This window comes from Hibiscus syriacus, unplaced genomic scaffold (assembly GCF_006381635.1).
Source record: "Hibiscus syriacus cultivar Baekdansim isolate YM2019G1 unplaced genomic scaffold, ASM638163v2 tig00112503_pilon, whole genome shotgun sequence".
NCBI lineage: Eukaryota > Viridiplantae > Streptophyta > Magnoliopsida > Malvales > Malvaceae > Hibiscus > Hibiscus syriacus.
Window position 1 is genome coordinate 77,685 of NW_024063349.1, and position 71,037 is coordinate 148,721.

General features: G+C 33.4%; 2 protein-coding genes and 2 pseudogenes across 2 annotated transcripts; 2 read left to right on the forward strand and 2 right to left on the reverse strand.

The window, feature by feature from the left end:
- LOC120180944 overlaps positions 1 to 546 on the reverse strand; it is a 2,840-nt pseudogene extending 2,294 nt beyond the window's left edge.
- A 27,152-nt stretch (positions 547 to 27,698) lies between these two features.
- Positions 27,699 to 29,807, forward strand: LOC120180852 (L-type lectin-domain containing receptor kinase IV.1-like). The gene has a single exon (XM_039186140.1). It carries the CDS (start codon positions 27,770 to 27,772, stop codon positions 29,780 to 29,782), a length of 2,013 nt encoding a protein of 670 aa, XP_039042071.1. The 5' UTR covers positions 27,699 to 27,769; the 3' UTR covers positions 29,783 to 29,807.
- Positions 29,808 to 32,420: 2,613 nt separating this feature from the next.
- LOC120180945 (tropinone reductase homolog) lies at positions 32,421 to 33,089 on the forward strand. The gene is made up of 2 exons (XM_039186215.1): positions 32,421 to 32,678; positions 32,762 to 33,089. The coding sequence occupies exons 1-2, from the start codon at positions 32,421 to 32,423 to the stop codon at positions 32,978 to 32,980; spliced, it is 477 nt and encodes a 158-aa protein (XP_039042146.1). The 3' UTR covers positions 32,981 to 33,089.
- A 324-nt stretch (positions 33,090 to 33,413) lies between these two features.
- Positions 33,414 to 57,672, reverse strand: LOC120180854 (annotated as a pseudogene).
- Positions 57,673 to 71,037: the final 13,365 nt, after the last annotated feature.

The window sequence follows — 71,037 nt, forward strand, 5'->3', positions numbered from 1 at the left end:
ATGATTCTGGAGGTTGAATTTTATGCAAGTGATGGACTACGTTGTGCACTTTTAGAAAAGAACTAGGTTTAGCCACACGTGCAACTTAATATATCAGATTCACACAAAGAATACATAGTTTGTTGCCTATGACACAAATGACAGATATTTATGGTCTGTACTTGAAATTAAAGTTAGAAATAATTGAAGGGCCCAGTTGTCATGTTGAAAGAGTTATAGCAGTAGCATAGACTATTCATTCATGAACATATGATAAGATGATTCATAACTACGTACATTGCTTTTCACATGCACCAACATCATGCATAAGATAAATAATAAGAATAGATCGGCAAGAAAAACGAAATCCAAGCAGCAATGAAAGGGAAAATAGAAAAACCTGTAGCTTTGAGGCCATGAATTGTTTAGTTCAAGGTAATTGCTGGATGGGGTTAACACAGGTTCTATATTACTGTCATCCCCTTGAATGTTTCCGCGTGCCATTTCTTCATCATCTGTTTGGACTGCATCATCCCGTTCCACACCAACATCATCGTCAATCCACATGTCTTGTCCTTTTCTTTTTGGTGAAATTAACACAATGTTCTCAAGCCAGACAATGAGACAACGATGGCGATGACGATGACTAGGAGGAGAAAGAAGGAGGAGGAGGAGGAGGAGGAGGGGTGGGTTGCTTTGGTTTCTTCGACTTCAATTTATATGCAGCTTTTGTCAATGCTGTAAACCTTGCCGTGCATGGAATCGGTGTCTTGTATGATATTAAACCAAGTGGTGTCTCATCTAATATTTGAACCTATTGCGTGCTTAAATAGTTAGACAGCTACAGTTAGAAATATATTCAAATTCTAATGGTAAGATATTTAATTAGTTGAATTTTATTATAATTCTTTTAAGCGAAGAATAGGGATTAAATTTTTTTGATCAATTATATTTAATAAATATTAGTTTTTAGAATTAAAAGAAATAGACTATTAATGTAATTTTTAGAGTTTTATGATATTTTGGATAGATTTTTTTCCCGATTAAACTTGAGATGGTTAATTATGAAGACTGTAAAACTCGGTTTGAGTAGAACTTTAATTAAATCCTAAATTACATTTAGATGTAAATCTTATTGTACTCTTTTCTAATATAGTGAATTTTTTTCATTTTCTGTGATATTTTTTCACGTTAAATCTTGACGATCTTTAAATTATTTTATATTTGTTATTATCATGCTTACATTCTTGCAAGCTTCTTATCTAATATACATACAACTGTTGGTGATTAAGGGAGTATAAAACAGACATTCTGAACAATTAAAGCAATCAGATAAACTAATCTAAGCTAAAATATGTTTTGTTTACGCATTCCGTGCAAGAAATCTTGATGATAAAATGCATCTTTTATCCTAGAACAAGGATCCGACCTGGACAGATTTTGACCATAAATTTCCTCTCCGAATTATATGCAGCGTTTGTCTTCTCATCATCTATGAATATTCTACTCTTTTCTCACAATCACAAGCGATGTAAAATGAACCATGAAAGATGCTTCCATTAACATATACAATAACGAATCATACAGAAATATTAGTACTATAACGAATCATATAATAGAAGGTATGAGTTGTGGTATTGGCGACGATCCTGGTCGTGGAGTTTGTAAAAATACTAGTATATTGTTTCTCAATATTTGAAATTAGTAAAAAAAAAAAAACAATTAAAGCGAAATTAACATAAAAGAAAACGTACATAAAATATAAGATTGAACGTGATTTGATCTTGTCTATCTTCACAAGTGAAAAGAAAAAAAAGAATCATTATAGATTTACACTGTAGAAATCACAAAAGGTATAAATACATAATATAAATCTCTCAAAATCCCTACAAAATTTGACTCTATAACATAACTCTCAAAAGTTACAAAGATTTCAAAAAAGATTAATTCTCTACAAAATAATTCTCACTCTTACTTCTAAATACTAAGACATATTCTCTATTGTTATAGTCAAATACTTGGTCATTGAAAATTCTTATTTTATAAGAATTTTTACTTAAAATAAATATTTACATATTAAATAAACTCAATTATCAAATAATTTACAAATGATTGTAAACCTATTTGATTGTAAATGATTGTTGGACCCTAGAAACCGGTCAGTTTGATTGATGCAAACAAATAATTTACAAATGTGGGATTATATTAATCATTAATCAATGTAATGACACTTCACTGGCCAATTCATCAATCTTATATTTCTAAGCTTGCTTAAAGTGACTTAAATCACTCTCGAAAGGAACATGAGTTCTCAATGTTGATAAGGAACTTATATTAAATACTTGATTTCCCAGATTGAAACAGATTTGATTGGGGTCAAAAATATTAAACAACTCCCCAAGTCAAAGCTATTGCCAAGTAAAATGACTATTTCTTCATCCTAGAAAGATGTGGCTGATTATTCATTATACCCATTGTTTAATTGGCGGACTCTTCATTCTACCCATTGTTTAACTGGTTGATTATTCATTCTACCCATTGTTAATTGGATGATTTTTAATCCTACCTGTTGTTTAATCGGCTGATCTTCATGTAAAGTTAAATAAAATGAAAACAAAATGAAGCATGGTTGCTGAGAGAAGATATGAAGTTGTGACGGATTTTGGTGGTTTATTATTTTTGGTGTGGATGAAAAATCACAGCCAATAGTTCATCATATGGGAGGGAGAGAGTGTCACGAACACGAAAGTGTAATGGAAGATAGTATAAACAATGAAGAAGAATGATGCACAGTTGCTATAATTCAATAGAAAGATATTGGGCTATTATATAACCTTACATAACAACTGAAAATGAGAAAACAAAGGAACCACTAAAAAATAAACGGCTAAATATCCTATGAACACAGGGATTTACTTAACAAGCTTCCTAATTATTTGACTAACAAACTCTATCATAGAGCAATCAGACTAAAGATGGCGATGAACAATCATTGAGAGATGTAAAGAGAAAGCCCGAGAGAGAGAGAGCCATTCTTTTATTCAGTCTTACGTGTTGGTTTATATACATACACTTGATATCGAAATCAGACATAGAGTAATGATAGCTATTTGTAGGTTGATGAATTAAATATATGTGGCCACCACATACTAGATTATAAATCAAATATGCCTTCAAGAGGTCACATCAAGGATTTGTAATTGTTCGAATGACATAAAATTTCAAAGACTTTAAAGAATCTTCTATAATAGATCTCTGAAGACTTCCAAAAACTCTACAAACCTAAACATTTGATAGACGAATAAATGACAACAAAGTGTAACTTCCAAAGAAAATAAAAAAAATCATTTTATGATTTTAGAAAAGACTAATCCTAAAACAATTAACTTTTTAAATAAATATTGTAATGACAAATTACTAGAAAATTCAATACAAAAGTAAATAGATGTTACTTCTTGCAATAATTTAGAACTCAAATTTTAATAATAATGTGAATATATATTTTTAAAAAATAATAAGCAATGGTTTCGTTAATCTTTCATTGTCACATGAGATGATCATCTTCCCTGGGTTAGGATTCTATTCTACTTTAATAATTAATTTGAGTAGCCTGGTTTGACTTTCAATGAGCACCATCCCTGCAAGTCTTGGTACAATAAATTAATTTGATTACGGTACAAGACTCAGGCTTTTCATTTCCCTGGAAATGACGGCTTTTCAGCGTCAATACCTATTTTTTTTAAACCTCAGAAGATTTGTTCGTATTAATCTAATTTCATCACTTTTTTATATTTGGTTCAAGTATTTAAAGAAAATAGAAAAAATAAATTACATCAATTTTATGATATAATTCAATTATTTTGTTGGAGGGAATTAAAATTTAACCGTGCTACCCTCATCAATCTTTTAGTAACTTATTCATATATTGAATAAAAATATTTTTTTGGGTCGGGTTGGGTCGGGTTTCTAATTCATATATTCGTATCAGGTCGGGTGAAACTTTATTTTTGGTCGGGTCGGGTCAGTTTTTTTAAGTGTGATATTTGGGTCGGGTCGATTTCGGGTTTAGGGTGAAAAATACCCGACCCGACCTGAATATATATAATTTTACCTTATATATTTATGAATAATTATAATAATACCCTCTATATATTTTTTTTCTCAATTAAGTCACTATTTTTATTGAAAAATAATAATTTTTATTATTATTTCGGGTCGGGTTTCTAATTCATATATTCGGATCGGGTCGGGTGAAACTTTATTTTTTGTCGGGTCGGATCAGTTTTTTAAGTGTGATATTCAGGTCGGGTCGGGTTCGGGTTTAGGGTGAAAAATACTCGACCCGACCCAAAAAATATATAATTTTACCTTATATATTTAGGAATAATTACAATAATACCTCTCTATATATAATTTTTTTTCAATTAAGTCACTATTTTTATTGAATAAAAATAATTTTTTTATTATTTCGGGTCGGGTTTCTAATTCATATATTCGGGTGGGGTAGGGTGAAACTTTATTTTGGTCGGGTCGGGTCTCGGATGAAGGTTTCCTTGTTCTCGGGTCGGGTCGGATGGACCAAAAACCCGACTCAACCTGACCCATGGCCATCCCTAATTGGGATGATTTTTAACTTATGATATTTATTAGCATGATTTTTATAATTTATTGAAATGAATAATCAATCAATAAAATTAAAATTTAATATATTTTTTTAAATTTTTATAATATATTGCTACATGTAATTTATAAAACAAACTAAAATTAAGCAAAAAAAATAAGAAGGTCAATCCTGTCATTTTACATTACTGAAATCAAATTCATCTGACATGTCTGTTAACCAAACAAAATATGTAATTGAATTCTAATTCAATTTCCTGCTAACCAAATAGAATATAGAATTGGATTCCAATTTCTGATAGATTCTAATTTCTGATAGATTCTAATTTCTGATAGATTTTAATTCCTTCACATATTCTAATTCTCTCGTTAACATTTCAATGAACCAAACGTCAAGTCTTGAAAACACCTTATGCGGCTGTAGTCGAAATCATGTCTAGAAATCTTCTAGGCTATTGTAGTGTAAAGCGATAACTCACTTGCTTTAGCCTCCTTATTATTAAATAATAATAATAATAATAATAATAATACACGATATTAATAACTCTTTGTGAGGATGAATAAAGTATCATTTCAGTGCATGTACGTATATTGATAAAACAATGCATTTAGAATAATTAATTAAGGAAAAGTATTTTATTTTTAAATAAACTATAATATATCTTTTATGATGTAAGAATAGGGAGAAATTACTCCAATATTGTAGTTGTATTTTTTATTTTTCAAAATATAATAACTCATATTTTTTTTCAATCTATTGCACTTTGAACAGTAAATTGAAAGACGGTGGGATTACAATTCGTCTTCACTGTTCATATTATTTTTTTGAATAAAAAATGAGACACAGTTGGTATACATCCCTTATTTACTATTCACAAAATTACTACAGTGAAAAAGGTGTGATTACAAATCGTCATCACTATTCACAAAAAGGAGCTACGGTGAAGACGTTGCAATCCGTCTTCATTATTCACAAAAAATAATATATAAAAAACTAAAGTGTAGATAGTTGGAATACAACCTTTCTTCACTATTTATTCAAAAAAATTCATTCAAATGGAGCAGTAGGAGGAGTCAGCAGGTGTAGGCGCTCAGGCTAGGTGCACGGGGTTTGGGAATAAAAGGTAATAGGATAGTATTAATATATAGGATAGGGGTATTAATTATTTATTAAAAATTAAATTTTATTGTTTAGGGGTAGATAATGGTAAAAAAAATTATTTTGTTGAGAGAGTTGATTTTTTGTGTTAAATAGGTGAGGTTGAAGATAAAGTATTGAAAAAAATTGGAGTAGAGAAGAAGAAGAAGAAGAAAGAGGAAGAAAATTTAGTAGTAAGTTGGGTTTGATATTTTTTTTATTGAAGTAATATTATATTTCTAGTTTTGTTTTAAATTTTTAGATTATACATTATTGATATAATTTTAATTTTACACATGTAACTTAATAGATTTGGAGCAAAAAAGAAGAAGATAAGAAGATTTGGAGCTTTGGTAGAATATTTTGGACCAAACAAGTAAGTTGATTTAGTTTTTAATTAAATATTTTTATTATATGTATACATTCATCCATTATTATTTTAAGTTGCTTAGAATCTTGAATTTAAATTTTATGTCTTATTTTAGTTTAGAATTTTAGTAGTTTTTGTAACACCCTCAACCGTACTCGACCCGGATACGAGTCCGCGATGTCACGTTGACTTTTAAAACATTATTTTTTTTTAAAAATAACAAAACCTTTGTACTTATGTTAATAAAATACGATAATATACATAGGTTTATACCGAGTTTCCAAAATACTCAGAGCATATACAACTTAACCATTTGATTACATGACAACATTCATTTACATAACAAAATGACCTACTGATTAAGTTTCTTCTGATCTGATAGTTGCAGGAGTAATGTTGTCCTAGCTGCATAACCTTGCTCGTCTACTTTCTCGGATCCTACGTGTGAAACACTCACACGCTAAGTTATCGACTTAGTGAGGTAATATAATAATAACTAGGAAATGTAATGAAAATGCCATAATGAGATGGAATGTAATGAAATCATATACTTAATCAATGTAATTTATATCGCCATGTTCCTTACCTGTAAACTGTTGGGATTTTCGGAAGCTCGAATCGACAACCGGAACGGTTTGCAAAGAGGGGTCATAACGGTTTTGTGTTTAGGGAGTAAGGAGATTGAAAGATAGAGAATTGCACAGCGATTTATAGTGGTTCGACTTTCTCAACCAAAGTCTACGTCCACTACCTTAGCTCCTCACCAAGGATTTTCCAACAAATTCACTAATTTGTTATTTCTTTTGAGGATAAAGAGTAACCTTACAAACTCCCTAGTTTTTCTGGGCTAAACTAGAACCTTTCCCTAGATTTTACACGGAATAAGCTAGAACCTTTCCCCTTTACAAAAGGATAAAATAAGTAAACAAGAAAACCTCTCAAAGGTAGGTGTTTACAAGAATTAAGCTCACAAGAACAAAATATTTGCAAGAGAAAAATGAAATAAGAATGAAAAACTCTTCTCTTGTGTTTGATTGCTTGGATGGTTGTTCACTTGCTTCTTCAATTGTCCTTAGCTTGTATTTATAGCTTGGATTGTGTTTGAAGTCGTATATAGCCGTTGGGGATGTTTTAGAGCCGTTTGGAGATGAGAATCCATTAATAAAATAGCTTGGAGCGTGGGGGGAATCGATACCCCCTCATAGGGAATCGGTTCCCTAAGTACAATCTGATTTCGACCGTTAGACAGAGGGGAATCGGTACCCCCTGGGGGGGAATCTGTTCCCTCTGTGGGGGAATTGGTACCCCCTGGACATTCTGTTTTCTCAGAGCCAAAAACCTACAGGGGGAATCTGTACCCCCTAGACAATCTGATTTTTCTTGGCTTTGAAACGGTTCGAAATACTTTGTAAAATTATTTTAAAAAAAGTTTAAGTATAAAACACAATTTTACACTTTAGTAAGGATTAAAATGAACTTTGAAACACTTGGAGTAATATTTTGATATTCGAATAATTACATCGAATATACTTAGATAATCTTTTGTAAAATCTTAAAATTCATTTAACTTAATTTGTTATATCGAAACATCAAAATGTTTTCAACAATCTCCCCCTTTTTGATATAACAAAACATTTGAGTAATTTTAAGATTTTGAAATCAAGTTTGAAATTACTCCCCCTTACTTTAACACTTCTCCCCTTTAACACCTTAACACTTCTCCCCCTTTTTGTTAAATAAAAAAGACTCTAATCTTTGAAGTTCAAAATAACTTTGGAGAGTAAGTAGTAAATTTGACATTTTAAAAATTATTTGAAAAAATCAAAGCTCCCCATCAATAAATGCATTCCAAATAAAATTTAGCTTTAAGAACAAGACACTTAAACAAAACTGAATTTCAACAAAGAATAACAAACATGTTAGTAGCACATGAAATTCAATATATCCAAGACTAAAATACTTTATGCAATACCAATTGTTGAAATTTGATATCAATACCAATTGTTAAAATTAAGTGCATATGCATAAAGTTTTCCAAAAATGTTATGCATTTGAAAATTTTGATATCAATTGTTAGAGAGATATCATTTTCATTTAAACCACATGCATAAACATTCAAATTTAGGTAAAAATTTTTAAAATTTGTAAAATCAAAGTATTTGAAAAATTGATATCAATTGTTAGAGAGATATCAATTGCATTAAAACCAATTTTGACCAAAATTTTATTATGATGAACTAAAAATTCTTAAAAATTAATATAACTTTAAAATGTTCATCATAATTATCTTTTCAACATACATGAGATTAAAACAATGATGCATAATCATTTAAAACCAAAACTCATGCATGCTTAAAATCAAATGAGCAACCAAATAACCAAAATTAAAAGCATTAAGCTTAGAGTTACCCATTCCTTTTTCATGTGTGGCTAGAGCATCTTGAATATCATCACTTTCATTACCATTGCTCCCACACACCTACAAGAGACATTTAAGTAGATTTTGGTATCCAAATTGCTTTGGATTCTTGGACGTTAGTTTCAATGCCCCTTGTTCCTTTCGGAACCCATACTTGCCTAATTTTAAAATGTTTTCCTTTCTTCAAAGGACAAGTATGTTCCATATGACCATGATAATGGCAATGGGAGCATTTTTCCATATTTAAACATAATAGGTTGTTTTTAGAAATTAATTCTTTTTCTTTTATTAAGCTTTCAATCTTAACTCCTAACTCAAAATTTTCTTTTTCTAAATCATTTATTTTGATTTTTGAAAGCTCTAAATTATTTTTCAAAATTTCATTTTGATTTTCAAATTCAACTTTTGCTTTCAAAATCAAATTATCTTTAATTTTTAGTTTTGAAATTAATTTCGTATATTTGGAATTCATGGTCTCAAATCCCAAATACAATCTATTATAAGCATCTTGTAACTCATCAAAAGTAAATGAATTAAATTCATTTGAGTTAGAAGATACCTCGAATTCTTCTTGAGTGGTCATGAGGCATAGGTTGACTACTTCATCTTCAACATTGGAATCATCTTAATCACTCCAAGATGCAACAAATGCCTTCTTCCCCTTTTTCTTTAGAAGAGGATATTCATACTTGACATGCCCCTTTCTTTGACAATTGAAACATACCGGGGGACTCTTCTTCTTGGTTGATTCATGTTTCACTTCCTTGGAAATCATGAATCTCTTGAGTTCCTTCAAGAGCTTGACCATCTCTTATTCTTATTCATCATCGTCTTCATCCACCTCATCACTTGAATCTTGATAGCTTTCATTGGTGGATTTGAAGGCAATGCCTACCTCATCCTCTTCATTCTTCTTGTTTTTCTTCTCTTCCCTTTCTTCATCTTTCTTCACCATCATCTCATGAGTGAGAAGGGAACCAATTAACTCGTCGAGAGTGAGAGACTTTAGGTTTCTTACTTCGATAATGGTCGTCTTCTTTGATTTCCACTCCTTTGGAAGAGAGTAGATCATCTTCCTCACAAGCTTCTCATTTGGGATTACTTCTCCATATCCCTTGAGACCGTTGACAATCACGGAAAATCTATCCGTCATAGCTTTGATGTCTTCATCGGGTTTCATCTTGAAGTTCTCGTAGCTATGGTTGAGAAGACTTTTCTTTGATTCCCTCACTTCGTTGGTTCCTTCATGAGTGAATTGGAGCTTATCCTAAATCTCTTTGGCACTGGAACAAGATGAAATTCTTCCATATTCATTTGGGCCTAAAGCACATAATAGAATATGTATAGCCTTAGAATTAAACTGGAAATATTTCTGCTCTTCTCTACTCCAGTCGTTGTACTTGCCGGGTGGAGAGGAGTAACCGTCCATGATTGAGTTCCAAGATCCTAGATTGTAGGATTGAATAAAGTACATCATCTTATTCTTCCAATGTACATAATTTGCTCCATTGAAGAAAGGTGGCTTGTTGACCGGTTGTGAATCCATAATAGGATATTCTTCAAGATAATAAGTACCGGAGAAAAAAGTTATTTCTTTGTCGGTTGCGTCGGGAATTGGTAGAGCTTCTTCGAGGACCATCTCAAGGTGGTTAAACATTCTTAACGAGTTAGTCTCTGATGCCAATTGTTGGGATTTTTGGAAGCTCGAATCGACAACCGGAACGGTTTGCAAAGAGGGGTCGGAACGATTTTGTGTTTACGGAGTAAGGAGATTGAAAGATAGAGAATTGCACAGCGATTTATAGTGGTTCGACTTTCTCAATCAAAGTCTACGTCCACTACCTTAGCTCATCACCAAATATTTTCCAACAAATTCACTAATTTGTTTTTTCTTTTGAGGATAAAGAGTAACCTTACAAACTCCCTAGTATTTCCGGGCTAAACTAGAACCTTTCCCTAGCTTTTACACGGAATAAGCTAGAACCTTTCCCCTTTACAAAAAGATAAAATAAGTAAACAAGAAAACCTCTCAAAGGTAGGTGTTTACAAGAATTAAGCTCACAAGAACAAAATATTTACAAGAGAAAGATGAAATAAGAATGAAAAACTCTTCTCTTGTGTTTGATTGCTTGGATGGTTGTTCTCTTGCTTCTTCAAGTGTTCTTAGCTTGTATTTATAGCTTGGAATGTGTTTGAAGTTGTATATAGCCGTTGGAAATGTTTTGGAGCCGTTTGGAGATGAGAATCCATTAATAAAAGAGCTTGGAGTGTGGGGGGAATCGATACCCCCTCATAGGGAATCGGTTCCCTAAGTACAATATGATTTCGACCGTTAGACAGGCGGAATCGGTACCCCCTGGGGAGGAATCTGTTCCCCCTGGGGGGAATCGATACCCTCTAGGGGGGAATCTGTACCCCCTGGACATTCTGTTTTCTCAGAGCCAAAAACCTACAGGGGGAATCTGTACCCCCTAGACAATCTGATTTTTCTTGGCTTTGAAACAGTTCGAAATATTTTGTAAAATTATTTTAAAAATAGTTTAAGTATAAAACACAATTTTACACTTTAGTTAGGATTAAAATGAACTTTGAAACACTTGGAGTAATATTTTGATAATCGAATAATTACATCGAATATACTTAGAAAATCTTTTGTAAAATCTGAAAATTCATTTAACTTAATTTGTTATATCGAAACATCAAAATGTTTTCAACATAAACATATCAAATTAACATTCATGAATTCAAATTAATAAGTTTATTGGCCCATGATACCATACTGAGAACCTAAGGTATGTGAGTAATGTGAGGTTATGCACTATGCTGTCACCACAGCTCGTATAAATGCACCGAAGTGCCACGTATAATTGCACCGAAGTGCCGCGTAGAAATGCACCGTCGTGCCATATAAGTTGTTCCTAAGGACCACATAGAAAATTCTTTAAGAATCATATACATATGCTAAGGACCAAATATGTGTCTCAAAAGACATCATATATGTTCCAAAGAATGCATATATGTCCCAAAGGACCGCGTAGACCCTGTACTCTTGGCATGCCAACTATACCTAAAGTTCTCATCTACATAACATGGGCTTTCACAATTAACACAATTTATATCTCGTAGACATGTAAATTCCTACCTTTATCACATAGCTCATGTAACTTTTCAAACATATTTACTTAGAACATTGTCATATAATGTATATCATATAAATTCATGTCATGTATTATAATATGAAATGTAATCATGTATCATGATACCACATCTAGACTTATCACAAGTCTAGAACTGAATATACTACTATATTCATGCTATGCATATGCACTCACCTATATCTCTTTGCCTTTTCCTCAATCGATCTTACACTTATCAATTGTTCTGGAACTTGTTTAGGCTCTGTATCTACATAAATAAAATTTTCAAGATGATTATCATATGCCTAAACCTTTCAATTTACTTCTAATAGCTTAAACAAATTTAATGAATCAATATTTCATTTTTCCTTTAAGGGGTATCAATACACCCCTTGAGGTATCGGTACCCTTACTGCATTCTGCTATTTTTTTCTTTCAAGAAGGTATCGGTACACAACTGAGGTATCAGTACCCTCATTACATTCTGTGATTCTTTTTCGTTTAAGAGGGTATCGATACCTGTTGAATGGGTACCGATACCCCTAGCCCATAAATCACATTTTTATGCACGAAATTCACTTCCTTTTTATCACAACACTTCATATTTCACCTCCTTTAATATCTCTAACTTGCGTACATATACTTAACACTCATTACTACTTAATAATCACTTCTTTAAACTCAAAATCCTATCATTTATATGGCATTCAAAAATCAAACTCAAGTATCAACATGTTCTAAATCTAATTCTAACATTCCATATTCCTTAATCAAGTTGGTGACAAGTCAAATTCAACTTCCAATTCTAATTATGACCTTTATTTCAAAATTTCATTCAAGAACTCCTAATCTTTAATTCTTCCTACACCCTTCATCTTGTCGTTTTAAAACAAATTAAACTTTCTTTAAGCTTAATTAGCATCTAATGATAAAAACCAAACTTAAATTTCAGCAAATATTCAGCTCATGAGAAATCTCACCTTTGTTTTGAACCTTCACGTACAAAGAAAAAGAGAAGAGAACTCTGGAAACCTTGTTTTTGCTTCATTCATTTCCACGTGTGGCTAATATATATTACCAAACTTAATTATTTTCCTTGTAAATGACCATTTTATCTTTCTATTCCTCATTCTTTTCAATTGGATCCTACACAACATTTTTCATATAAGTCTTTGAAATATCAAATTATTCTACTTTAATCACAAATTTCCATAACTTTACAGTTTAGTCACTAACCCGCTATTGAGGATGTTACAAATCTCCCCCTTAAGAAAATTCATCCTTGAATTTTCATTGAACGAACAGATAGGGGTATTGATGTCGTATATCCTCTTCACGCTCCCACGTTGATTCCTCGACCTTGTGATTTCTCCATAGAACTTTGACTAACGGAACCGTTTTATTCCTTAACTGCTTGACTTCATAAGCCAATATTTGCACTGGTTCTTCTTCATAGGTCAAATCAGGTTGAACTTCTACTTGTTCTGGTGCAATGATGTGAGAGGGGTTGGGCCTATATCTCCGCAACATGGACACATGGAAGACATTATGGATTTTCTCCATTTACGGTGGCAAAGATAACTGATATGACACTGGTCCTATTTTTTTAACAACTTCATATGGTCCAATGAATCTAGGACTTAACTTTCATTTCCGACCAAATCGTAATACTTTCTTCCATGGAGATACCTTCAGAAACACTTTATCTTCAACTTCAAATTCAATCTCTTTTCTTTTAAGGTCAGAATAGGACTTTTGCCGATTAAATACCGTTTTGAGGTTATATTGAATTTCCTGAACTTTCTCTTCCACATCTTGAATCAAATCCGGACCAAACACGCTTCGGTCTTTGAGTTCATACCAATTTAATGGCGTACGCCATTTCCTTCCATATAACACCTCATAGGGTGCCATTTTAGTACTAGACTGATGACTATTGTTGTAAGCGAACTCTTCCAGTGGCAAATATTTCTCCCACGACCCTTTGAACTCAATTACGCAAACTTGCAACATATCTTCCAAGATTTGAATTATCCTCTCTGATTGTCCGTCCGTCTGAGGGTGAAAGGCGGTACTAAAATTTCAAAAAATATAGAAACATATACTCAATGCAATCTAATAATTTCTTTTATATATAGTTTCACATACTTTTCCATAAAGAAATCAGTTCATACAGGAAGGGAATGTGCTGACTTGGTCAATCGATCAACAATGACCTAGATTGAGTCTCTTTTGTTCGGAGTCAAGGTAACCCCGAAACAAAATTCATCGTTACATTTTCCCACTTCCATTGAGGAATAGAAAGTGGTTGCAATAATCCAGATGGAACTTGATGTTCGGCTTTGACATGCTGAGATATTAAGCACTTGGACACAAATTTAGTAAGGCTTCGTTTCATCCCTGGCCACCAATATCGATCATTCAAATCCATGTACATCTTGGTTCCACCCGGGTGCATCGTTAATGGACTGCAATGAGCATCTGTTAATAAATCATTCGTCAATTCTTCATTGTTAGGTATCACAATTCTTCCCTTATAATATAACTTCCCATTTGACTTAACCTCAAAATCTTTAATCTTTTTATTCTTTACTTGTTCTATTCTTTTTAAACACATTCATCTTTACTTTGTAGTTCTCTAATTCAATCCAACCATGTTGGTTAAGCTTTAACTTTGCACATAGATCATCGTCTCCAGTCAAAGATAACCTTGCATCTATAGCTCGTAAGGTTGCAAACATCTTTCTACTCAAAGCATCTGCTACCACATTAGCCTTTCCAGGATGGTAGTCAATTATTACATCATAATCTCTCAAAAACTCAACCCATCTCCTTTGCCTCAAATTAAGCTCTTTTTGAGTCATTAGATACTTCAAGCTCTTATGGTCTGTATACAAGTAACAACGTTCTCCATACAGATAGTGACGCCAAATCTTGAGAGTGAACACAACTGTAACCATTTCTAAATCATGGGTGGGGTAATTCTTTTCATGTGGTTTCAACTGTCTCGATGCATATGATACCTGTTGAGTTAATCGATTGACGAATCGACCAAGAGGGGTGAATTGATAATAAAAATTTTGATGAAAGCTTTTGCAGAAAATAGAAAAGAATTGCACAGCGATTTAGAGTGGTTCGACTTTCTCAACCAAAGTATACGTCCACTACCTTAGCTATCCACACTAAGGATTTTCCACAAATTCACTAATTTGTCTTTCTTTTGAGGACAAAGAGTAACCTTACAAATCCATCAAGAATTATAACCCAAATTTTTGAGAACACTCTCTCCCAAAGAGAACAATACAAATTTGCAAACTTACAGAAAAACCTCACAAGGAAAGATGTTTGCACAATTCTAGAACAAAGAAAGAACACTCAAGAATAATACAATTGAGCACAATAAGTGTTCTTGAAAGCAAAAATGAATATTGAATGAAATAGGCTTGAGAATGCTCAAACTTGAGGTTTGATGCTTTCTCTTTGATTTTCTCTTAATTCTTGTTGATTGTTGTTGATCAATGGCTCATAAGCTTGTTTAAATACTCCTTGGGTCACTTCTGAACGTTGGGGATCATTGGTGAAGTCAATAGAGTCGTTAATGTGTAATTATCATTAATAAAACAGTTGGGAGCGTGGGGGTATCGATACCTATCCATAGGGTATCAGTACCTATAGTATAAATTCAAATATTTCGAACGTTATAGATTAGGGGTATCGATACCATCCAGGGTGGTATCGGTACCATCCGAGCATTTTGTTTTTCCGAAACTAAAATTGTCGTGTGGGTATCGGTACCATCCAAGAGGGGTACCAGTACCATCCAAGAGGGGTACCGGTACCATCCGGGCAATATGTTTTGTTTGAAGTTCTTCTATTTAGAAAATTATTTCTGGCTCAATTTAAGCTCGAAATACTTTGTAATATTTGTTTTAAAATATTTTGAGATTAAAATATAATTTTACACTTTAAGTAAGGATTGAATTTGTCATTTGAAAAACTTGGAGTAATATTTTGATATTTGAATAATTGAATCGAATATACTTTGAAAACGATCGTCAATTCGGGGAAGGGGTACTTATTATTGATGGTTACCTTATTAAGCTGCCTATAATCAATGTAGAGACGCATTGACCCATCATTCTTCTTAACAAATAACACCAGAGCTCCCTAAGGTGATACACTTGGTCGAATAAATCCCTTCTCTAATAGCTCTTGCAATTGATTCTTTAACTCTTGCAGTTCTTTCGGAGCCATCCGATAAGGTGTCATTATAATTGGAGTTGTTCCCGACATTACTTCGATTTGAAATTCTACCTCTCTATCTGGAGGTAATCCTGGCAACACAGCAGGGAAAACATCAGAGAACTCTCAAACTATTGGAATCTCGTTTAACCCTTTCTCTTTAGCTCTTGTGTCTGTCACATTTGCAAGAAAACCTTGATATCCTTGTAGCAACAGCTTCTTAGCATACATCACTGATATTACATTTGCTAAAGGATTAAACATTTCACTGATCACATTTACTTCTATTCCTCATGGACTCTTCAGAGTTACCTTTTTTGATCTACAATCAACATTCCCATAATAACGAAATAACCAATCCATTCCCATAATCACTTCAAACTCGTCAAAAGGTAGTTCCATCATATTAGCAGGGAATTCAAATCCCTGAATCTTTATGGGACACCCCTTACAGACCTGGTTCACCTGAGCACTATTCCCTAACGGATTAGTTACTATCACCTCATTACTCATAGCTTCTAATGGAATCATCAATTCCTTTACTAAGTTACTAGTAATATAAGAATAATTAGAACCCAGATCAATTAGCACCAATACTAATTTATCATACAGCTGGAAAGTACCTGCTATAATATCGAGATCATCACAGTCGCCACTTGTCTTTAAATTGTATACCCGTGCAGTTGATCGAACTTCAGGTTGTGCAGAGGATTCAGACTGGTTCTTTCATCTGCCTCTTCCCCGACCTCTCTGTGAGGTAGAACCAACTCTCTCAGATGGTGTAGACTCTCCAACCATTAACAAACAATCCCAGATAAAATGTTCAGCATCTCCACATTGAAAACAAGCTCCGGAAGCCATCCGAAATGTCCAAAAATAGTTCTTTCCACAATGCTGACACTGTCTGGTTTGACCTTGAGGGGATCTCCCAACACTGGATCCCACCGATTGTGTATGTCTAGGTCTCACCTGACTTGCTCCTCTAGCAGAGGATGCAACTGATTCTGATCTAACTTGTGATCAAAATCTTGAGTCTCTTCCTCTTTTTGGTGGTGTTGAACTGAAAGAAACACCTGTCCTCTTTGATGTCTGAACTCTTGAGTCCCCGAATATCTCATTCTAAGCTCTTTCAAGAGCTTTTTCACGATTAATCACCTCCTGGAACGAGGACAAGTTTAATACTATCAGCATTTCCTTAAGCCTAGGGCACAAGCCCTCCACGAACTATTCACAAGCATCTTTTTTAGTAGGCGTAAGCTCAGCTGCAAACTAACTCAACTTGTTGAACTCATATTCATACTCGTATACAGAGTGGTTCATCTGTTTCAAGTTCATAAACTCCTACTTTATTTTCCGAATAAACTGATCTCCAATGTACTTGTTTTTAAATTCTTCTAAGAACAAAGACCAAGTCAACTGGTCACTTGATATCCTCATGATGACGTTCGTCCACCATATCCTCACTGACAACTCCATTTAACTTCTCCACTTCCGAGCAGTGGAGACTATCTAACATGATTTTCAAAACATTTAACCAGAGATCCGCCGTAGCCGAACATTCCTCGGCTTCTCCTTTAATTTCAGGAGCTCCCAAACTTCTCAACTCTTTTACTACATTCATTATTTGAGTTGGTGGGGCAGGAGGTTGAATACGTGTTAGAATAGCGTCCAACGTCCTAAAAAAAGTGTCTTGGTCTTGTACATGCACTCCCTGAGATGCATGTCCTTCACCTTGCCTGGCCAGGGAAGGTGAATTATTTCTTTCAGCAGACATATCTTCTCTCGCTTCACTTCGAGAGCTATTATGTATGGACATCTAATAAGAATAAACACATTGTTCTATTAGCAAACATCATACTATACTATACGAGATCAGAAATTCTCACTATATGTTGGCATGAATTCAATTTAGAGATTCTCTAGACTCTGGTTTATGCCTAGAATCGACTAAACCATAGCTCTGATACCATTAAATGTAACATCCCAACCCGTACCTGACCCAAATACGAGTTTGAGATGTCACATTTACTTTTAAAACATTATTTTTTAAAAAATATCAAAACATTTGTACTTATATTAACAAAATACTATAATATACATAGGTTTATACAGAGTTTCCAAAATACTCAGAGCATATATAACTTAACCATTTGATTACATGCCAATATTCATTTACATAACAAAATGACCTACTGATTAAGTTGCTTCTGATCTGATAGTTGCAGGAGTAATGTTGTCCTAGCTGCTTAACCTTGCTCGTCTACTTTCTCGGATCCTAAGTGTGAAACACTCACACGCTAAGTCATCGAATTAGTGAGCAATATAATAATAACTAGGAAATGTAATGAAAATGTCATAATGAGATGGAATGTAATGAAATCATAAACTTAATCCATGTAATTTTATCGCCATGTTCCTTACCTGTAAACATATCAAATTAACATTCATGAATTCATATTAATAAGTTTATTAGCCCATGATACCATACTGAGAACCTAAGGTATGTGAGTAGTGTGAGGTTGTGCACTATGTTGTCACCACAACTCGTATTAATGCACCGAAGTGCCACGTAGAATTACACCGAAGTGCCGTATAGAAATGCACTGTAGTGCCATATAAGATGTCCCTAAGGACCACGTAGAAAATTCATTAAGAATCATATGCATATGCTAATGACCAAATATATGTCTCAAAAGACCTCATACATATTCCAAAGAATACATATATGTCCCGAAGGACCGCGTAGACCCTTTATTCTTGGCAAGCAAACTATACCTAAAGTTCTCATCTGCATAACATGGGCTTTCATAATTGACACAGTTTATATCTTGTAGACTTGTAAATTCCTACCTTTATCACATAGCTCGTGTAACTTTTCAAACATATTCACTTAGAACATTGTCATATAATGCGTATCATACAAATTCATGTCATGTATTATAATATGAAATGTAATCATGTATCATGATACTACATCTAGACTTATCACAAGTCTATAACTGAATATACTACTATATTCATTCTATGCATATGCACTCACCTATATCTCTTTGCATTTTCCTCGATTGATCTTACTTATCAATTGTTCCGGAACTTGTTTAGGCTCTGTATCTACATAAATAAAATTTTCAAGATGATTATCAGATGCCTAAACCTTGCAATTTACTTCTAATAGCTTAAACAAATTTAATGAATCAATATTCCATTTTTCCTTTAGGGGGTATCGATACACCCCTTGAGGTATCGATACCCTTACTGCATTCTGTTATTTTTTTCGTTCAATAGGGTATCGATACACAACTGGGGTATCGGTACCCTTACTACATTCTGTGATTCTTTTTTGTTTAAGAGAGTATCAGTACCTGTTGAATGGGTACCGATACCCCTAGCCCAGAAATCATATTTTTATGCACGAAATTCACTTCCTTTTCATCACAACACTTCATATTTCACCTCCTTTAATATTTCTAACTTGCATACATATACTTAACACTCATTACTACTCAATAATCATTTCTTTAAACTCAAAATCCTATCCTTTATATGGCATTCAAAAATTATACTCAAGTATCAACATGTTCTAAATATAATTCTAACATTCCATATTCCTTAATCAAGTTGGTGACAAGTCAAATTCAACTTCCAATTCTAATTATGACCTTTATTTCAAAATTTCATTCAAGAACTCCTAATCTTTAATTCTTCCTACACCCTTCATCTTTAATTAGCATCTAATGATCAAAACCAAACTTAATTATTTTCCTTGTAAATGACCATTTTATCCTTCTATTCCTCATTCTTTTCAATTTGATCATACACAACATTTTTCATATAAGTCCTTGAACTATCCAATTATTCTACTTTAATCACCAATTTCCATAACTTTACAATTTACTCACTAACCCGATATTGAGGATGTTAAAGTTTTCAAGTAGTATGTTCTAAATATATTGTTATTTATTAGTTGAAATTAAGTATGATAGTATTATATTATTTTGTTTTAAATATAGTTATTTTTAAACATGTAGAGAAAATGAGCAACAAATTTATGAAGATTGTCCATTACAATTGACAAATTGTGAAAATTGATGTTGGAGTTTTATTTGAATCTCAAAGCCCTATGAACATGATGTTTAAAAGGGTATCACACTTCAAGAAATGAGGGAAAGGATAAAAATGAAAATTGGAGCTGAGATTGGTGGTTTGCAGTACAGGTGAAAAGCATGTCACAATGTAATTAGATATTCTGCAATATCTCTTCGAGATGATAGTGATATTGGAAGCATAATTTCAGTACATGAATAAACAAATACTCGAATTATTGAGTTATATGTTGAGGTATATGGCATATATGATGTTCCTGGCTCATCCAGAAACATATTTGGAAATCATCTCAAATGGGTTTCAGTAGTGAGATTGAGGAGGAAACATATCAGTGTAGAAACAGTTTTATCGTGATGCTAGAAAGTGGGATCGAAATATCTCAAATGTGGTTGGTTCCAGGCATGGCGATATACATGTGCCCATGCAGTTGCTGCATGTATGTTTGTAGGGGTTGACCCATACACCTTTACGAATGAATGCTTTAATTTACAAATGATATTAAATATTTACAGATGTGAGTTTCCACTGATAAAATATTCACAATATTGGTCGCCAGCAGAGCATGGCAAATGGCTACCGAATCAACAAATTTGTAGAGAGCCAACGAGCATACCTCAATCAACTCATATCCACACTAGTATGGATCTTAATTATAGAGAGACAAGACAACCAAAAAAAGAGATGTAGTGTTTGTAAGGGTGAAGGACATTAAAAAAACATATGTCCTAATCAACCAAGATACATGCCTCAGTGATTTCATTAAATTTTTGTTTGAGAATGATTTCTATTTGTATTCGAATGAACATTTTAATATTTTGGTATTTAAACTGTTTGTAATTGAACTTGAACGTTTTGTATTTTAATATTTTTATATGTGACTAAAATTATGATTAGTATTTAAATAAACCTGAAATGATAATTTATGAACTTTAGGAATTATAATATAAATAAAAAAGTTATGAAAACCATTTTGAAAATTTATTTTTATGAACTAAATATTATTTTATAAATAGATATTTCACAAATAAGAATTTCAACTATATGACCTATAAACATTCACCATCCATTTAAAACATTTAAAGAGTTTTTAATAATAAAAAACAATATTTAAATGCCATTCATTCATTGAAAAAACTAAAAGTGCATGAAATCATTTTTTTCTTAATTTTTGTCCATGTCGGGGTATCGTAGAATAATAATTTCTCAGTGGATGTCGATCTTGTTTTTCCCTTTGTAATTGAATGGATTCTTGTTCCTGGTCGTTTACCTCATCAGTCACTATAGGCATATGAGATGGTGTTGTAAGAAAATGGTCACCACTTTAGTCTCTCATAGGACTGTAAATCATCATATTAGACATGAAAGATGTCATGTCCTAAAAATCCATGTTGACGCTAATATTATGTAAAAGGTGATTATGGTGGATAAAACTCGGGTCTGTATGCTTCAGGATCATCAAAATTTTGATTGTTTGATAAGCTTCCACTCACTACTGGATCCTTTTCCCATATGACCACCGACACTACTGGATCCTCTCCCCGTGTATGTGACCAAGCATTATAAGGATATTGTCTTGTTACGGCTTTATTCTGAGATAATACCGCTTCACTCTGATATGTTCCTACTCCACTCGTAGATGATTCACTGCGACCACCATATTTATTTTTATAGCTGTGACATTCTTCTCGTTCTTCGATCGTTGTCAAGTACGGTCTTCCATTAATAAGATAATAAATCATGTACTCTAAATTCTCCCAATCAAAATCGTCATGTTCAATGGGAGTGTGATATGACAACGATAAAGCTTTGTCGTTCCACATATCAATACAGTCAGCATGTATGACTTCTCAATTATCATCGGACCTACCCCATCTATTTATATCATGGAGATAATCATGATTGCGTGGAATTTGTGGAATGGGCTAGTAGAAGCCAAACTGCCTTAGCATCCTAGCTCCAAATTGGAACTCGACAACACAAAAGTGAATCATCGGTGTAACAGATCCACCATTAAATAATCTGATACATCTGCCAATATGTCATCATTGTCATATAGCCTCCAAATAAACTGTAAAAATTATATATAAATGAGATCACATCAAAGTAAATTATAAATAAATAATATGTGAAATTAATTTTTCATTCATATACCTGATATTTGCAATACAAATCAATCATCGATCTAAACACTCTAACATTGTTGTGCACTAACTTTGTGTCTTATTTTTTCTCACACCATTTGCAAATAAATAATATGTGAAACAAACATTTATTTGATAATTTTTCTTTTAGATGAAAGATATTTTAAAATAAAGTAAATAAATTTTAAATTAAAATCAAAACATTACCTTCTAATAAGAGGAAAACGAATCAAACTTCGGGTATTTGGTGTAAAAAATGACAGTCACTGCCAAGCCCACACTTGCAATAATAGTAGGCATCCATTAACATTCGTTCTCTTTTGACCATTTTCTAACAAAGAGGCATTGCACAACTCACGATACAAGAACGCTAATATTGCTGATCCCCAACTATAACTGGCAGTTTCCAAAAACTTATTCATAAATTGGAGATACTATGTGTGAACTAGATTACTAGAACTATATGACATCAGTCCTTCCAATGAGTTGCATAAGATATGCTCGAGCTCCACACTTAATCTCCTCTCTCGTACTATAATCGGTGACTTTAAATTCGTTCTCCAACTAAGTCATCTTTATATGAGAACCTTTTATATCTCTCTCATATGGTACCTCCCCAAATATTTTAAGCTAAATTCCTGAGCATTAAGATCAGTATGAGCAATCAATGGCTTCCCATTTACAGGGACCCCAATTTGCATGACCACATCTTCTAGAGTAATGGTACATTCTCCACATGGCAAATGAAAAGTATGGGTTTCCGGTCTCCACATTTCAATTAATGCAGTAATCAATCCAGGGATTAATTTGTAGCCACAAATAAATGTAGCATGATAAAATCCTGCAATATCCAAAAATGAAATAATAAGTTTGTGTAGGTGATTATTTCCTATCCCTCGATGTCGAAATACTTCCACAGTATCCTGTAATGAATACAAACAACCTCAAATAAGATCGTGTGAGACATATAACTACACAATTTATTTCTTAATAAAAAATTGAATAAATAAACAAAAAGGTATACCAGTTCATTTGATATAAGACTACTGATGTGTTCATTTTGTAATCTCAACAGAGGAGGTTAATCTGCCATCCTTCTAACAACTTCCAACTCTACATTACAAATATCAATATTTTTATAAAATATTGATAATAATTAGCAAATATTTATAATAATCAAAATAAATTAATTATAACATATTTATTGAAAATATAAATATTTATATTACTTAAATTAAAATATTAAAAATTAAATTTACTAGTTGACAATTTGAGGCTATACATTTTATTAATTCTACCTTCTTTTTTTCACTTTAAATTATATTAATTAATCATCATTAATTAATAAATCACTAATAATTTTAAACAATTCTATAACATGCAATTTAAATTTAAATTCTAGAACTTCTTTTATTAAAAATGAGAATAAAATAACCAAATCTAAATTTTTAAAGTTTTTATCATGTAATTTGTTATATATATTCGGAAAAAGTAAATTAAACTACACACTTAATCCCTAAAGGTTTAATAAAATAAAAATTAATCTTCCTCCATTACATTTTAAATACAAAAAATTATCTATATATTATATTATCTTATATAATTTTTATTTTTAATAATCTAATTATAAGTAAGTTGAAATTAAAAACAATTAGATAATTTTTTTATTTAAATTTAGTTTTGTTGCTCTATCTTTTTAAGAAATTTTAAATTTAAATTCAAATTATATAAATTAAATTTTTTATATTATCCAAAATTTATTTTAATCTTACTTCTTTTTCTTTATATCTTCTCAAAATTACTTGTATTATAGTAGAATAAAAACAACAAATTTCTTTAAAAATAATTTTAAAAAAAATACACTACTACTACATCATATATATAAAACTAAAAAAATAAACTATAACATGCAAACTTTTTCTACATAAATATTAATATTCATCAACAATCAAATTAACTATAATAGATATTTTAAAATTAAAAACAAAATTAATGATATAATATTACTTAATTAAAAATTAAAATATACATATACTTACTAATGTTTTCTCCTTCTTCTTATTGTTCTTCTTTTACAATTTTGTATTATTCTCAAATTACATGCATAATATTAAAATTATATTAACAGTTCTCAACAATCAAACTAACTATATAATATAGTAAATTTTTTCTACATAAATATTAATATTCATCAACAATCAAATTAACTAAATAGATAATTTAAAAATTAAAAACAAAATTTATATTACTTAATTAAAAATTAAAATATACATCTACTTACTAATATTTTCTCATTCTTCCTTCTTCATTCTTCTGCTTCTCCTTTTACAATTTTTTCATTCTTCTCAAACTACATGCATAATATTAAAATTATATTAACATTTCTCAACAATCAAACTAGCTATATAATATATCATTTAAAAATTAAAAACAAAGTTAACGATATAATATTACTTAATTAAAATAAAATAAAATATACATCTACTTACTAATAGAAATTTCTAATTCTTCCTTCTTCTTCCTTCTCCTTTTTCTTCTTCTTCTTGTTCTTCTTCTTCTTTTACAATATTTTCCTTCTTCTCAAATTACATGCATAATATTAAATTTTTAGTAGCATTCATCATCAATAATCAAATTAACTATAATATATAACTTAAAAATTAAAAACAAAATTAACAATATAATATTACGTAATTTCTATTTACTATTTCTTCTTCTTCTCCTTCTACTACTACTACTACAATTTTTTCTAAATTAACTTCAACAATCTCTCATATTTATTACAAAAGTTTTAAATTTCAACCACATATTTATCCATTCATCAATCAACTATTCTACTCCAGCTTTTTATATTTCCAATTACTGCTCCTTTTTTTTAACACTTTAATTGAAATTATTTTTTTTATTTTCTTTGAATGGTACCACTTACCTTTATTTGCCCCCATAGTTTACTGCTGCCTGGCCTGCACACTGACTCATATCAGTTTTTTTTGGGTTAACAGTATAGTGTATTGTGGATTATTTATTTTTTTATTTTGTTAATAGTGAAGACGGATTGTAATTCTAATATCTTTACTGTAGCTCATTTTTTGTGAATAGTGAAGACGATTTGTAATCACATCTTTTTTATTGTAGTAATTTTTTTGGTGAGTAGTGACGATGGGTTGCATACCAACCGTGTCTCATTTTTTATTTAAAAAAATTATATGAACAGTAAAGATGGGTTGCAATCCACCGTCTTTAAATTTACTGTTTAAAGTGCAATAGATTTAAAAATAAAATATGAATTACTATATTTTGAAAAATAAAAAATGCAATTACAATATTAGAGCAATTTTTCCGTAGGAATAGAGTAAAATTTTAATTTGGTGAGAATGATTTTGACTATTATACTCTCTGTTATTGTAATATATTTTTTACAGCTCTTGTTTGTTTTTCTTTCTTTAACGTTTTTTAAGTTTTGATAGCGAGAATATTATTAAATATTGATTTAAATTTTAATTATAAATTAAGTTAGATTCTATTGTAATTTTATTAAATGAAGACGATCTTTGTGAATTTATGACACCCGATAAGAGAAATTTTTTATTTGAGATTTAGGAGAGTCTAGACAGAATCGAAGCGTGAGAACAGTGGAATTTTAGCTCTTATTTGTTCATTTTTTTATCATCTAAAAGCGAAAGAGAGCCTTTAACGATACCACTAAATATCTTTAATTTTTTTTTATTTAAATATATGATTTACCATGTGATTTTTGTTAGAATCTTTAGGGTGGATTTTAATATATGATTTACCACGTAGTTTTATGCTAGACTCTATAGTTACCTGAGGTCTATAGGGTGGATTTTAATATATGATTTTAATTTGGATTTTTTATAGTTACTTGAGGTCAAATCTCAATTGATTAAATCCAAATTTAGTTCAACGGTTTTAATTGAACAGTCACATTAGTTCATAGACCTCACAGATTAACTCAGACGTGTTGAATTAGAAATTTAAGATGCTATAAATTAAATTAATTATAAGCGATCAAAACGAAAAATTTTACATGAGTGACCAATGTTGTAACTTATTTTACTTAAAATTTCTACATACGACACATATATTTCTTAAGACACGAACCCTCTAAACAAATGTTTTAATTTTCTCTAAACAATCAGAATATAACTCATATCATCATAATATGTTGACATATACCATTGACGAAAATAACCATGACCGATTAAAAGAAAAATAGAATCAAACATTTATAACTTTGACCCATATTATTTTTTTCGAAGTATTTTAATTCTAACGTTTCATTTTGAAACAAAATGACTCTATATAAATTGAAATTATTAATCAACATATTATCGACGATCCAAAATAGAGGCTTTTTGCCTTAAAATGGATATTGAGTGTCAAAATACTAAAAAATGACTAAAGTGACTATTTATCCAAGTGTTAGAGGTATATTTACCCTAAACTGAAATATTAGAGGATAATATATTTTGAAAAAAATAAATAAGCAAAAATGACTATTTAATTAAACTTATTCTATAATATAGAGATAATATTATATTAAGCCTTAGTTTTACAACTAAATAGTCTAACTCACTTAAAATATTAAATATGATATCAATTTATGCCGACTCTTATACTTTTATGCTCTAAATTACCATATTTATAACGTAGTTTTAGGGATGTAAATAAGATGAGACAGATTGTAAGTTACTCGTGATTGAATCAATTAAAGTTTGGTCAACTCTCGAATCGAATAGACTCGAGTTCGAACTTAACTCGAATTCTTAACGATTCAAAACGAACTACTTGATATCCGACTTGAAAAGCTCGTGAACAAATAAAAATATAATATATTGAATTTTTAGATTTTTAAAATTAAATTATTATTAATATTAACATTTATATGTTCTTTTTTTTAAATACAATATAAAACTTTTATGTACTTAAAGTCTAGGTTTGAGCTCGATTTTAAGCTTCAATCGAGCTAAGTTTAAGAATATTTCGAGTTCATGTTTTTTCAAAGCTCGAACTTCAATTTTTGATTTCGATTCAAGTTTGAAAATTTTAAGCTCGTTAGTTTTCGAGTAGAGCTTCAATATTTTATTTCCAGTTCTAGTCGAACTTGACAATTTTAGACTCGTAAGTTTTCGAGTCGAGTCGAGCTCAATTTTATACTTTTCGAATCAACTCAAGCTCAGCACTACTCGAACTCGACTCGGCTCGTTTACATCCCTACGTAGCTAGTCAAAACTTGATGATTTCAAATATTAAATTAAATTATTTAAAAAAAATAAAAAACAATTAATTTATGGCTATTCGATTTATATGTAACAATTCAATAACACAAGTTGGCGGTGTCAGCACTTACCTTGGAAGCTTCCTAGTTTTTTCTTTTATTTGGTTGGAAACCCAGTTAAATAATTTTCAAACTAAATAAATTTTCTTTATATTTTCTTTAGATTAACTGGCGGCGAATCCGGTACTTGAATTATTCGTCAAACTCGTGGATATTACCATGTAATAATAGGAGAGATTCCATGAACTTTCATGATCAAGAAATTGAATAAAAGGGCTAGAAAACAAAGACACAGGCGACAGTGTTGACACATATCAGCCATGTGTTTCAGATTCTCAATTCTGTTAACTCTTCTGATAACCTTTGCAGCCGCCGAGGATGTTGGTTTCGTCTACAATGGATTCCGGTCGGCTAATCTAAGCCACGATGGCATCGCGGAGTTTACTTCCAATGGACTCCTAAAGCTCACCAACAATACCAGGCAACAAAAAGGTCATGCTTTCTACCCTGGTCTTATCAACTTCAAGGATTCAACCGGCGGTTCGGTTTTTTCCTTCTCGACCACCTTCGTCTTCGCTATCGTCTCCCAATATCCAGCTCTCAGCGGCCATGGAATCGCTTTCGTCATTGCGCCCACCAGAGGCCTCCCCGGATCTCTTCCAAGCCAGTATCTCGGACTCTTCAATGATTTCAACAATGGCAATGGAACTAATCATGTTTTTGCTGTCGAGCTCGATACCATACAAAGCACAGAGTTTGATGATATCAATGACAACCACGTTGGGATTGATATCAATGGGTTGAAGTCTGATGAATCATTCCCAGCTGGTTATTATGACGGCAGCCGGTCGGAGTTTAAGAATCTGACTTTGATCAGTGGTCAACGGATGCAAGTTTGGGTCGAGTACGATGGTTTAAACAAGACAATAGATGTTACTTTAGCTCCATTTAAGGTCCCCAAACCCAATACTCCACTTTTATCTTTGTCTCGTGATCTTTCTTCAGTTGTTAACCGTGAGATGTATGTTGGGTTTTCATCGTCAACTGGTTCGGTTCTAACATCTCATTATGTCTTGGGTTGGAGCTTTAAGATTAACGGTCCAGCACAAGAGCTTAACCTGTCTCAACTTCCCAAGCTTCCTCGGATCTTACCAAAGAAAAGATCAAAGGTTTTCACCATTGGTTTGCCTTTGATTTCGATGAGTTTGACTTTGGCTCTAGTTTCTGGTTCTGTTTATTTCATAAGAAGGAAGAGGAAGTTTGCTGAAATTGTTGAAGATTGGGAGCTTGAGTATGGTCCTCATAGATTCAAATTCAAAGATCTATATATTGCTACAAAAGGATTTAAAGACAAGGAATTTCTGGGTGCTGGTGGATTTGGTAGGGTTTATAGAGGAATTCTTCCAAGCAATAAACTCGAGGTTGCAGTGAAAAGAGTCTCACATGAATCAAGGCAAGGGCTGAAGGAATTCATTGCGGAAATCGTAAGCATCGGTCGTCTCCGTCACCGGAACTTAGTTCAACTATTGGGGTATTGCCGGCGCAAAGATGAACTACTTTTGGTCTATGACTACATGCCTAATGGAAGCCTTGATAAGTATCTGTATGACCAGCCGGACGTCACATTAAATTGGAAACAGAGATTCAAAGTCATCAAAGGTGTAGCATCAGGATTGTTTTATTTACATGGAGAATGGGAACAAGTTGTCATTCATAGAGATGTTAAGGCCAGCAATGTTTTACTAGACGGTGAATTAAATGGAAGATTGGGAGATTTCGGGCTGGCTAGATTATATGATCACGGAACGGATCCACAAACAACTCATGTTGTGGGAACTCTCGGTTATTTGGCACCGGAGCACACTCGAACCGGTAAAGCCACACCGCGCACCGATGTGTTTGCTTTCGGGGCATTTTTGCTCGAAGTTGCTTGCGGAAGAAGACCGATAGAGACACAGTCTCCAACACCGGAATATGTAATCTTGGTGGATTGGGTGTATTCATGTTTGTTCAAAGGTGATATTTTGGAGGCCAAAGATCCGAACTTGGGTTCAGATTATGTAGCAGAGGAAGTGGAGTTGGTTTTGAAACTCGGGTTGCTGTGCTCTCACTCGGAGCCTGAAGCGAGGCCGACGATGCGTCAAGTTGTTCAGATCTTACAAGGTGATATTCCTTTCCCGGAAATATCATCACTAAGTCTCTCTTCCCATGGATTGACGTTCGGACATCGAGAAGGGTTCGATGATTTCGCCATGTCGTATACATCTTCCATTTACAAGGGATTCTCCCAATCATCTTCTGTCGCAGATTCTCTACTTTCAGGAGGTCGATGATTGTAAAAACTTTCTCATAGTTTTTTAATTTGCATAAATTTTACCAGACAATGTGCTTGTCTGAATAACCATTTGTTGGTATCTGTGTTTCTCTTTTGGATGAAGCCAAAAGTAACACGGTTCATCATCATCCATGGCCGCCAGACAGATTTGGAATGTTCAGCAATTGTGAAATGTGAAACTGAGCACCTGCAATCTAACTTGGAGCATGCTAACAGGTCCACAATGTCTGCTGTGGACCCTATTTTCAAATTTTTTCAACAACTTTTCCAACAGCTTAGTGCCATAAAATCCCATTAATCTTAGGCATATAGTCAAAATAAACCCACAAAAATAATTATTTTACTTTTTATTTTATTTTTTAGTGTGTTTTACCTCTCAAACTTTTTTAAAATAGTTATTGTACTCTTTATTCTTTTTTAGAGTATTTTATCTTCCAACGTTTTGTTTTAGAGTAAAAAAGTCTCTAACATTTGACAAAATAATCACTTTTTCCCTTATTCTTTTTCTCTAGGACATTTTAGTCTTCAACGTTTCATTTTAGGTTAAAAATACTCCTATTTTGGGACGTTAATCATATGTTAACCAGGGATTTTCATATATAAAGGGAGTTTTTTGTCTCAAAGTGAAACGTTGAGGGATAAAATACTTCCCAAAAATAATATGAGCCAAAATAATTATTTTAGTAAACGTTGAGACTATTTTTTATATCATGCCTTAATCTTATTGGTCATGCTTTAAAAAAATGAATTATACTAGTTGGCTGGATTTGGGCTTAACTCAGTTGCATTGTGTAATCACCCATAACTAGTTAACTATGGATGAACTTTATTTTGACTATAAATCTTTTAATTTCTTTAATTAAATTATTTAATTATTTAAATATTATTAATTAAATCACTAAATGTTTCATGAGTTAAAAAATTAGTATAATTACATATTTAATCCCCAAATAAATGGTTTTAGGTGGGTGAAAATAAATTAAAGAGTATAAGGAGGCAAGAATCAAACCTTGGGCATGCCTTCACCACTGCACCAACATCTTTATTTAGTTACAAGTTACAACATCTTTTATACATCATATTATAATTAATGACAGAAAAAAAAAGTTATGCCAAAACCAATGAATCTCTTTGTACAAATTGTACGCCATCTATACATTTAGAAATCAGCGCAAAAGAATGGACATGATTCTTACATGAATGATCTAATATACAAGGGTAAGCTACGTGTCTAATACCCTAAATATAATTTTTTTTCTCATTCTGGTCACTTGTCGTTAAAAAAGTATCAGAACTATTGACATGGCATTCTTTTAAAAAATAAATAATGATGTGGCATTACTTTATGGTGACACATCAGTATCACTGTTAATTTTTTAATGACAGATTACCAAAATGAAACAAAAACGTAACGTTATGTATGATTTTAAAACAAAAAATAGTTTGGTGACCAAAACGAAAAAAAAAGATAGTTGAGATACTAAACGTGTAGTTTACTCAAAATACAAATACAATCTCTTGAAAAATTGTTGGGATATTTCTACTTTAAGACTCCAACATGGAAATCATATAGTTGTTCAAGAGTGGAACAGAATGCAGTGCCTGTAGTGCTGTAAATGAGCCAATGGAAGGTCACCTTTAGCACCAAGTAAAAGAAGATACATGGTTAGTGAGTTTCAATGAGTTACTTTTGTCTTGTTTAAAGCCTCAGTACACCCTCTATATCCAGGTAAAAGGTTAACGAGTCAAATCGAATTTTGTTCGCCCCTAATCCATTTTATTACATCTCCTTCTCTTAAAGGTGTCTCCAATCAGGTCGGCATCAATCTTGCTAAAGGTATTATAAGCAGATACAAAGGTTTCTCAAATGCATATTTCATATTAGATATTTGTCAAAATATAAGCATTACATGAAATATTTTTAACTATATAGTTTAATGAAAAAAATCAATATACCTTTAAAATATAGTGTACAAAATGACGTTGTTTTGGACATTAATAATCGTCGCCCCAACAACATCGTTTTTAGCGTGCTAGGCCATATCAACCGTTAGTTATGTCATCGTTTCGTTATCGACTTAATGACAAAGTGACACAATTGAATGTAGAACTAAAATTTAATGTTATAATTAACAAAATTAAAAGTTTAATGATATAAATGAGTTATCAGATAAAGTTAAGACTGTTCAATAATATCTCTTGTAGCTTACCCTTTAATCAAGTCCATTTAAAATTGCATAGTTGAATTAAAATTAAATGTTAAAAAATAAATATTATTTTTTAATATTCAATTTAAATCTAAAAACTGTTTGATATTTTATTAAAATTTAAATATTTTATATGATAATAATATATTTCGAATGCTGATTAAAGAAGAAAACTAAAAAAATAAAATAAAAAGAACATAAACTTGATAGGCAAGAGAAAGAAAATCTTAATCTTAAATAAGTAGGAAAAGCAACCATCAGACAAAAACTTGTCTTTCTAGTCATGTTGGTTGGATGCACTTCCTAACATTAGACATTTAGGCCACTTTCTTGGGGTATGGTGTTGTCCCCTACCTTTAAAATACAACAAAGACAGGCTTGTAATGTCTTTTTTTTATTACTTTCTAGAAATTTAAATTTATTTTATCAATGTCAAAGAAATTAGTGCAGGCTCCTTATCATCTCTGTCAGCTTGCACATCCTTTCCTTAAAGCATCAGGATTTGCAAGTATTTTGTTCATCTCCTCTGTGGCTGGTTCAATGGCTCTACCTCGATTATCAGTGTATTCGGCATCTAAAAGTGCAATTAACCAAATTGCAAAGAGCTTGGCATGTGAGTGGGCTAAGGATAACATTCGGACGAATACAGTTTTGCCATGGGGTGTTAGAACATCGATAAGAAAACCAGTAAATCACCTCTAACATACCTTCAATAAGGAAGATTAGATATGTTTCTTTTCCCTTTAAGATTCATTTCGTTTCGATTCCAGGAGGCAGACGCTGCATATGTTGTGGAATTTCTGAGGCTGATAGGTGGAACGGCAATGCCGAGGATAGCAGAACCCGAAGATATTTTGTCAATGGTGGCATTCCTTTGCCTTCCAGCAGCCTCATACATCACTGGACAGGTTATATGTGTGGATGGAGGGTATACAGCAGGTGGCTGCTGGCCATTTCAGAACTTAAGCTTTAATTTATTCAATCCTTGAAATCTTTAGCATCGAGCTACCAGAATGTTTTAGACGCAAACTTTGTGCAAAAAACTAATGGGGTTCAATGTAACAATTTCTTATGTGGAACATTTAGGGTTTCAGTAAATGGAATGGCAGATAATTGAAAATAAATGTAAGATTAAGCAAAGCAAAGAGAGGAACTGTAATTTCGTCTTTCAACAAAGCACGAACTTGAGTCTTAGCAACAAAAACAACACAACTCAGAGTAAATTAGAAAAAAAGAAAAAGAAGACAGGGACAATAATTCACGTCCTAGAGATCAACTTAAGCTGCGAACAAGGGCTTACGATTGTCATCGGTCATATATACACCCCATGGCCACATGAAAACCTACACTGTTGCTTAGGTTGGTTCTCCACCGAGCTACCAGACATATGTCGTTCACGGATGTTGAACTGCTCACATGCAGCTTTGATGGCAGCATTACTACACAGGTATTCCTATAGACGGTTTTTCATCATTGAATCTTCACTTGAAATAGGATTTCTTTGACGCTGTAAAAGCTTCATCTAAGGCCAGAAAATATCCAGTCTGAAAGCCACTAGAAGTCTGCATGAAGTTTAAATTATGTCTCAGACATATGACATTGTAAAAAGCTCTTTTTGTCAGAACATAAAAGGTCTCTAAAATGAGTTATACCTCAACAATGAATGACCCATGTATTGTTTGAACAGCTCTCCACAACACCCTTCAAGATTGTTAAGTTGAAGCTTCGGATCACCTGAGCGATGTCTAGAAACAAACCATGCTCGTTACAAAGCATCTACAGTGGATGTGGTTTTGAAATTTGTTATTTGTTTGAAAACCAACAAGTAGAAGCATTTAATATTTTTTTTCGTTTGCTAAAAGAATTTTTCAGTGTTTTCCACGAAGAACTGATCTCGATGAGTAAGTGACCTGGATATGCAAGATCTTCAACAACGATGGGGCATACTTTCCGTTCATCTTCGATCTCAAAAGCCCAGCTTGTTCCGGTTTGGGAACCATTTTTGGCTTCAGACAACCTCATATTCTTGAGATCAAATACCTGTAAATTTGAAATTCCCATTGCCTTTTAACTTCATATCATCATAAATTCATGCTACATTGGAAGTAAGCAACAGTTTTCACATGTACTCCACGGCTCGTGAACTTGGAAAAATCTAGAGCTCAAGCATTCGATTAATCACAACTCTTCCAGTAAGTGCTCATATATATATAAGACGTTCAACATTAAAATTATTCTAGTTTTTAGGATATTAAAATCGGTAAATGTGTGAAATACGTTTCTCAACTTTCAACAGAAAAATGAGATGAAAAATGAAATTTATTGAGAACATGAGAAGGCTAACATTTGGAAATTTTCAACAGATGCAACTGTTCCATTTAAATTTTACTAACATGGATTTTACATACTTCACGATACACCCATTGCCTCAATTTCTCAGCTTGTTTGGTCACACTCCTCAAATACAGCATGTGTTTAATGGTTTGGTCCAAGAGAGCATCAATGCTAAACTGAATTCATCAGAAAAATATATTGGTTACTTAGATAAGCATATAAAGTACAAGACGGAGAGTGTGAGTAACATATGACAAGCAAAAACAGATACTAACTTGAGGAAGTACTGACCTTAGGACCATTTGCAACAAGTTCTCGAAGCTCCTTAAGCCGATCCTGGATCATCCGTCTATCCTTTGGCCTTGGCCTTGGGTTATCACCAGGTTTAGCCCTTCTCTTGCAGGCAGCGAACTGTTTTTTTCCTTTTCTAGATTGTATGTAATAGCCATCATTTCCCAGATTCTCATAATCAATTACTGTGCTTACTGTACTTTTGAAAGAAGCTGAAATTTTAGAACTAGGACTACTTTTCACCCCACCAGCAAATGCAGACATAAGCCTGCTCGATGAAATTGAATCAGTCTTTACACCTTGAGGTCGAGAAGACACCAGAAGTTGTCCACTAGATGCCACGATGCAAGCGGATCTATTATCAATATCATCAGAACCATCATATACATGACCAACCACAGCTTGCAACAGATACCCTGCATCACCTCCTTTTGCATCAATTCCATTTCTAAATGCATCCCCACTCAGAAAAGACGACTCCAACAAATATTCGTTGTCCTCTCTTTCGAAAGCTTGTCCAAGAACTTTTTGGAATTCACATTCTTTGGGAAAATTAAGGAAACCGGCATCATCAATATCATAGTCTCCCAAAGGTGGTTCGAGAAAATATCCGGCAGGGTAAGTATTGTAACTTCATCTAAGATTTCTCCACACTATCCTGCTCCGTAAGCATTACACTCAGGATAGGTTTGCAATTCCTCCTTAAGGTAATACAAACTAAACAGTTCACTCTCCTCCATTACAAGCTGATTGACACTTACAGATTGGCTTAGTGGTGATGGCAATTCACCGAGGATAACTGGTGGGACACTAATCATATTTCCACTCTCACTTTCAAGAGTCTCAGGGAGATGTATTCCAGACACTTGGAATTCGTTCAGAAAACTTATCTGATCTAAAGCTAACAGCTTTTTAGGCTCAATACTGTCAACAACATTTGAATCTTCAGAGTTCAGTGGCTGATTGATTACTTGAAGGTACTTCTAACTTCTCAAGAGGACTAAAACTTACTGGCGATGGTGACTGGGTGTGAATGTTATTACAGGTAAATCTATCTTTGATGTATGCAGGAATAGACAAATCTTCAGCAACCTGTTGATGTACAGAGAAACAAACCAGATAGCATAAGATATTTATACAACAAGTGCACCACTTGCAGTACTTCAATGCAATCACCTACCAATTTCCGCACAAAGAGTTACACTCACGTTAAGAAACGTATTTTTTTCTGAAAGCAAGGATATAATATGGAGCAGCATACTGATTTTCAATTAGTGGTTGTGGTGGGGCAGGAAAAATAAGTAATCTCCTATCTGAGCACCAACAATTAATGCACCGGCTGTTCACATGGGTCTCACTCTGAATAGCATCTATCAGAGATAACAAGTTTGAAATCATTCTGGTGTTATTGTACATAGTTTAGGTGACTAGAAGCGCACAACTGACAGAAACACTGGATATAATTATAGCCGAGAAGAAAATTTTAGAAGAAAAAAAATACAAACCATCTCCGACGAGCCAAGCTGCAGAACTCCATGTGGAAGCATAGGTACCAGCACAATTGTCTGTAGGAGCATCACAAATAGTCAATATAACATCCATTTTAAAGTTATAAAATGGAGCAGATATCTTACCACCAAGCTTGTACCAATTAACACATGCAAAAATGTGTGCCAGTGTGTGCATGTGGAAGCATGTATCTGGAGTCTATGTTGCACTGATACGGATACGGGACGGATACGGGGATGGGAGACGGTAATTTTTAAAATTACAGGGTACGGAGACGACAAGGGTACGGCATATAAAATAATTTTAAAATTATAAATAGAGAAAATAACCTCAGTGACTAAAAATGTCTTATAATATACGATTTTAACCAACTTTTTTTTGGATTTGCCAAAATGACCAACTAAATCGCAATGCGATCGATAATTCGCAACGCGATCTCCGGTATCGCAAATCAGTTTCCAAATTCGCAACGCGATTCTGACTATCGCATTGCGATTTCCCAAATTCGCGTTGCGATTTTCCTAATTCGCAATGCGAATACATAAATCGCAACGCGAATTTGGAAAATCGCAATGCGATTACGTAAATCGCAATGCGAATACGTAAACCGCAATGCGAATCTGACTATCGCAATGCGATTTACATAGCGCCATTCGTATTAACGCGTATTTTTTTTTTCAAATTCCAAACACGAATATATTAATATATCGGAACACTGAACCGTCCACAGTATATCTCGTAATCGCAACTCATAACCTAAAACCCTAAATCACAACTCAGTCTCATCTCCATCTCTCACTCTCTAAGGCGACATCCGTCCCCATCTCTGACGAAATCAGTCCCCACGACGATAACAGTCTCCATCTCCGGCGAAATCATTCACGGTCAGAAATGGAAAATCAACCAAATCAACCACCGAGGGTTAGTTTTTTTAATTATTTTTATTTTGAAATTTTTACATTATTATTAGGTTTTTCATATTGAAATTGATGATAAGTTTACTAGTGTTTTCAATAATAGATTAACCATTTCACTTAGATTGCTTATTATATTCATTCGATTGCTGCCAATACTGCTAAACTGTTTAGTCTTTAACCTTGTGAAGTTAGTATTTGTCTTTGTTTTGTCTTTTGGTTGAAGTAATGCAATCCATTCAAGTTTCTTTCAATTTTAGTATTTGAAACCGAGAATGACTATCGCAACGAGTGAATCGCAACGCGAAAATGACTATCGCAATGCGAATTTGACTATCGCAATGAGAGAATCGCAATGCGATTTTCATTTCTCGTTGCGATTCTTGCGTTGCGATAGTCAAATTCGCGTTGCGATAGTCATTTTCGTGTTGCGATTTTCATTTTCGTGTTGCGATTTAAAGTTTCATAAACTATTCTTCTTCTGCAAATTGAAACTTGAATGAATTGCATTACTTCAACCAAAAAACAAATACTAAATTCACAGTGTTGCAAATTTAAGTTTGAAGAATAAACTACTACTCTTTATTGTTCATATCTTCACAGTGTAGTTTTGGTATATCTAAATTGGTATGTTTATTGTTTTTGCAGAACTTTTATTCGGCTCAATTGACCTTAAGAAATAAAGTAAGCCTGGCCAAAACAATTGCGTCGAAGCTTTCACCTACACAAAGAAAAATATTTGAGGATACTTGCTTCGGGCCATGGCTGAAAGTACAACATCCAGGTGGAGATGCTATGTTGACCCATCTGTTTCTTCAAACCATGACTAGCGATCTACCAAAGACTATACAACGTCGTGATGAAGAGATATGGTTTGATTTTCCACCGGCGTATACGTGTTTTGGGCGGGAGGAGTTTTGCTTAATCACCGGTCTACGCTTCGGACACGATGATGTAGATCGGTACACTAGACATATTACCCGCCTATCATGGTTTTCTCGGGTTTTTCCTGAGCAGTCAACGGAGAAGTCGAATTTACACGTGGAAGACTTGACGAGATTATTGAATAAGAAAGATGGTTTTACTCGGATGGATGACGTCGATATTGTCCGAGTATGCCTTCTAATACTTTTGCAAGCCGGCTTTTTAGGCAGAGAAGCCCGACAACCTATTCCTAATGATCTAATTAAATTGGTAGAGGACCTAAATGCATGGAACCTGTTTCCGTGGGGTTCGTATCTATGGAGAGCTACATGGAATAAGTTGTCGTCTGCCTTTAATGATCGGAAAAGTTTGCGTGGCGATGGTTCCAAATACACTTTGTCAGGCTTTATTTGGGCCTTTAAGGTAATAATTTTTATATAATGTTTCCAAAATTATAATTAATTCTTTAACAATAACTAATGTTTGTTATTATATTGTTTGTAGATTTGGAAGATGCGATGAGAAAAGAAAGAGGGAATTAAATAGCTGTGAAATTAGGTTATGCGATTGGAATTTTTTTTAAATGTAAAATGACAAAAAGAACCTGGGGACGCATGTGAAATTCTCCAGCCGTCCCCGAAACGTCCCCAGCTCTCGGTGAAATGTCCCCGACGTCGTTCAGCCGTACTCTAGCACCGTGGCACGTCCCCGGTATATACCCCAACCGTCTCTGTTTCATCCCCGTGTCGGGGACGTATCAGGTACTTGAAACGGCACACCGATGGCGTCCCCGTGCTTCCTAGTCTGGAGTAGCTAAAATATGGATATATACTAGCAAGGTGCAGTTAAGGATTACCTTACCTTGATTCCTGATGCAAACTGAAGTAACCATTCCTCTGGCCACTAGCAATTAAAAAATAATACTCATAAGTTCAATCGTATGTTATCCATCGGTTGTAGAAGTCGACCAAATATATCATACATCATTACTAGAAACTTACCTCAGGAACTAATTTCAAGTCAGCTTTGCCGGTGAAAATATTATCATAGGAAACCCAACAATGTTTCCCCGTATATGCTACTTTACCGACAAACCTAATAAATGTAGTGATGCAAAATCAATATTTGTTTCCATGCTAAAGAACCAGCTTATAAGAGCACAGTTGGCTTGGTACATTTTTCCAAGCAACAGAAACAAAGAAAGGTGCTTGATCATAAATATAAGATAATGGTAGCATGAGAGACGGCGGCCCTGTATGATCAATTTCTTGAAGTTAAAGCCTTCCCTTCAGGACGAGTCACAAACGAGGGAACTTTAATAGCCCAAAAGTAAAAAAAACTGTTATCCTATCACAAGAAATGAACACTACTGGGAGTATTAAAAGTTGAGATCAAAATTTTACCCCTTTCCCTATGCATACTGAAGATGCGACATATTAGCCTCTAGCAGGCCAATTAGGTGTCCCCCAAAACAACCATGAGGGATGCTCATCTCAAAGTGTGAAGGGATAAACTCACTGCTAGAATAAACATCAGTTGAGATACTTTCCACATATTCTCTTGGTATTGGATAAACACAATACCCATCCTCCCAGGTCAAAACCCTGAAATACACTAGATTCATCACAACATTCTAAGTGAATACTTTTTCTATTTAAAAAAGAAGAAGAAGAAAACAATTTTGTTGAGTTAATCGATTGACGGAATCAGCCAAGAGGGGGGTGAATTGGCAATAAAAATTTTGGTGGAAGCTTTTGCAGAAAATTGAAAATAATTGCACAGCGATTTAGAATGGTTTGACTTTCTCAATCAAAGTCTACGTCCACTACCTTAGCTATCCACACTAAGGATTTTCCACAAATTCACTAATTTGTCTTTCTTTTGAGGACAAAGAGTAACCTTACAAACCCTCAAGAATTATATCCCAAATTCTTGAGAGCACTCTCTCCCAAAGAGAACAATACAAATTTTACAAACTTACAAGGAAATCCTCACAAGGTATATTGTTTGCACAATTCTAGAACAAAGAAAAGAACACTAAAAATGAATACAATTGAGCACAATAAGTGTTCTTGAAAGCAAAATGAATATTGAATGAAAAATAGGCTTGAAATGCTCAAACTTGAGGTTTGATGCTTTCTCTTTGATTCTCTCTTGATTCTAGTTGCTTGATGTTTTCTTGTTCTTGATCAATGGCTTCTAAGCTTGCTTAAATACACCTTGAATCACTTCTGAACGTTGGGGATGATTAGAGAAGATAATATAGCCATTTTAGTGTGAAAATAATTAATAAAACAGCTTGGAGCGTGGGGGGAATCGGTACCCCCTATGGGGAATCAGTTCCCTAAGTGTAAAATTCAAATATTTCGACCGTTACATAGGGGGGAATCGGTACCCCCTGGGGAGGAATCGGTTCCCTCCGAGCATACTGGAATTCTTGGAGCCAAACCATTCAGGGGGGAATCGGTACCCCCTTGTGGGAGAATCGGTTCCCTCTGAGCAATCTGGAATTTTTGGCTTTGAAATGGTTCGAAATACTTTGTAAAATTATTTTGAAATTGTTTTAAGATTAAAACTTAATTTTACACTTGAGTAAGGATTAAAAATGATTTTTGAAAGATTTAGAGTAATGTTTTGATATTCGAATAATTATATCGAATATACTTAGAAAACCTTATTGCACAATCTTAAAATTCATTTAACTTAATTTGTTATATCGAAATATCAAAATGTTTTCAACAATCTCCCCCTTTTTGATATAATGAAACATTTTAGTAATTTTAAGATTTTGAAATCAAAAACGAAGTTTTTTGAAAATTACTCCCCTTTACTTTAACACTTACTCCTCTTTTAAAACATTTAACACTTCTCCCCCTTTTTGTTAAATCAAAAATACATTTGTAAAGAATTTAAACAAGGTTTTGAAATCATTTAGCCAATTGAGTATATAGATTAAGCTGCTAAGATCACAATCAAGAGAATCGTTAGCCATTAGTTTCATAATCAATATTCATAATTAATGTGACATGGCAAAATTGGTCATATTGCTAAAATGATGTAAATGATGCAGTAATGAATAAATTTAACCACACCAAATATATAAGTTCTCATAAATCCAAACAAATTCAAAATCAATCAATCCACAAATTCAAACATTCCAAAATATTCAAAATGTTAAAACAATAATCTTTTAGGTCAAAGTTTTTAAAAACTAAGCATAGAATCAAACATCCGGATCGGGAGGAGGAAAACGAGCTCGCATAGCAGTCATCTCGTGTGAGAGTGCATCAATACGTTCATTCATCGAAGCGTTGTTTGTGCGCATCTCTCGGAGGATTTCTAATTGTTGAGCTCCCATTGTGGATAAATGGGACTCTATAGAAGTAAAGCGTGAATCCATGGTAGCATATCGGAAATCAAATGTCTCCATAAAAGATTGAAAATATGGAGGCATTTGATGTGTTTGTTGTGCTTGCTCCTTGGGCTGCTCAGGCTCATCTTCGGCTTCATCGATGTCTCGCATTAATTGTTGAAGCTCGGGATCGTTGTCAGCTTCTGGTTGTGCTCGTGAAGAACTTGCTTCCGGAGTACTTTCAGACGATCGAATCCATTCACCAGTTTCCTTATCCTTAATCCATCCCGCTCTCGTTAAGGAAAGAAGATTAATTTGTTTCTTTAGAGGAAAGGAGGCATCTAGACCAACTCTAAGCCCGACTTTAGAAAATAGGTTACTCAAAATGCAACCGTAAACTAGAGATGAACAGAGTTTCTTGTTAGGTACAAGGTTTACGGTTTCAACAATTTTAGCAAAAATTATCTGAGGTAGGTTTATTTTAATACCGTTTTCAAAACAATATAACCACCAAAGATCCAAGGCTCTAAGAGTAGAATAACGACCTCCGGATGGTCGAAACCACCAAGAAATCATTAGATGAAGAAAACGTTCATGAAGGTCTAAGACACTTGCACTATCCCTTCTTTTATAACGAGATCCTAAGATTTGTTTTTCATTTGAAATACCATCATTATCTAATCTGAATGTATTTGCTATGTAAGCCGAGTCAATATATAAGAATTGTCCTAGGAGGTAGGAACGAATTCCTATGGTTTCAGTTTCAGTTCGGTTTTTAACACAAACGACATTAGAATAGAAAATACGAACAAGTTGATGGTAGACAATGGGTTCAAGATCAAAAAGTTTATCAAATTTCCACTATTGTAAAAGAGGAAGATATTTAAAATTAATATTTAACATAGCTTGACGAGAAGGGATACGTTATTCTCTAATTTTGTAAGAGTCGAAATATTGATAATACCAAAAACGATGATTTCTAGGACCAGGATGATTGAAGCACGAGTTTTGGATAGTCAAATTAGGATCAATGGGATTAGGAATTGTAATTTTAGGAATAGGAGGAGGATTTGGAGGTGGATTTGGTTGACGGTGTGAGCGACTAGATGATGACCTAGCACGTTTGGGATTGGACATGGTTTAGGAAATCAGAATAGAATGAATAACCTGCAATTTAGAAAACACATGTATGCAATTCAATCAATCCCAAAACTCAATTGAGTCCTCAATATTTCAGGGTTCTCTAAATCAATCCTAATGGGCAAAGTTTTTGAAAACTTTTGAAAAATACGGTTTTGAGAAACAATATAGTTTTCATAACAACAACATAATTCAATCAAAACACAATAATTTGAAAAAACAATTTTTTTTATTTCGAAAATTTCAATAATTTTTAGAAAATTCTTGTGTTTTTTATGAAATTAGTTGTAATATTTAGTTTCTAATCTCTACATAATCAATGATCGATCTAAAGTTCAACCTAGAACTAATTAAAACTAGTTCTATGTTCATAAATTGATGAAATAGAAGTTTTGGAAAAATACCTTGAAGGATTTCAGATTTGAGTGAGATTTTGATGTTGTTTGCACGATTTTAATGATGCTAGTAGGTTTAGAAGATGATGTTTGAAGTGAATTCCAATTAAAATCGTTGATTTGAGGCAAAAATGGAGATAGATAGAGTAGAGGAGTGATAGGCGGCAAGGAAGAGAAGAGAAGAGGGTTTGAACAAAAACTAAGGGTTCTGCCCGATATAACCAGAACCCCAGGGGGGTATCGATTCCCTTGTGGGGGGAATCGGTTCCCCTTCAAAGGGGGAATCGGTTCCCTCATGGGGGTATCGATTCCCTCTGCACCAAAATGCTAAAATCCGATTTTAAACACTCAAAATGCTAAATTAATTTTCTCTAGTGGTATTGGCAACTCATATATTGAAAATTAATCATGTTCAAACAATCAAATTATTCTTTAAACGATATTTGAACATAAAATTAATTTTTCATCAAGAATCATAAACCCCCCCTAACTAATAGCAATGAATGCAATAAAAAATTAGCATTTTTCATTTAGTCTTAAAAGTGCTAAAATTATTTTAAACACTAAGTGAAAATAGGTTGGTTAAACCTAATTCTCTCTTAAGTGTCCAAAATCTTTCCTTGTCTAAAGGTTTTGTAAAGATATCCGCTAATTGGTGCAAAGTATCAACAAATTCTGTAACTACATCTTTCTTAGTGACATGGTCTCTAATGAAGTGATGTCTTATTTCAATGTGCTTAGTTCTAGAGTGTTGGATGGGAATTTTACTGAGACAAATAGCACTAGTATTGTCACACTTGATAGGAATGGTACCAACTTCAATTCCATAATCAAAAAGTTGTTGTTTCATCCATAAAACTTGTGCACAACAACTACCAGCTGAAATGTATTAGGCTTCAGTGGTAGATAATGCAACATAATTTTGTTTCTTTGAAAACCAAGAAATCAGCATATTTCCAAGGAATTGGCAAGTACCGGAGGTGCTTTTCCTATCTAATTTGCATCCTCCATAATCCGCATCAGAAAAAGCATGCAAGCTAAAGCTAGAGTCTCTAGGATACCAAAGTCCTAAACTAGGAGTGTCCTTAAGATATCTAAAGATTCTCTTAACAGCTAGTAAATGTGATTCCTTAGGGCATGATTGAAATCTAGCACATAAGCAAACACTAAACATAATGTCCGGTCTACTTGCAGTTAGATAAAGTAGAGATCCAATCATTGACCTATATAATTTAACATCTACACATTTACCTCCTTCATCTAAGTCAAGCTTTGTTAAAGAGCTCATTGGAGTGTCATGAGGTTTGCCATTTTCCAGTCCAAACTTCTTGAGCATATCTTTGACGTACTTAGCTTGATTGATGAAGATGCCATCTTTTCTTTGCTTGATTTGGAGTCCCAAGAAAAATGAGAGCTCCCCCATCATGCTCATTTCGAATTCATTTTGCATTAGCTTGGAAAATTCTTGGCAAAGAACATCATTAGTAGAACCAAATATTATATCATCAACATAAATTTGAACTACTAATAAATCTTTACCTTTATGCTTTAAAAACAATGTAGTGTCAACCTTCCCTTTTGAAAAACCTTTTTCAATTAAAAAATTTGACAATATTTCATACCAAGCTCTTGGAGCTTGTTTTAAACCATAAAGTGCTTTTGTCAATTTAAGAACATGATCTGGAAATTTTGAATCTTCAAAACCTGGAGTTTGTTCCACATACACTTCTTCTTTTATAAAACCATTTAAGAATGCACTTTTAACATCCATTTGATATAATTTAAATTCATGAAAACATGCAAATGCTAGTAACATTCTAATTGCTTCTATCCTAGCTACGGGAGCGTATGTTTCATCATAGTCTATGCCCTCTTCTTGAGTATACCCTTGAGCAACAAGTCTAGCCTTGTTTCTCACTATATTACCACTCTCATCAAGCTTATTCCTAAATACCCATCTAGTACCTACAGTAGATTTATTACTAGGCCTTTCAACTAATGTCCATACTTTACTTCTCTCAAATTGATTTAATTCTTCTTGCATAGCCATTATCCAATGTTCATCTTTTAATGCTTCTTTAATATTCTTAGGCTCTATGCATGAAATAAATGCAAAATAATTACAAATATTTCTAAGAGAAAATAGAGTTGTTACCCCTTTGGATGGATCACCTATAATTTTACCATCCTTGACATAGTTGTACTCTCTTGGATAAGATACTTCTCTTTCTTCAATGGTTGGATTCTCAAGAGGATCATGAGTTTCCTCATTTTTCGTTTCTTCCTTTGATGATGGTTCTCCAACGTCATGTCTAACGTCATTTGTATTTATAACACCTACATCATCATTCACACAAGAATCCTTCCTCGGAAGGGGATTATCATCGAAAACAACATGTATAGACTCTTCTACAGCTAAAGTTCTTTTATTAAATACTCGATAAGCTTTAAAATTTAAGGAATAACCCAGAAAAATTCCTTCATCACTTTTAGCATAAAATTTGCCAAGGTTCTCTTTACCGTTGTTTAAAACAAAACATTTACATCCAAAAGGATGAAAATAGCTAATGTTAGGCTTTTTATTTTTGAAAATTTCATATGAAGTTTTCTTTAAAATTGGCCTAATCATTACTCGATTTATAACATAACAAGCGGTATTTGTGGCTTTCGCCCAAAAATATTTTAGCAAATTATTTTCACAAAGCATGGTTCTAGCCATTTCTTCTAAAGTTTTATTTTTCCTCTCAACAACTCCATTTTGTTGAGGGGTTCTAGGTGCTGAAAAATTGTGACTAATACCATTAGAATTACAAAACTCAGTAAATCCAAGATTTTCAAATTCAGTGCCATGATCACTCCTAACACTAGTTATAGAGTAACCTTTATCATTTTGGATTACTTTTGAAAACGTGATGAATTTTTTAATGCTTCATCTTTAGTACTTAAGAATAGAACCCAAGTATATCTAGAGTAGTCATCTACCAAGACAAATGCATATTGTTTTCCACCCAAGCTAGTAGTCCTAGTTGGCCCAAAAAGATCTATATGGATCAATTGTAATACTCTATTAGTTGATACGTCATTAATGGATTTAAAAGAAACTCGCTTTTGTTTTCCTTTAGCACAAGCATCACATATTTTATCATTATCAAATTTAAGCTTAGGCAACCCTCGAACTAAATCACCTTGAATTAGCCGTTGCAAAATACTCATACTAGCATGTCCTAGTCTCCTATGCCATAACCAACTATCATGTTCATCCTTAGCAACTAGGCACAAATTAGTCATATCAATAGAATCTAAATGCACCATGTATATGTTTCCTATTCTATGACCAAAAAGCATAATCCGATTAGATGCAATGTCAATGAATTTACAACCATTAATATCAAACATGACATTGAATCCCTTATCACAAAATTGACTAATACTCAATAGATTATGCTTTAATCCATTCACATATAAAACATTCTTAATTTGTATGGAAGAGGTATTACCAATAGTACCAATACCTTCAACGTGACCTTTTGAATCATCACCAAAAGTCACTTCTCCTCCATTTTTGGCATTAAGCTCAATGAACCGGTTTTTGTCTCCGGTCATGTGTCTTGAGCATCCACTATCAAGGTACCATGAATTTGGATTTGTTTCCCATGCCTTGTAGCAATGCTCCTTTTCCTACAAACATAGATTAATTTCTAATTTTTGGTACCCAAATTCTTTTAGGTCCATATTCATTAGTTTCCAAAATCCTAGTCCCCTTAGGTATCTATTTATGTAGGATATTCTTATCTTTAGTAGTAATGAGCTCCTTAGGAACCCATATACTTCTAACAATTTTTCTATTAGAGGTTCTTTGGGGACCTCTATGATTGTAGTTTTTAAAACTTTTTCTAACAAAGTTGGATTTTAAATTTTCTCCATTTCAAAATGTTTTGTTCCAACTTTATCAAAAGAAGCTTTAAGATCATCAATTTTCTTTTGATGATCATCATTGACCTTTGAAAGTAAATTTTGCAAATCTAATTTTTTCTTTTCAAACTCTTCTAGTTTGATTTGCAAATCTTTGATTTTACTTTCAAGATCGTTGTTGGTTTTGGATATGAGTTTATTTTCATTTTTCAATTTTGAAACATCATTTTTATATTTTAAAAACAATTTCTCATAATCTGAAGCCAACCCATTATATTCCTCTAATAGCTCATCATAGGATAAATCATCAAAATCAGATGAGTTAGAGGTTACCTTAGAATCTTCCCCGAATGTCATCAAGCACAAGTTTGCTACTTCTTGTTCCTCTTCATCGAAACCTTCTTCATCGCTCCATGTAGCCACATGAGCCTTGTGCTTATTCTTTGATTGACCCTTCCTCTTTAATTGTGGGCAATCATATTTGACATGCCCTGGCTTTTTGTATTCATAGCAAATGATCGGGTCCTTTTCTTTTGGTTCATTTTTGAGGCCTTCATTTCGGTTGAATTTTCTTCCTCGGTAAGGTCTCATCATTTTTCTGAACCGTTTGGAAAAAAATGCCATTTCCTCGTCATCGTCATCTTCATCCGAATCATTCTCATTTTTTGTAGATTTGAGAGAAACTCCAATGTTTTTCTTCTTCTCCTTCTCCTTTGGTGTCTCTTCAATCTTATCAAGGTCCACCTCATCTTCAAGCATCATTTCATGAGTGAGGAGTGAACCGATAAGCTCTTCAAGAGTTAAGGATGTTAGTTCCTTAGACTCGATGATTGCCGTCTTCTTTGATTGCCAAGATTTTGGGAGGGAGTAGACTAACTTCCTCACAAGCTTTTCATTTGAAATGATCTCTCCATGTGATTTGAGACCATTGACAATCGTTGAAAATATATCCGTCATAGCTTTGATATCTTCATTTGGTTTCATCATGAAATTTTCATAGCTATGCGTTAGAATACTAATTTTAGATTTCTTTACCTCATCGGTACCTTCATGAGTGACTTGAAGTTTGACTAATATTTCTTTGACGGTTGTACAAGATGAAACTCTTCCGTATTCATCTGGTCCAAGAGCATAAAATATGATATGGATGGCTTTGGAGTTGAGCTGGAATATTTTTTTCTCTCCTTCACTCCATAATCTTGGATGAGTGAGAGGCTTGAAGTATCCTTCTTCTATGATATTCCATGCTCCCATGTCACTTGCTTGAATGAATTACATCATTCTATTCTTCCAATAGGCATAGTTAGCCCCATTAAAGAAAGGAGTCTTGTTGACGGGCATTGAATCGAGACCGGAGTCGAAGTTTGAAGCGGAGGCCATTGATGACTTTGATTATCGATATAACTCTTCCCGAATCGACTCAAGAGGTGATTAAACCTTCAAATGAGTTAGGCTCTGATGCCAATTGTTGAGTTAATCGATTGACGGAATCGGCCAAGAGGGGGGTGAATTGGCAATAAAAATTTTGGTGAAAGCTTTTGCAGAAAATTGAAAATAATTGCACAGCGATTTAGATTTGTTTGACTTTCTCAATCAAAGTCTACGTCCACTACCTTCGCTATCCACACTAAGGATTTTCCACAAAATCACTAATTTGTCTTCCTTTCGAGGACAAAGAGTAACCTTACAAACCCTCAAGAATTATACCCCAAATTCTTGAGAACACTCTCTCCCAAAGAGAACAATACAAATTTTGCAAACTTACAAGAAAATCCTCACAAGGTAGATTGTTTGCACAATTCTATAACAAAGAAAAGAACACTAAAAAATGAATACAATTGAGCACAATAAGTGTTCTTGAAAGCAAAATGAATATTGAATGAAAAATAGGCTTGAAATGCTCAAACTTGAGGTTTGATGCTTTCTCTTTGATTCTCTCTTGATTCTAGTTGCTTGATGTTTTCTTGTTCTTGATCAATGGCTTCTAAGCTTGCTTAAATACACCTTGAATCACTTCTGAACGTTGGGGATTATTAGAGAAGATAATATAGCCGTTTTAGTGTGAAAACAATTAATAAAACAGCTTGGAGCGTGGGGGGAATCGATACCCCCTATGGGGAATCGGTTCCCTAAGTGTAAAATTCAAATATTTTCGACCGTTACATAGGGGGAATCGGTACCCCTTGGGGGGGAATCGGTTCCCTCCGAGCATACTGGAATTCTCGGAGCCAAACCATTCAGGGGGAATCGGTACCCCTTGTGGGGGAATCGGTTCCCTCTGAGCAATTTGGAATTTTTGGGTTTGAAATGGTTCAAAATACTTTGTAAAATTATTTTGAAATTGTTTTAAGATTAAAACTTAATTTTACACTTGAGTAAGGATTAAAAATGATTTTTGAAAGATTTAGAGTAATATTTTGATATTCGAATAATTATATCGAATATACTTAGAAAACCTTATTGCACAATCTTAAAATTCATTTAACTTAATTTGTTATATCGAAATATCAAAATGTTTTCAACAAATTTGTTGAAAGTCAAGCCTTATTTCGGTGCATTAATGCACCGAATGATATTAGTCAAAAAGAGATTTTTTTTGTTAAAATTTTGGTAAGGGGATATTACTAAATTTAGTCCATGTACTTTAGGATATTTACAAGATTAGTCATTCAGCTTCAACTATAAATACCCTAACCCATTTAGCTTCTAAATCATCACAAATCATTCTAGCTCTCTCCCAATACTAGAGAAATTAGAGAGTTTTCTTGAGAGCAATTTTCATGGTGTAATTGGGTTGTGAGTGTTTTTTGTAAACACCTGTAAATTTTCTCACTTTAGTAAAAGATTTGCAGCAGTCTAGAGACGTAGGCATAATTGGCCGAACTATGTTATCAATTTCGAGTGTTACTATTCCGTTTTTATTTCGCATTCTCACTAATCTGGTTATAGGGAAATTACTTGTTTATTCCCCAAGAACTAGTATCAGTGCTTTTGGTGGTGAATTTGGTCGGCGATACTTGTCGATGAAGGTGTTCTAATACACGGTGGTTCGCAGGAATTTGTTAGAAACTATCCAAAAGAAGTCAGATTCGAGTGGGAGCAATGACTGCAGACGAAGTGAAACTTGAGAAGTTCGATGGTACGAACTTTGATTTTTGAAAGATGCAGATTGAAGATTTTCTGTACCAGAAAAAGCTATATCAACATCTCTCAGGAAAGCAACTAGAGGGTATGAAGCATGAAGACTGGGCTCTTCTTCGACAGACAAGCCCTCGGAGTTATCCGACTGACGTTATCCCACAATGTTTCTTTCAACATAGCAAAGGAAAAGACCAAGGCGGGTCTTATGGCAGCTCTCTCCAGTATGTATGAGAAGCCATCGACCTCAAATAAAGTTCACTTGATGAGACGATTATTCAATTTGCGGATGGCGGAATGGACATCAGTAACTCAACACCTAAATGAACTCCACACAATCACAACCCAGTTGAGTTCCGTAGAAATTGAACTCAATGATTAAGTTCGAGCTTTAATTCTCTTATCATCTATACTAGACAGTTGGAATGCTACTGTTATAACAGTCAGCAGCTCATTGGGAAACAGTAAATTGAAATTTGACGATGTTCGGGATCTGGTATTGAGTGAAGAAATTCGACGGAGAGAATTGGGTGAAGCATCAAGCTCCTCAACCTTGCACACATGGTCTAGATGGAGAACTTCAGAAAGAAATCCAAATCATGGCAGATCGAAATCTAGAAGGGGAAAATCAATAATGGGAAAGAAAGATTTTAACTGTTATAATTGCGGTAAGAAGGGTCACTTTAAAAGAGACTGTCGAGCACCGAAAAAAGATATTATCACACAGAAATCTGCCAACGTGACAAAGGAAACATGTGATGCCATGATCTAAGGGTCAACAGTCTGATTGAATCATGAATTTTGGATTCAAGGGCATCTTTCCACTCCACCCCATGCCAAGAAATCATGGAGAACTATGTTAGTAGTGATTTTGGAAGGTTCATCTAGCTGATGATGAAACCTTCAAGATCATCGGAAAAGGAGACATCTGATTAAACTTGCAAAACCAGACCACCTAGAAGCTGAAAGGAGTAAAACATATTCCTGACCTCAAAAGAAATTTGATTTCTGTTGGACAGCTTGATGGAGAAGGATATTGTACAACCTTTTCAGGCTGCGAATGAAAAATTACCAAAGGAGCACTCGTCATTACTCGTGGTAAGAACACTGATACTCTCTATGTAACCTCAAATTTAGAGAATATCATTGCAGTAGCAAATGCTGATGGAAAATCAAACCTATAACACCAAAGGCTTGACCATATGAATGAGAAAGGGATGAAGACACTTTTGTCAAAAGGGGAGCTGCCAGATCTAAAGAATATAAATATCGGACTATGTGAGGATTGCATCTTTGGCAAACAAAAGAAAGTCAGTTTTGTAAAGATTGGCAATACACCCAAGGCTGAAAAAGTTAGAGTTGGCTCATACTGATGTATGGGGACCATCTCCAGTTCCATCTCTTGCAGGTTCACTATATTATGTCACATTCATCGATGATTCTACAAGGAATGTGTGGGTTTATTTTTCTAAAAAAGAAATCATAAGTCTTTGATACCTTCAGAAAATGGAAGGTTATGATGGAAGATGAGACTGGTTTGAAAGTCAAGCGGTTGAGGTTTGATAATGGAGGAGAGTACAGAAATAGTAGATTCAGAGAATTTTATGCAAACAATGGGATCAAGATGGAGACAACAGTTCCCATGACCGCAGCAGAATAGCGTAGCAGAGCACATGAACAGAACTCTGAATGAACATGCCAAAAGCATAAGAATACATGCCGGCTTGCCCAAATTGCTATAGGCTGAAGCTATCAACACTGCAGCTTACCTGATCAACCGTGGGCCCTCAGCTCCCTTAGATGGTGGAATACCAGAGGAAGTTTGGAGTAGAAAAGAAATAAACCTTTCACACTTAAGAGTATTTGGTTGTATTTCTTATGTACACATAAATTCTGCTGAAAGAAGTAAACTTGATGCTAAGTCCAACAAATGTGTCTTTGTTGATTATGGTGGTGATGAGTTTGGTTACCGTTTTTGGGACTATGAAAATTGAAAGATCATCAGAAGTAGAGATGTCATTTTCAATGAGAATGTGATGTACAAAGACAGGTCAACCATAGAATCAAGTTGCTCCAATACCGAAGCTGAAACAAAGGAATTTGTTGAGTTTGAGGAGATTTCAGAAAATGATGTTCAGATCAGTCCTTAAGCAGTTCAAGAAGAATCAGGCACACCAGAACTGAGATGCTCCTCCAGAATTCCTAAACCAACCCAGCGTTATTCACCTTCTTTACACTACTTGTTGCTGACTAACAATGGTGAACTAGAGTGCTATGATGAAGCAATGCAGGTGGAGGATTCAACCAAGTGTGAGTCTTCCATGAAAGATGAGATGGACTCGCTTATATCAAATCAGACGTGAGAATTAGCTGAATTACCACCAGTCAAGAAAGCGCTCCATAACAAGTGGGTTTACAGGATCAAAGGAGAGCACGATGGGAGCAAACACTACAAAGCAAGATTGGTTGTCAAATGTTTTCAGCAAAAAGAATGTATTGACTACAATGAAATTTTCTCTCCAGTCGTGAAACTGTCCACAATCAGACTGGTGTTGAAAATTGTAGCTGCAGAGAATCTACATCTTGAGCAGTTAGATGTAAAGACATCTTTCTTTCATGGTGATTTGGAGGAAGAAATCTATATGAGGCAGCCAGAAGGCTTCATAGAGGTAGACAAGAAAAACTTGGTATGCAGGTTGAAGAAGAGCTTGTATGGTTTAAAACAAGCTCCTAGACAGTGGTATAAGAAATTCGATAGCTTCATGAGTAGCAATGATTTTACCAGATGTCAAGTAGATCATTGTTGCTACATCAAAAAGTTCGACAACAACTTCATTATTTTATAGTTGTACGTTGATGACATGCTCGTTGCAGGCTCAGACATGCAAGAGATTATAAACTTGAAGTAAAAATTGTCGAAATAGTTTACAATGAAAGATCTAGGCACTGCAAAGTAGATTATTGGGATGAGGATTAAGAGAGACACAAAGTCAGGGACTTTGATGTTATCACAGGCTGAGTACATCAACAAAGTATTCTCCAGGTTCAACATGCAAGATGCTAAACCAATAAGTACACCTTTAGGTGTTCACTTTAGACTCTCCAAAGAACAGTCACCAAAGACGGAGGATGAACGTGCACAAATGGTAAAGGTGTCGTATGCCTCAGTAATTGTAAGTCTGATGTATGCCATGGTTTGTACTAGACTAGATATTGCTTAAGCAGTGGGAGCTGTTAGCAGGAACATGAATAATCCGGGCAAGGTACAATGGGAAGCAACAAAATTGATCCTCAGATATCTGCGGGGTACCATAAACAAAACACTTTGTTTCAAAGGTGGAGATACAATAATGACAGGCTATGTATATGTTGACTTAGCCGAAAATGTTGACATCAGAAAAAACACTACAGGGTATGTCTATACTCTAGGAGGTACCACAATAAGTTGGGTTTCTCAACTACTGAATATAGTTGCTCTCTCCACAACTGAAGCATAATATGTCGCTATTACGGAAGCTAGCAAAGAGATGATCTGGCTCCAAAGTTTCTTGGAAGAGTTAGGCAAGAAACAAGAAAACAATGTATTGTATTACGACAGTCAAAGTGTTATCTATCTAACGAAGAATCTATCTTTTCATTCCAGGACGAAACACATACAATTACGATATCATTTTATTCGGTCTCTTCTGGAAGATTGGATTTTGAAACTTGAAAAGATTATTGGAGCTCAAAATCCGGCAGACAAGTTAACAAAGACAATGACTATGGACAAACTAAAGTTGTGTTCAGCTTCAGTTGATCATTATAGCTCTTTCCAATACTAGAGAAATTAGAGAGTTTTCTTTAGAGCAATTTTCAGGGTGTAATTGGGTTGTGAGTTTGAGTTTTTTTTGTAAACACTTGTAAATTTTCTCCCTTTAGTAAAAGATCTGCAGCAGTCTGGAGACGTAGGCATAATTGGTCGAACTCCGTTATCAATTTCGAGTGTTATTATTTCGTTTTTATTTCACATTCTCACTAATCTGGTTATAGGGAAATTACTCCCAACACAATTATAGTCAAGAGTCTAAGACTTCATTTGTTTTCCTTTAGTACATATACATTCTTTGTATGAGTAACACTACAAGCATGAAATCACTAAAAGGTCATATATGTTATCAGATCGTTTGGCATTAAAAATGTACTAACAAGGGCAGTTTATGCCTACTAATGGTAGAATTTTAAAGAGAATAAAGCCAAGTTCAAGATATCTACATCAACACAATGAACAAGTTGAACTACATTTTAACAAAGATGAGCCCTATTACATATCTCTTACTGTAATATCGGAACGATGACTATCGCAAAATAAATAAATACGATCGAAAAGGAAAAACAAAGAACACCATGATTTACGCGGAAAACCCAAAAGGGAAAAACCACAGGCAGAGAAGAAGAATTTTACTAATATGAAGGAAGCAAATACAAGATTTTGGTGAAAGAAAATAACTTGATATCTAACTCCGATCCTTAGTATCTATTTATAGAGATATATACTTGATTACAAAGGAAAACTAAATAAAGTAGAAATCTACTTTAATAAAGTTTTATACTTTTAATCAAACTGTATTTCCTACTTTCCTAATATTTATATATTAATTAATTTGTACCACTTTGAATTCGAATCAAACTTTAACAAATCTCCACCTTGACACAAATTTTGAAAATGAAAAGGTTTCGAGACAAAACACTCAAATTCAATGTGACACACAAACTCAACAAAAAAAAATTCTTCACTTCAATGAACAATTCTCCAAATAAGTAGAAATCTACTTTAATCTCCACCTTGACACAAATTTTGAAAATGAAAAGGTTTCGAGACAAAACACTCAAATTCAATGTGACACACAAACTCAACAAAAAAAAATTCTTCACTTCAATGAACAATTCTCCACCTCTTCCACAACACGCCTCAACGGAGTATTCTTTAGTAACAGACACCGATCAAGTCGAAGCTTTTTTATGCTTGGATTTAGTATTCACATTGACATGGTTATAATAAGTGCCAACTTTGCTCACAAATGTTTCACCACGAGCAATATTATGCACAGCACGATCCCGATCATAAATGATAGTTCTATCTTCAAATTCATTATCTTCACAAAATTGAATTATTTTCTGTTTCACATAACCCTTATGACCATGGTTATTTTGTTCAACAAAATTATTTGACACAGTGGATGAAACAACAACTGCATTATCTAAAACTATTGAACCCTGTAGACATAAAATTTGGTAGTTTTTCTCTGCCCTTTCAACACAACAAGAGAGTCCTTGCAAATTTTCATAGTTCCACCTTCACTGGAGAATTTGTACCCTTTTGAATCTAGAGTACCTAAAGAAATTATATTTCTACTCAAATCTGGAACATGTCTCACATTACCAAGTGTTCAAACAATCTCATCGAACATCTTAATCTTGATTGTGCCAATACCTGTGACTTTACAAGAGACATTATTTCCCAAAAATACATCACCTGTAGATACAACTTCATACGTTGCAAACCAGTCACGATTAGGACTCATATGAAAACTACTACCAGAGTCAATTATCCACTCATCACTTGTTATAAAGTTGTCGTCAACCGAAACTAAGAGTTTTCCGTCATCGTACTCCTATAATATACCGACCTCACCAGATTTCTCAGAGTTCTGCTCTTCAGCTTCTCTTTTGATTTTATTTTGCAATTTGTAATACTTTAATTTAACATGATCTTTCTTTTTACAATGACAAGTTTTACCTTGATTGGAATATTTTGATCTACCCCTTCTAATATTTTCAGAGGAACGCTCATCTTTTCTCCTACTATCTGAGCTAGTCGATTCATGCATCACGAGACCATTTGCTTAGGGCTCAAAACCATATACAAGATATTTCATCTTGTCAAACGAGTGCATGTCATTGTAAACTTCTTCAAGAGTGAGTGTTTCGTCACTGTACAAGATTGTATCTCTGAAAGACGAGTAGGAAAGAGACAACGAACATAAGAAGATCAATCCTAAGTCTTTTGATCATACTTCACTTCTAAAATATCTAGAACAGACACCCTCCATCGTTCTCAAGGCACGAGGCTTCTAATCCAATACCACATCTAGTTTAATCTTCTGTCATCTACAAGTTCTATGACTTAGGAAATTTTTTTCACAGTACTTGAAGAAAACTCCATCGATGATTCTAAGCATGTTGGTATGGTAGGCTCTCACATCATCTGGCAGGAAACATGCACATGGGTCGTAGAGACTTGCATAGAATCGGGCAACAAGTACGCCTTTTGGTGGGGGAGAGTCGATCACCATAAGCATCCCCGTGTGCGTGAGCCTCGGTCACCATCAGGTGCTCTTCAAGAGACGAAGCTTCCGCCAACTTGAGCGAATAAAAACGCTACTTTATGTTTGACTTGCTAGTAAATGATTTATGCATGCAAAGTTGCTCCAATTTCGCCCACAAAGATGCAATTGTTTTTTTTTCTTTCAACACATCCTGTAAAATTTGATTTGATAAGTGTAAATGAACTTGAGAAAGATCTTTACGATCCTTACACTTTTCCTTATTCGTTCATTGTGTTACCAGTTTCTCATCAAATACTTCTATTGCATTATTGAGATCTAACTGTGCAAGAACTCCCGAATCTTCACCTGTCATAGCGAGAATCTGGTGTTTCGATCCAATAGCGGAATATCATACTTCATCATTGTCATAATCTTGAACCCAAAGCTTTGATACCAATTTGTTATAATATCGGAAAGATGATTATCGACAAACAAATAAACACGATCGAAAAAAAGAACATCAGGATTTACGTGAATTTAAAGAGAAAAACCACATGCATAGGAGAAGAATTTTACTAATATGAAGGAAGAAATACAAGAGGATTTCAATGAAAAAAATAAATTGATATATAACTTTGACCCTTAATATCTATTTATAGGGATACATACTTAATTATAAATAAAAATTAAATAAAGTAAATTTTATTTTAATAATTTTTTCTACTTTTAATCAAATTGGATTTTCTATTTTTTAAATATTTATATATTAATTAGTTTGTGTCTATTTAAATTCTAATCAAACTCTAACACTTACAACTAAACCAAAAATAGAAACTTACAAGGGGCTCCGGTGGCTAAGCTTCCAAAGCACATCATATTTCCAAGGTGAATTGGTGCAAAAACTCTTCAACAACTGCTTTAAAGCAGATTTCGCCATTGTTCTTCAACTTATATTCAACTAAAAGAAAAACAACAGATGTCTGTTACAATCTAAAACCAAGCACTCACACACTCAAAATCACTCAAATTTAGCCATCGTCTAGCTTCCACGGTATGATCCTCGACCCGCCTGTTTTATTCTCAATTCTGCCCTTCGTTTGATCGGTGGCCCCATTGAACAAAACAGTAAAAACCCCATCTTGCTTTAAAAGAACACACAAAAAAACTTTTTTTAGCCAAATAAACAAGTGATTCCTCTCACTACAAACAACTAAACAACATAAAACGCTAAACCCATTTCCATTTTAGCAAATTCAAATGAACAGTCCATTGAAAACCTAAACTTACTTAAATGGAAGCTAAAACAAGTTGAGAGCTTTGGGTATCTAGAAATGATGAAAATGAGGGATCTTTATGGTAGATCAAAGAAGAAAGAGATGTTCAAATTCGTTGGATTCCATTATCTTTGCTTTTGGGTGATCTTAATCAAAACTGTAAAAACAAAGGTGAGGGATAGAAAAAGTGGGTTTCCCACAGCACGACAATTCAGTATACACCTAGGTCTGTAAACGAACCGAACCTACACGAACGGAGGTATGTTCATGTTCGTTCATTTAATAAATAAATGAACATAAACGAACAATTTTTTTATTCATGTTCGTTTATTAAGGAATATAACTTGTTCATGTTCGTTCATTTAATAAATAAACGAACACGAACATAAATAAACACGAACATAAACTTTAGAGACGCTACCTTCCATTGTTCTTTCATGAAAAATAGTCGACAATGCAAATCAACCAAATCTACAATGATAAATAGCGTAAGAGCTGACTAGCAGTGATGAGATGTTTGAAGATATCAAATATTTCGATCGATCTTTTAAAGATATTAAATGATTCACACGAATTTAATTTATCGCTATAACATTTATCTTAGTGGTCCATGATTACATATGAACAATCATTTTCCGCTATTACACTCTTTTTCAGAAATTGTATAAAAACCTTTGTTTTGTTTTCTGGCAAATTCTATATATTTTTCTCTTTACTGATGCTCATATACTTCCGATTGTTACCTTTCTCTTCCCATCTATTTCTAGAAAGAAGTATGATGTTTTCTTGAGTTTTAGATGTGAAGATACCCGTAATAACTTTACATATCAACTATTAAGCCAAATAAAACAGAGAATGAGATGAAAAAAAACCTGTAAAACTTCAGATTGCACTATAATATAACTTATTTTGAAGCTTTCAGCGATCGTCTTCACTCTCCAGTGAAAACTAGGGTTTGAAAAAAAAGGGGAAAATGAATATAGGTGCGAGGTGCCTCACATGTTAACATATTGGATTTAATCTCCAAATAAAATTAGGTTAATTATGGAGTTGGTCATCAGAATATCAGATTAATTAATATTTTTAAGATACTTACAAATTGGTCACCAAAATTGATTTAAGAAGATTGGGTTAAACATAAATGAATGAACATAAACGAACGAACATAAACGAACATAACCGAACGAACATAACCGAACGTAAATGAACGAACGAGACCTATGCTCATGTTCGTTCATTTAATTAAACGAACAAAAAAATATTGTTCATGTTCGTTCATTTAATAAATAAACACACATAAACGAACTTCCCGCAGCACGGTTCATGAACGGTTCGCTGAACGTTCAGTTCATTTACAGGCCTAATACTCCCTCTATGGTTTCTAAACGACTCTAAAGTTCTGCTTATTAAGCAAATTAGTTGTTCGCGCCACCTGTGACCGGTGGCATTATTGAATAAATTTTGAACATAAATAAATAAAGGGTAAAGTATACAAAATGATATTCGATTATAATTAAATCTCTTGATTATTAAAAGTTATAAAATGATCTCTCAATTATGAGACCTTTCTTTGTTAAGTCTCCCGACTATTAAAATTTACAAAATGGTCACCTGATTATTCATATGTTCTAAACTTGTCTTTTTTATTAAAAAAATTATAGTTTTTTGAGTTGGACGTTAACCTGCTGATTGAAATATGATAAAATTATATTTTAATGATGTATACATGTATCGTTGTTGCTTTCAGCACTTGCTTAATAGCATAACGTTTCAAACACTTACTCGACAGCATAATGTAAGCATAGACTATATCCACAAAATATAACTTAAATAGTTCTAAGATCAAATTTTTATCATATCCTAGTAAACATGTTAACGTCCGGCTCAGATGGACACTAATTTTTAACTGAAAATGGTGAGTTTGGAACATATAAATAGTCAAGTGACTATTTTATAACTTTTAATAGACGAGAGACTCAAAAAAGTTTTACATTATAATTAAGAGATTATTTTGTAACTTTTAATAGTCAAGAGACTCAACAAAACAATATCTTATAATGAGGGACCAATTGTATACTTTATCCATAAATAAAACGGATGTAAAATTCGTCCTAGTCAGATTTTATAACTCTTTATGGTACGTTTGGTTCACGGAATGTAAGATTATCAGTGGGAATAAAAGATTACCAGAGAATAGGATTACTGAGAATGTTTGTATTTTGTGTTTGGTTGGTTTAACAGGAATGCAAGATTACCGTGTTTGGTTAAATGAATAAAAGATTATTGGAATGTATATTTGACCAAATTGTCCTTATTATATATTTATTTTTTTAACAAGTTGGAAAATATTTATATATTTTCTTTAAAAAAATTTATATTAATAAAATTTATATAATTTTTTTACAAAATTGAAAATATAAAAAGGTTTGATGAAATGGTAAAATTTAATTTTAACCCTTGAAATTCATATAAAATTTTAATTATAGATTTTTTTAAAAAATCTAAAATAGTTTAAGGATAAATTTGTAATTTAACCTTCGTAGAATTTTTATTATTCAATGACAGAAGAAGAATATTTTTGAAAAAAATTAAGGGCATTTTAGTCCAAAACGCCGGTAATCCAACAATACTTAAGGGAAGGGGTAATGACATTCCCGGTAATATACCCCAAAAAATCCACTATTAGTAATAAAACATTATCGGGAAAGACATTCTCAACCAACCAAATGGGAGAATGTGAGTTCTATTCTCATGAAAATCACACATTCCCTGAACCAAATAGCTCTTTAGTGCATTTCCTGACCCACAAACTACTTCATCTTTTATGATTTTTTTTTGAGAAAAAATTCTTTTATGAATTTCTACTTGTAGTTTTGTATTAGTAAATCAAGATCTATAAACACCAATAAATGTGATGTTTAATCACAAAAAATATGAATTTTTAAAAGAAATTTTGATTTGAATTTCAAATATAATATTATAAAAAAAACAATCAAAACATCAATTATACAAAAAACAACTCTCATAAAAATATATTCAATCATTATTGTAACACCCCAACCCGTACCCGACCTGGATACGAGTTCAAGGTGTCACATTGACTTTTCAAAACTTTATTCTTATAAAATAACAGAACATTTGACCTTTTATTAAGAAAATACGATCATATATTGTTGAATTGTGTTCGTTATAAAATTTTGAGTAAAAAACGTATTTATGAATAGTAAAATATGATATGAATAGTATCGTGAACAGTAATGAACAATGCCATAAACAGTGCTACAGTGCATCGATGTATTGCTATAGTGCACCGATGCACTAAAATTTCGAAGGAAAATTGTGCATCGATGTACTGCTACAGTGCATCGATGTACTGCTACAGTGCATCGATGCACTGATACAGTACTACTACAGTGACTTTTGTAAAACGTTCATAAAACTCGTAAAAAGTTAACCGTTCATTACTATACATTTACATTTACATAAATACGTTTAAAACATTCCAAAACTCGATCAGAGAGTATCCAATACAAATCTTTTATTTATTACATGCCAACTAAATTCTCTCTAACAAATACATGTAATTCAATTTACATTTCTGATCTGATCTTTGGTAAGGAGAACTGACCTGTCTTATTCCTCTTTACTTCTCTTTTCGCTTCCCAAACCTACGTGTGAAACAATCACACGCTAAGTCGATGACTTAGTGAGGCATATAAAACATATAATATAACCATATACTATTTCATATAAGCAAAAGGCATACATCTGCAAATATTATCATATCATATAAAAGTATATATCATTTCTGTAACATATACCCACATACACATATATCTTTATCAACACGTTTAACATTTCACATTCATTATCATTAATCTATTTACCATATGATCTTGTACTTACCATTTCTGTGTATCATATAACACATATATATATCCTCACAAGGAAACACATATAATCATCATATCATTCATGTAAGATATTTCATATCACCAAAAACATATACATAACATTTATTATATTTGTTATTATCTCTTTATTAGCCCATGGTACTGTAACATCCTCAATACCAGGTTAGTGATCAAATTGTAAAGTTTCAGAATTTGGTAACTAAAGAAGAATAATGGATCAGTTCAATGATTTATTTGGAAATAAATCCTAAAAGTTGTTAGTAATTATTAGATGAATTAGAGGGCAAAGTGGTAATTTGAATTGGAAAGGATAAGATAATGATTTATATGGGATAAGCTTGAGAGATTTCTCTAGAAACTCTCTTTTCTTCTTCTTCTTTCTTTCCTCCCGTGTCTCCATAGCAAAGGTAAGTTTTCTGATTAGTTGATTATTTGTTGATTTTAAGTATGAGTTTTGATCATTAGATGATAACTAAGTTTAAGGAAAGCTTAAGTTATCTTAAAATCAAAGGATGATGGAGTTAGAAGAGATTAAAGATTAGAGGTCCTTGAATAAAATTTTGGAATAGAGTTTATAATAAGAATTGAAAGTTAAATTTGACTTGTCATCAATATAGTTAAGACATACGAAGTGTTAGAAGTGGAATTAACACATGTTGTACAATTAAGGTAATTCTTGAATTTTATATGAAGGATATGAGTTTGAGGTTTAAGATGAAATAAATGAGTATAGATTGGTTTAAATATTGTGTACTGGAGTTAAGAATAAAAAAGGGATGAAACATGAAGGATTTAAGCAAAAATGGATGAATTTTCGGATTCAAAAAGAGGATTCTGGGAAGAGTGCATCGATGCACATTCAATGTGTATCGATGCATCAAGATTAAATCCCAGAATTTGTTGAAGGTGCATCGATGCATGAGGAGTGCATCGAAGCACTCATTTAAATTAAATGAACATCGAATGCCATTTATGCATCGATGCATAAGGAGTGCATCGATGCACCTGCGTAAAATACAAACATCGAATAGGATTTATGCACCGATGCATGTGTAGTGCATCGATGCACCCGTCAAGGGATGCATCGATAAATGGTGTAGTGCATCGATGCATACCTTCAATAAGAGATGGAAATAGCTTTCTGTTAGCCTAAGGATTTATAGTTTGAAATATATCAATTCGTATGCTGATAAGTATCAATGTATTACTATGTAGTTTTAGAGCGTAATCTCATTCCAGAACAATCGAAGGATTAGAATCAAATCAAAGCAAGGCTAATGTTATTGAATAAGCATTGGCTTACGATGAGTCAGTGACGGAGTTACTATGGTAATAAGTAACTCGTAAAATGTATTTGATTTGTGAATTCTATGTATGCATGAGTATATGTGATATGATTTATATGATTCATATGATATGTGATACTGAACTACATGAATATATGAGAATATTATATCATTTGTGTGATATGTTAGACATGTTATTTTATGTGATACGTGTTTACGTGATCACAAGACTTGAGTTATATGAAAGAGAAAGTATATGTGATACGTGAAAGTGAATCATATGTTTATATGAAAAGTGACATGAATTACATGAAAGTAAACTATGTGACTATATGCACATGTGATATGTGACAGAAGAAAAGTAATATGTGATTATAAGAGCAATGAAAGTGTAAAAGTGAAAATGCCCATGTTATATGTATTGAGAGCTAGAGGTATAGTTGGTATGCCAAGAGTCGAGGGTTTACCTATGTTCTAAGGAACATATGGACAGTTTACCTAGGTTCTTCGAGACCTATGGATAGTTACTGAGGATCTTTATGACCTCTGGATAGGTCCTTCGGGACATTTATATGAGCTGTGGTGACATCATAGTGGTGCACATCCTCAATAGACTTACATATCTACAGTTCTCACAGATGTATATGGGCTAATAAAAAGACAATAACAAATTTAATACATATGATGCATATGCTTTTGGTGATATGGAATATGTTCCATGAATTATATGATATTATGTATATTTAGTTGTGAAATGATAAATGTGTTATATGATATACAGAAATGATAAATACAAGATCATATGATAAATAGAGATTTCGATAATGATGGTATATGTACATGTATGTATTTTGATATATGAAATGTACTATGATTTCTATTATATGTTTTATATGCCTCACTAAGTCAACGACTTAGCGTGTGATTGTTTCACACGTAGGTACCAAGATGAGGAAGAATGATAAAAGTTAAGCAAGACAGGTCAGTTCCTCATTTCCAAAGATCAGGTCAGAAAAGCATTGTATAATATGTAATTTATAATACGGATGGTAGTTGGCATGTAAATAAAGATTTGAATTTGATATGCTCTAATTAGTTTTTTCTAAAATCACATGAATATGTTTTATGTAATTTAGTCAGTTGTTTTAATAAAAGTTTCAAAATTATTCACTAGTTTGTACAAGTACCGGTTTTGAAAAGTTAATGTGACACCTCAGATTCGTATCCGAGTCGGGTATGGGTAGGGGGTGTTACATTTAATGGTATCAAAGCCTTGGTTTAGCCGATTCTAGGCTAAAAGCGAAGTGAAAAGTGTTTTAAAAAGTATACATGCCAACACAAAGTGAAAAATTTTCTGATTTGATAGTGTAAGGAGTATATTGTCTTGTTAATAGAGTTAAATTGTTATGTTATATTAGATGTATGATCATGATAGCTTCCAAACTGAAATACAAGGCAATAGACTGAAGGTAATAGCATTCACCTTCCCTGGCCAGGCAGGGAGAAGAGCGAATACCTCAGGAAGTGCCTGTATAAAATTTGGAAATGTATTCATCATGTTGAAGAATGTTCTGATGTGTTTTCCATTTATACTTCTTTAACTCATAAAATGAATGTATCAAATTAGTTAAAAGAGTTACGAGCACCCGAGTTCAAGGGTGAATTTGAGCAATGTTCTATATTTATAGACATTTGATTAATGATAGGAAGATAATGTTAGAAGGTTTATATTTCTCCAAATTGGAGAAGTTAAATTGAGTAGTTTCGTTACTACGTGGGCAAGCTAGAGTATGGTGGACAAATGTCACCATGAGAATGTTGAAAGACTCAATGATGTGGGTATTATTTGTAGAAGAATTCAAGAAATGGTTAATTGCGTTAAAGTTTTTGAGAGAGCTAGGAATAAAAGGATTGAAGAATAAAATCTCAAATGATTAAGAGAATTAGTGCTTCATAAAGTTAAGTACCATAAAAGAAAGATAGAGATTATGGTTTTCAGCTTTAAACCAAATATGAATTAGTTGTATTCTCCGCTAGAGAATAAAGTCAATCAGTTCAGACGGATTGGAAATTGTAATATTAAAGAAACTTTATTGTTCTGAAATAGAATAGTTTCTTAACAGTATGGGCAAGATAAAGTGGAAGATATTGATGTTAATTGGAGAATATTAAAAGACCAAGGAAGGGTTTAAGAATATGTATATCAGTGATCAGTTATAAGACAAAGGTAAATGGAACGGTTGAATTCGAACCAAAAGAATTGTATTATGGAAGAGTGGGAATCAAGGTTTGATAAATGAAGGAAATAGCGAATGAATTATTTGGACTGGAAAGAATACATATATGGATAGTTTGATGAAGTTATATGTTTTGATTGACAGAAATAAGTTGAATAATAAAGTAGTGTGATAGTGAATGTACTAAGCTTAAAGGATTTGTATGTTTGACGAAAACTAAGGATTGATAGAAAAATTGAGAATGAGTATGTCGGTGAACTTTATAAGACAAAGAAAGGTACAATTGTTTGATTTTGAAACAGAGGAATAATACTATATTTGAGTAAGAGTCTGAATTTGAAAAGTTGAGTAAGATACAGTTGAGGAAAATTTCAACGGAAAAAAAAGTAATATGATAAGATCATGTGTATTAAAGTACAAACAAGGATTAAGATATGATGAAAGGTCGGAAGATATATGATTGGATGATTAGGGCTTGTGCCCTATATTGAACAGTTGATGTTTATTAACTGTAATAGTAAAAGTGATAGAGTTGTAAGATTTGGAAAGGATATACGGATAAGTTCATCAAGTATGATGATTTTGAATTTGGTTGTGTATTTGGATTATATATATATGATAAAGGCAAAGAGAAGAGTATTTACAAGTTTTAAAGGGAGCTTTGAGGAAGAAAATAAAAGTGCAAGAGATGGTAAACTATGAGGTTCTGTATAAGTGAAGTTGATTATTAATGTTATGAAGAGGTGATAAAGATATGATTTGTATATAAGAAAATCTTGATTATAAAAGGATAAATGGATAAAGAAATGAAAGGATAAAGTATTAAATAAGGGAAACATTAGGAGAACATGAGAAGATATGTTCTTATCAAGATGTGCAGTGAAAATTCGAGGACAAATTTTCTTATAAGGATGGGAGAATTGTAACATCCTCAATACCGGGTTAGTGATCAAATTGTAAAGTTTTAGAATTTGGTAACTAAAGAAGAGCAATGGACCAGTTCAATGATTTATTTGGAAATAAATCCTAAAAGTTATTAGTAATTATTATATGAAATAGAGGGCAAAGTGGTCATTTGAATTAGAAAGGATAAGATAATGATTTATATTGGATAAGCTTGAGAGATTTCTTCAAAAACTCTCTTTTCTTCTTCTTTTTTCTTTCCTCCCGTGTCTCCATAGAAAAGGTAAGTTTTCTGATTAGTTGATTATTTGTTGATTTTAAGTATGAGTTTTGATCATTAGATGATAACTAAGTTTAAGGAAAGCTTAAGTTATCTTAAAATCAAAGGATGATGGAGTTAGAAGAGATTAAAGATTAGAGGTCCTTGAATGAAATTTTGGAATAGAGTTTATAATAAGAATTGAAAGTTAAATTTGACTTGTCATTAATATAGTTAAGACATACGAAGTGTTAGAAGTGGAATTAACACATGTTGTACAATTAAGGTAATTCTTGAATTTTATATGAAGGATAGGAGTTTGAGGTTTGAGATGAAATAAATGAGTATAGATTGGTTTAAGTATTATGTACTGGAGTTAAGAATGAAAAAGGGGATGAAACATGAAGGATTTAAGCAAAAATGGATGAATTTTCGGATTCAAAAAGAGGATTCTGGGCAGAGTGCATCGATGCACATTCAATGTGTATCGATGCATCAAGATTAAATCCCAGAATTTGTTGAAGGTGCATCGATGCATAAGGAGTACATCGTTGCACTCATTTAAATTAAATGAACATCGAATGCCATTTATGCATCGATGCATAAGGAGTGCATCGATGCACCTGCGTAAAATACAAACATCGAATAGGATTTATGCACCGATGCATGGGTAGTGCATCGATGCACCCGTCAAGGGATGCATCGATACATAGTGTAGTGCATCGATGCATACCTTTAATAAGAGATGTAAATAGCTTTCTTTTAGCCTAAGGATTTATAGTTTGAAATATATCAATTAGTATGCTGATAAGTACCAATGTATTACTATGTAGATTTAGAGCGTAATCTCATTCCAGAATAATCGAAGAATTAGAATCGAATCAAAGCAAGGCTAAGGTGAGTGCAATTTTATTGTACTTATGTTATCGAATAATCATTGGCTTGCGATGAGCCAGTGACGGAGTTACTATGGTAATAAGTAACTCGTAAAATGTATTTGATTTGTGAATTCTATGTATGCATGAGTATAGGTGACATGATTTATATGATTCATATGATATGTGATACTGAACTACATGAATATATGAGAATATTATATCATTTGTGTGATATGTTTGACATGTTATTTTATGGGATACATGTTTACGTGATCACAAGACATGAGTTATATGAAAGAGAAAGTATATGTGATACGTGAAAGTGAATCATATGTTTATATGAAAAGTGACATGAATTACATGAAAGTAAACTATGTGACTATATGCACATGTGATATGTGACAGAAGAAAAGTAATATGTGATTATAAGAGCAATGAAAGTGTAAAAGTGAAAATGCCCATATTATGTGTATTGAGAGTTAGAGGTATAGTTGGCATGCCAAGAGTCGAGGGTTTACCTATGTTCTAAGGAACATATGGACAGTTTACCTAGGTTCTTCGAGACCTATGGATAGTTACTGAGGATCTTTATGACCTCTGGATAGGTCATTCGGGACTTTTATACGAGCTGTGGTGACAGCATAGTAGTTCACAACCTCAATAGACTCATATATCTACAGTTCTCACAGGTGTATATGGGCTAATAAAAAAGACAATAACAAATTTAATACATATGATGCATATGCTTTTGGTGATATGGAATATGTTCCATGAATTATATGATATTATGTATGTTTAGTTGTGAAATGATAAATGTGTTATATGATATATAGAAATGATAAATACAAGATCATATGATAAATAGAGATTTCGATAATGATGGTATATGTACATGTATGTATTTTGATATATGAAATGTACTATGATTTCTGTTATATGTTTTATATGCCTCACTAAGTCAACGACTTAGCTTGTGATTGTCTCACACGTAGGTACCAAGAAGAGGAAGAATGATAAAAGTTAAACAAGATAAGTTATTTCCACATTTCCAAAGATCAGGTCATAAAAGCATTGTATAATATGTAATTTATAATACGGATGGTAGTTGGCATGTAAATAAAGATTTGAATTTGATATGCTCTAATTAGTTTTTTCTAAAATCATATGAATATCTTTTATGTTAGTTTTTTAATAAAAGTTTTAAAATTATTCACTAGTTTGTACAAGTATCGGTTTTGAAAAGTTAATGTAACACCTCGGATTCGTATCAGGGTCGGGTACGAGTTGGGGGTGTTACAGGTACACTGGTGAGAACTGAAGGTATGTGAGTACATTGAGGTTGTGCACTAATGTTGTCACCACAACTCGTATAAATTCCCTCTAGGGGCACTGAATATTTGTCCCGAAGGACCGCGTAGAAATGTCCCGAAGGACCACATATCACATATGTCCCGAAGAACCACTCCTTAAGAACCATATACATAATACAATGGACCAAATAAGTGTACCAAAGTACCACATACATGTTCCACGGAATTACATATATGTCCCGAAGGACCACGTATAATTGTCCCGAAGGACCGCATAGACCCTTTACTCTTGGCATGCCAACTATACCTATAGCTCTCGTATCATATAACACGGGCATGATCATTTATGTCATTTCACATATTTATATATGCACATAGTTCACTTTCACATGTCACATAGCTTATATCTTGTTCTTATGTCTTCTCATAGACATATCATTTACATACCTTTATCACATAGATCATATAATTTTTCTTGTATATTCATGTCACATATTTCGTATCACTTTGCATTGAATCACATAGGTTATTTATATGGCTTATATCATTTCTCCTTTGTTCATATACATGTTATATATACATCACATAGCACATAAGATAACATATCACGCACATATAACTATCACATAACATTTTAGATATTACTACTTACCATAATAACTCTATCACTGGCTCATCGCAAGCCAATGTTTGATAGATAACATTAGTACAATTAAGTTGCACTCACCTTAGCCTTGCTTGCTTTGATTCAATCCTACTTCTTTTTGATCTGAAACTTGTTTAGGCTCAATATCTACATCAACATAATTTCCGAAATGATTATCAGAAGCCTAAACCTTATAACTTGATGTTAATAACTTAAGCTAGTTTAATGAACCGAAAATTCAATTTTTCCTTTAGGGTGTATCGATGCACTATGGATGCATCGGTACACGAAATAGCTTCGAATTTCCCATGCATCGATGCACCTCTTAATGCATCGATGCACCTTCAAATTTTATCTTAGTGCATCGGTACACACTCATAGTGTATCGATGCACCTATTAATAATAAACTGGTTTCACCCGAAAATTCTACAACTTTTCATTAAATTTTCTCATATAAAGCTCCTTTCATATTAAACTCAACTATTATTGCCTAAACCAACTTATATCCATATAAACTATTTTTATATTCCATATCTCATCATGATTCTTAAAACTAAGAATCATACCAAATTTTCCATGTTATCCAAACTTTGATTCAACTGTAACAACCCAAAAAATTTGAAGAAAAAAATGAAATTAAGCAATTTGGTAAAAAATTGGGGACTAAATTAAAAGTTCTCAAAACTTGTAGCTTGTTTTAAAGTTTAAGAAATTCAGGGACTAAACCCTGAATTTACCCAAAAAAGTGTCTGCAGATACTCTAATAAATGGGAATCAGATATGTGGGGAGTTATCATAAGAGGAAAAAAAATTTCTAAGCTTTTCTTTACTCCCGTACCCTAACTTCTAACCACTATTCCGATGCCATCCGACCTCCGATCATCGTTTTAAAACCACCATCGTGTTCATCATCGAGCGAGGAACAAACCCTTTAAATTAATTAAAGTGAAACGCTTCCAAACACCATGAATTTCAAGTCAAAGCTTCGACGTTTTTTAGCTCCATCGTCGAGAAAATCTTAAATTCATCGTCGATCGTTGCTCCGTTTTTGACACCTCCCGCACCATCGTGTTCTTTGTGCAGTTTCGAGTCCGCCGGTGTCATCCTTGGTCACCGTCAGCGGCGGCGCGTGAGGAGGTGAAGCGGTCAAAGTTTCCGATTTGTTGAAATCGAGCTCTCCATCGTTCAAAATTGTGAACCGAGCTTTGTAAGTGCCTCAAAATCGCTTAAAATAATATTTAGGAAATTTTCCTTAATTTTTTCGACGCCGAAAAGTGGCCCACGTGCCCCCATGCACCGCCACTACGCGTGGGGAATGTTAAAATGACCGATTTGACCGGTTTTTAAACTGTTTAACCGGTTTGATCGGTTTTGACCCGACCAGACCCGTTGACCCGACCCGACTCGTTGACCTGACCGTTGACCCAATCCATGGACCAACCCGTTGATCGGGTGCTATTTTAGTAATTATTTCTAAAAGGGTGTTATTTTCATAATTATTTTTAAAAGGGTGCTACTTTCGTAAAATGGTTGATCATCTATTAATCTCCTTTGACCAGAACTTTGACAGGCTTTGACCGGCTATTAAACGGTTGTTAATTCTTCCCGAGTATACATATCTTGACATTTTTCGACGTCCCGAATCCGTTTTTGGAGTCCGTTTCACCAAATTCGAACTCGAAAGTTACCAAACATCAGTCAAACCCGTTGACTTTGAATTTAACTAAGAATTTAAATATCCGGAATGTCATACTTTATGTTTCTCGACGTTCTGAATCTGATTCTGAAGTCCGTTTTGCCAAATTCTGAAACAAAATTCCTGAATCAAGCTTGTGAACCCAAAAGGCTTAGTATTTTAGCATTTTTGATTATTTATTTGAGATTTGGTTAAGGAATTGATTGAGTAAAATATTTTATGAAGGTACTCGTGATTCACCTAAAAGGGGATCAGTTAGGTCCGGTGTTGTCTGTTCGTCAGATCAGCCCAAACCACGTACTATAAGAATTACCCGTAGGTTTACGTATATTATTTAAATAAGATTTAGATTATTTATATTAGGGTTCCAATATGGATTTTTCTAATTCGTAGGATCTAGCACTGCAGCAGAGCGTGATCGACAG

Bases quoted from the DNA above. Each gene is read 5' to 3' on its own strand.
- LOC120180852 (XM_039186140.1), top strand. From the start codon at position 27,770: ATGTGTTTCAGATTCTCAATTCTGTTAACTCTTCTGATAACCTTTGCA.
- LOC120180945 (XM_039186215.1), top strand. From the start codon at position 32,421: ATGTCAAAGAAATTAGTGCAGGCTCCTTATCATCTCTGTCAGCTTGCA. The intron at 32,679-32,761 runs GTAAATCACCTC...TTTCGATTCCAG, and splicing joins GAACATCGATAAGAAAACCA to GAGGCAGACGCTGCATATGT.